Here is a 65,004-nt window from a genome sequence, read left to right on the forward strand (position 1 = left end):
TAATTTGACAGTGATTGCAGTACTAGTTTTGGCCACAATCTTACATACAGCTCCTTTAAGACCACAGTTTGAGCCAGCGGCTCGAATTGATATGGCCCTGTGTCCACAGACAACTCACCCTCCTCCACTTCAGGTGAAGCTGGGGGAGAAAAGTCCTCGACTTCAAATGACCGCTCTGTTGCAAAGCGTCACTCGGACTCTAAAATGGAGAGTGACTGGAGTGACTTGCGTCACTCCATTCACTCTCCATTTTAGAGTCTGACAGCAGCTGTCAATCAATCCGTCACTGCGGGTCTCAGGTGCACGCCCCCCACTCAGCCCCGCCCTCGGCTCGTCCCCTCTATCGCTGCTGGGCTCTGCCCACTTTTCCAGCATTTTTCAAATATTGCCAGTGGGTGGAGTCAGGCTCTGACCAGGGGTTTAGTTACCCTTTAAGAATAAATTAAGACACCTACCTTAAGAAATCTCACTAATAGTCAGCCGCCGCAAGAATCTGTGTTCCCTTTTTGTGGCTGTGATGTTGGACAGGTGATGGGCAGATATTTCCCAATCAGTGGAGTCTAAAATTAAACAGCAAGAAAACATCTACCTGTTAAATCATGAAAACAATTGGTTAGAAAACTAATTTTAAGTAAAAAATAAAAATTACTTTTGTAAAGTAATTTGACTGGACAAATTCAAAATGAGTGTTAAGAAACACAGAAAATCTAGTTATACCAAATAGCAACAAAGCTATGATTATTTTTTATGATTGTGCGCATGATTCTCTCATGTTATCTGTTCAATCTTAACATCACCAGGTTCTAGTCTGTACAGTCTTTAAACACCAACCCTGGTTTAGCCTTAGCCACTCAGTGCATCATAGAAATGCTCCTAGCAAACACAAATAGCTAAATCAATACATTTAAACATGAAAGCATAACCACCAAACATCAATCAAAAGTTATTCTGATAAGTACATTTTTCATAAATATTTATTTTGAAAGAATTAGTTACCCATTCTAAGAAAATCAGTCCTCCAAAAAAGGAAATAAAGTGACAATTTCACGTGCATTGTTGGTCTGCAGTGTTATTCTTCTGTTTTTCAGTTAACTTATACTAGGTGTGCTGGTAAATGAGAGTAAAAGATAGTTTGAGGATAAATACATACTTTTAATATTTGCACATCACAAATATAGTCATAAAACAATATAAAACACGTATTGTAATGAGTTAAAACACTTACTATTTGTTTTTACTGTTAAAAGCAAAATCCGTGTCAGCACTGCGTCACGACTCAAAGAAGATGCAGGCCTAGTCTTCTGTGGGGCTCCCAAGATGGCAGCGTTGTAGGAGGACGTGTGCTTGTCGCTCTGCGAGCAATTTCGAAGGGTTTATGATATTACTGCCTTTAAAAAAAAAAAAAAATTTGATGCAAGAACCTTCAGAAGAAAAGAAATAAGGAAAACGAACATATAGCCAGACGTAGTAATTGTAGACTACCACGAATGCCCAAGTCTAAAAAGAAAAAGAGGAACTCGGAAAGGTTAACGATTTCTCAACACGTGTCGCTAAACATGGAAGATAACCAGTCTCAAGAGTCGGTAGCCCAGAATCCTTTGAGTGGAGACGAAATGTGCTGGTATGAAGCCACCCCAGAGCCATTGTCAGATGCCGATTTATTTCCCATTTTGGCGGCGGAGACACCAGAGAAGCCTGCCAAGAAAAGGAATCGTGAATCTCAGTCAGGTGGGCGAAACTGGGAGACGGTTACTGCTGAACTCATGGAGGCGATACGAGCATTGACCAGCAAGCAGGATGAAACGCTCCGGAGAGTCTCTGCTATAGGCATAACTACTGAAGCTACTTCCAAACGGGTTGAGGAGCTGACAACAACTGTCAAACAGCTGTCACTGGATGTTCAACAACACAAGCAAACACTGGAGAAAATGAAAGTTGCCAATACAAAGCTCCAAGAAGAAAATAAGCACCTGAGAGAAGCTGTTGCTGAGTGTCAACGCTACAGCAGAAGGTGGTCACTTAAGATGCACGGCGTAAGGGAGTCAAGAGATGAAGACATCAGAGGCAAGATAATCGACATCCTTGGGAAAATGGCACCAAAGCTTCGAGAAGACTTGAAACACGGCATTGACATCGTCCATCGCGTGGGGAAACTGAGAGATGACGGCGCTGCGAGATCAACTATAGTTTTGTTTGCCCTTCGTCGCCTTCGTGATGCCGTCTGGAAAGAAGCTAAAAACTCTCAGTATTTGCAGGAGAATCGTCTCAGGATCACCGAAGCTCTTTCTCCGGAGGACAGAGCGGCTCGGGAGAAACTCTGGCCTTTGATTAAGAAGGCGCGTGATGAAGGGAAAAAGGCTTCATTCCGTGGTGCTTCGGCTGTCATCAATGGAAAAGTTATTGACTGTCCGGAATAGCCTCGTTGGCTGAGCATCTTCTTTCACCAAAGGTATTAAAGTACACATAAGCCCACTGTTCATGTGGCATTTTTGGAAAATAACTTAAATGGTCTATTTTGTTTTGGAGATTTAATACAACGTAAGTAGCCAGGCTACCTTGTCATTTAGACTTGGATTAATCTTCCTTTTTGTTGTAGCCACAGGCAGGCTTGAATACTCTGCCTGCGCTCGTTACAGGCTGAGATGGTTGAGCACTTAATACTAATGCTACCTTAACAGAATTTACTCTGTTTATTTATTTATTTAATTTGTTAAAGTCCTTGTTGGACTTTAAATGAGATCATGTTAGTTTCATTTACTAAGTGCAACCGTCTCGATCGTTCTTAATTCCAAGTTGACGGCTATGTGTATTGTGTACAAGGTTCTTGCTATTTTAAGGCAGGTTATCATCACCTTCTTGTAAGGTCTTTACATACTTTTTGCGTTCAATAGCACTTTCAGGTAATTTCTGAATCTGTTCTATATCTCTGTTCCTTTATGGATTTTTTGTTTAAACGTCTTAACGTCTTGTCTTTAAATGTGAGAGGTATTCGGGACTTAACAAAGAGGAAAGCATTATTTTTATTCTGTAAAAGGTCTGAAGCTGACTTGATTTTATTACAGGAAACGCACTCTTGTGACTCTGATACAGGGTTCTGGAAAGCTCAATGGGGTAATGTTGCTCACTTTAGTCATGGTTCTAACCATTCTGCTGGTGTCTCAATCCTTGTGCATGGTTTCAAGGGGGATATTCTGGAAGTTGTGCCCTCTAGTGACGGAAGATGGATAACAATAATAGTCAAGCAGGACAATACAGTTTTCATAGTTTGCAATGTGTATGGATTTAATTCACACTTTGACAACAAGAACTTATTTAATTCCATTACTGGCAAGCTAAGGGATTTAAAGGGAAAATACGTAAATGCCTATATAATTCTTTCGGGGGATTTCAATAAATGTCCTGACGAAATAGAGGATAGATACCCACCTAGAGCGGCTCGCTCCTCCCAGGGAAGCGATTTAATCTCTTCTCTGTGCTCAGACCTATCCTTGACTGATGCTTGGCGTTTTTTTAACCCAGACATCCAAGATTTCACCTGGAGTAATAGAAGTCTGACTCTGAAGTCAAGAATTGATTTATTTTTAGTTTCTTCTTCTTCTCTTCAATTTGTTAATGAGGTTAAACATGTTTATGCACCCCTTTCGGACCACAAATTAATTATTTTGAAACTAGGCTCCATTGACCCGCAATCGGGCTTGAGAGGTTATTGGAAGTTTAACAATACTCTTTTGAGTGACGACTCCTTTAATGATTCTGTTAAGCTTCTAGCAAAAGAGATCTTCGAGATTTACATTAATAATGGACATAAGAAAAAGTGGGAGTACTTCAAGTATAAAATTAGACAATTGGCTATAAAGAGATCTAAGGAAATAAAGAAAGAAAAATATAATTCAGAACATGTCTTGATGAATAAATTAACTCAATTAATGTCAAAAGGAAACATTAACCCAGAAGAAGAAATTGAGATAAGAGCCATCCAAATTCAGATAGACCAAATATATACAGATATGGCAAAAGGGGCATTTATTAGATCAAGGGCTAAGTGGCTGGAAGAGGGCGAAAAGAACACCAATTATTTTTTTGCTTTAGAAAAAAGGAATGCTAAAAGAAATTCTGTAACTGAGCTCTACATTGATGGCACCCTTTCTAAGGATCCTACTCACATTTCTAAATTTGTTAGCCTCGTTTTATGGTAATTTATATCAGTCTAATTTTAACAGAGTAGAAAGTGCAAGTTTTTTTGAAAAAATTCAGAACAGTATCCCTATTATTAGTGAAGATTATAAAGCTTCTTGTGACGCTGATCTCTCTTTAAATGAGGTTAAAAATGCTTTGTTTGCTATGAAGAAAGGAAAATCTCCCGGGATAGATGGGCTAGGAGCGGAGTTCTATACTCATTTCTGGGAGCTTATTCAACTCCCTTTATTGCACATGTATAGGGAGTAGGGCTGGGCGATATGGAGCAAAAAATATATCTCGATATATTTTGCTATATCTCGATATTCGATATATATCTCGATATCTTTACAGGAAAATGGATGTGAATACAACTCAAAATATAGGCCTACAATCAATAGAAAATTAATTTTCCATAACAGAATGTAACCAAATGAGAAAAATTAAACACAGGGCCTGAATTTCGTCATCATTATTAATCACGTGATTCATATACAGAAACTGAATAAAGAAATCAAATGGAAAATAACACTGAGTAGTATTTTAGTCCTGAATAAATTAAATACATAGGTTATTAATCCTGATTCCTTTAACTTAAAGCTATCTTTTGTTGTATTGACAACAAAATGAATGACACACATATGGCTGCCGTCACTTTAAGAGCTAGTGCACGGATCCTGTGTTCATTATACTGGTATGCGTTTTATGCTTATTAAAGACAAAACCGACTATGTTTAGAGTATACTCACGACGACCGAAATTGACAATTTTGCGTGTTAAAGCAATATAATCCGCGAAAAATAACTTTTGTTACTGGCCAGCTGTTCTTAAGGCGGATTTTCTATGAATGTTTAAACTGGTAAGACTTAAAAAGACGTGCAAATGGTAAACTTCAGTCACGATGCACTGCTGGCCCGATTGTGCGAGTGAATATCCATCATGTCCCGACTCCTAAACGCGAGTGTGTTTTATCGCCGCAGCTCTTGATGCTTGCCTTGCACAACACATTATGAGAGACGAGAAAGAAGCGGCACCGCTGAACACTCACGCTGTTTGTGAAATTGCGTCTGGCAGATAGTTGTTAAAAGAATGATTTGATTTTATAATCTGTGTGGATTACGATTGCGGGAATTTCCCGCATTATAAATGGGAGACCTGCGGGAATGATTAGAATTATGCGCAATACCCGCGCCGAAATTCGAGCCCTGCAATAGTTTAAAACAAGACGTTTGTAGTAGCCTTCTGATTACTGGAGTCCATTAATCGAACTTCCATGCCTCTTATATAGTAATTATATATTGTAGTATGTAGGCTACCAATTTACTAATGCAATTAATGCTCACACTCGGCTTCTCTCGTGCTCTGTCGCTCGCGCGCAGACACACTCGGAGTTCTGTAGCCTCCGGGCTGGTTGCGGATGAGACAATAGCTTGTTTTCATATGACGTCACGCCACTGCGTTGCCATGGCGCGAAATGCAAATGGAGGGCAGGAAGTGATTTGCTGTATTTAGAAAGCACTATAACAAACTCAAAATGCCTATGTTTTGCGTCGTTCATGGTTACTTAAATCGATCAAACCACGAGGAGTTTTTATCGTGTACCAAAAGTTGTTGTTCATAAAGGGGGAAAATGCAAGAAATTGACCGAAAAACTCTGGAAAAACGGCTTGCAAACCTACGTCTGCGGTCGGGAGGAGCCGAATGGGAAAATGCCCGTTTGTGCAGTGATCACTTCGTCAATGGTGAGTTAATACAACTTAAGTGGCTATGTTTGTGTAACATGTAACATTTACGAACTTTGTAAAGTCAAAGTATGTCTGTAAGACGAGGTAGTTGCTGATATCTACCACCTCGATGGCAGGAAAATCTTTCAATTCAGTTGAAAATCGCTCCTCTTCATAACGTAAGGATCACGTCCAACATATGTTTGATTTTTTGTTTATATCTTTCTCTTGTAATAGCTGTAAAGTAGTACAGTACGGACTTTCCTCCATCTCGTCCATTGCGCTCTTCACTCCCCTGCCCTCCATCTGAATTTCGCGCGTCATCATAATCACGTGACTGAAACCCAGCTATTGTTGAATGAGACAACACGCGAGGTGAGGGGGAACAAAAGCAAGGAGGCGGGGCGAGCACAGCACAGAGAAGGCAAACTAGCAAAGTGGCAAAATCAGGATTAAATATAAACAATATATCGATATATACGATATGTCAAAATCCATATCGTGTTTAAAAAATATCTCGATATATTTTAAATATCGAGATATCGCCCACCCCTAATAGGGAGTGTATTGATCAAGGGGAAATGACCACAACAATGAAGCAAGGTATTATTTCCTTGATCCCGAAACCTGGTAAAGACCCTCATTTAATTGATAGTTGGCGTCCAATCACATTATTAACTATAGATTATAAAATTCTGGCCTCTGTATATGCATATAGATTAAAATCTGATTTAAATTCAATAATTGCAGAAACTCAAACGGGTTTCATGAAAAAACGCCACATTAGCAATAACATAAGACTCATTTTAGACTTGCTTGACTATGCTGACAATATTGATTCTGACGCCTTCATTTTGTTTCTTGATTTTTACAAAGCGTTCGACACAATCGAACACCCTTTTTTAATAGAAGCCATCAATGCATTTGGTTTTGGAAGCCCTTTTGTCGACATTGTCAGCATGTTCTACAAAGATATAAACAGTTCTGTTATAATTAATCAAAATACTTCTCCACGATTTCAGATTAATAGGGGGGTCAGGCAGGGGTGCAACATTTCTCCCTTTTTATTTATCTTAGTAACCGAACTACTAGCTATACACTTAGTAAAAGAAGTACATTTTGGAGGTATAAAGATTTTTGGAAAAGAAATAAAGATCTCACAGCTGGCGGACGACACCACCATTTTTTTGAACAACAAGGACCAGTTGAGCATTGTCTTTGAACTGGTGGAGAAATTCTCTTCTGCGTCTGGTTTAAGGCTTAATCGATCCAAGTGTGAGCTGTTCCCTCTTCATTGTTGTAGTGACTCTGCTATTGATAACATTCCAGTTAAACAGAATGTAAAATATTTAGGTATACATGTATGTAAAAATATTATAGTTAGACAGGACTTAAATTTTTCGAATAGGATACAGAAAACCAAATTAATATTCAACTGCTGGCTACAAAGAGACTTGTCCGTTTTAGGTAGAGTATTACTCTCCAAGGCAGAAGGCCTTTCTCGCTTTGTCTACCCCTCCTTGTCTCTTTTTGTAAAGGACTCAATTGTTAATCAAGTCAACAAGACTTTTTTAGATTTCATTTGGAAGAACAAGTCTCATAGGCTTAAAAAGAATGTTCTCTCTAACCCTAAAGAAAAGGGAGGTCTAGAGATTTTGGATTTTATAGATGTGGTCAACACATTCAAAATTAATTGGTTAAAAAGGTGCATTCGAAATCCTGATTCTATTTTTTTCTTTATTCCAAACTTTATTTTTAATAAACTGGGTGGGCTCTCATTTCTTCTAAAGTGTAATTTTCTACCTAATAAATTACCTATCAAATTGTCCAACTTCCACCAACAGTCCCTCTTGGCCTGGAAATTATCCTTCAATCACAACTTCTCACCACACAAATCTCTCCTTTGGAACAACAGCAACATTCTTATTAGGAATAAATCAGTATTCTTCCCGAAGTGGTTCGATAGAGGAATTAACCATGTACTCTGCTTATTTGATGACTCTGGCACCATGCTCTCTTATGAACAGTTTATGGTAGCTCATGATTTCCCAATACCTTTCAAAGAGTTTAAATCTATCACTGATGCCATCCCTTCCGGAATCAGACAATTAATTAAAAATCATCTGAGCTATGGAAACAAAGATATCAGACAGCTTTCACTTATGTTGGATGGTGTAGAACTGTCTGATAAAAAATGTAATAATAAGCATATTCGCCGACATTTGCAAAAGCGTAACTCCATTGCTCCAAGGGGGATGTTTTATTGGAATTCCTTAATAAGTGAAATAAATTGGAAAAAAACATGGTTGATTCCTCACAAATATTGTATCTCTAATAAAGCTAAAGAGGTCCACTTTAAACTTTTACATAACACCCTACTAATTGTTTTGTTGCCAAGTTTCTAGACATTGACACATGCTGTAGCTTTTGTAAACAGGACACTGAAACAATTCCTCATTTATTTTTTAATTGTCCAGTTACCAAAAGGTTTTGGGTACTCACTTTCTCCAATCTCAAAATATAACTCACTCATTCACCCTGAAAGATGTTATCTGTTACTTTTGTTTCCCACAAGATGGCACCCTGGAGTTTGTATTAAACTTTATAATCTTATATGTTAAGTTCTTCATACACAAGCAGAAATTTAATAAGTCTTCCTTATGTTTTAAACATTATATTTCGGAATTTAATATGCTTCTTAAATCACATAAGCTTGTAAAGAACAAGAAGAATGGAAAACTCTTGTGTCAATATTATGACCTATTCCCCGATTCCTCTTAATTTTTCTTATTTTTACTCCTTTATTTAGTATGTATGTTTTTGTTGTTGTTGTTTTGTTGTGTTTTTTTTTTGTTTTTTTTGTTTTTTTGCTCTTTGTCTCTGGTATGGTATATCTGTATACATGTTTGTTTGTATATTGATGGTTTAACACGTTTGTACCCAATGTTGCCTTCAATAAAAAAATAAAAATAAAAATAAAAAAAAGTCTTCTGTGGGCCTAGTCTGTGAGAAAGATTTAGGCGCGCACATCACATACATATCGTTACAAAACAATATAATGCCATGAAATACATGTTGTAAATTAGGTTAAAAACACTTACTTTCGGTGTTTTTCCTGTTAACGTTACAAGCAAACCTCCTCGTCGTCAGCTCCATATTGAGTCAAAGAAGATCGTCGCCTTTGAGAAAAGTTTCGGCTCGTTTAAGCGCGCAAAGCATTTAAATATCGCTATAAATCAATATATTATAAAATACATATTGTAAATTTGATAAAACACTTACTTTCGCCGTTTTCCTGTTAAAAAGCAAACCCATCCTGGTCTGATCTGCATCGCGCGTCAACGGAAATGCCCCCCTGAGAGCGGTTTAGCCGTGCACAGCACATACACATTGTTAGAAAACAATAAGACGTTATAAAATGCATATATAAATGCGATAAAACACTTAATCCATGCGTTTTCCCTCATCGAATGCCTTGCATCGCGAATCAAAGAAAATGGCGTCTGTGAAAAAAGTCTCTGCTCGTTTCGTCGCGCTCAGCGCGTGAATGTCCCGGATGTGACTCATCACAGTGTTATTTAGATCCGGGGGTGCGGCAAATTAACAAAGTTGAGTCAAATATGTTTCTAGAACAGTTAATAAAATGTTGGAAATTGGCTGAAATATATTTTTGTATATGTGACATAAACTCTGGTGGTGATATGCATAAGAATCACTTCGACATTAAGGAAAGTTTTATGTTTGTACTAGGTTAAGAATAGTATACTAAGTAGCCTATAATGTGATAAAGTTTAGAAAAATTGTCACAAATGAAAATGAAATCTGGTGATGCAGAATTTAAAATAAAAAATTATTGATATGTAAAATATTCAACTGTATCTTGTAGAATACACTAATAAATAAGTTTTGTAATTAAAATGTGTGCTTGTGTGTGTGTAGTTTTAAATATTGTGTTTCATCTAATGTTGATTATACAGTATGACCATGATTGACTAGGCATAGGGCTCCTCTAAGGGCTCCACAAGACAAGAGCAAGAGCATGAGTGAACTGCAGCCTTACACTGATTGGTAAACTGCACTGTGTTTTATTAGTTCACTTTAAAAAATAATAATAATAATAATTCTGATAATTTACTCACCCTGATTTCATCAAAGATATCCATGTCTTTCTTTCTTCAGTCGAAAATAAATTAAGGTTTTTGAGGAAAACATTCAAGGATTTTTCTACACAGAATGGACTTCAATGGTAAACAAATATTCAAATGTTCACAGAAGGTTCAAATGTCCGTCTCAATGTAGCTTCAAAGTCTCGACACGATCCCAGTCGAGAAATAAGGGTCTTATCTAGTGAAACGATCGGTCATTTTCTAAAAAATAAATAAATAAATATATACATTTGAAACTTTTGAAACTTCTTTGAACATTTGAATAGTTGGTTGCCATGGAAGTCCATTCTGTGTATAAAAAATTTAAGAAAGAGAGACATGGATATCTTGGATGACATCAGGGTGAGTTTGAAAGTGAGCTAATACTTTAATACTTTAAGATATATGCTGGACATGAATATTAAATTAGCATTATTTTCCTACGTTTTTACATCAAGAAAATCTATATGGCTTTTGTACGTAGGGCATACAGTAGGCTATATGACATATAGCCTATGATTAAAAATACATTAATATTATGCAATTTATATATGTGGATTTTGCAGCATATATGTCCCTTACAAAATTCTGTTGGAACATATAAGAATCACAGGTGTTTTTAGCAAACCTTTTCCATATGGGTAATTCGATCCAATGGCGGCATTCAAATTAGCGGTGAAGGTCTCACGCGTGTTCCGTCTCTTCCCATGGCAAAGGGATTTTTAATTAAATGCAATACATTTTATCTTATGTATTAACTCGTTTCATCTGACTCCATAAAATGAAAAGGTTTCTCAATGATATCTGTGCATAAATATACGTTAATGTTTGACTATTCCTTTTAACTCCAATGAAAATAAAGTCAAAGTCTGTTAGAATAATCAAATATAACAATTTATTATGTCAGGTAAATGTATTATTACAATTCCATAATCAATTGAAAGATAATCAATGCAAACCATCAAATGTTCTAGAACAAAGAGGAAAATATTTTGCCCGATATTGTATGGCTATAGGCTACGTGAGCTGAGAGTCGCGAGACCCTCAACCGCACGGGCTAATCTGAATACAGAAAAACAGCCCTGAACTCTCGTTGCATTTTCCTTATATAGCCAGACCTTATTTGATATGTAAAACATGAGTTTAGTGGAAATTGACTGTGTTCCCCCTCCATACTTACTGGAGAAGTTTGACCATCTGCTAAGAACAGTGGAAATTAGCATTCATGAATTTACACCTTTGGGAGTGCCTATGACCACATTCCTTTGTGCGCCAGTTATTCCTAAACTCTTAAAAACCTTATTACCTTTTGTTTTACTTATTTGGAAATAGAATACTTGTACCATTCGCACTGAGACATTTCAAATAATACTAAACACATATATAAAACTCTTTGATAGTTGTTCAAATTAAAACCATATAAATTCTTGTGTGAGTGTGTGTGTGAAGTGTTCAGATGTTAATTTGCAAGCAAGGTCCTTTGTCTTATAAACCTGTGGTGAGGATGATTCCATCAACCAGTTCTTCCAGTCTTAAAGGAATGTTAGAAAAACATTCTAAGAACATATTTTTGTATTTTGAGAATGTTGTTCTATGACCGTTGTCTCTCAAAAGTATGAGAACATCAGTCAAGTAAAAATAACATCACAAGGACGTTCCATAAACGTTCTTATAAGAACATTTTCACTCAATATTATGAGAACATCAGTGAAAAAAAATAACATCCCAAGGACGTTCCATGAACATTGTTCTAAGAACGTTTTCACTCAACATTATGAGAACATCAGTCAAAAACAAATAACATTACAAGCACGTTCTTAAAACTTTGTTCTAAGAACGTTTTTCTCTCAACGTTACGAGAATGTATTTGAACTCAATATATATTATAAGAACGTTCCAAAAACATTATTTCAGGAAGGTTTTTTACTAACGTTTACATAACTTTTACATAACATTTACATAACTTTTACATAACATTTACATAACATTAGTGTTAGGGTTATGGGAATGTTCCCTGTTAGCTGCAGGTGTTAGTTGACATTATAACCTGTTTGCACATGTTTCTTAAATAGCCTACAGAAACAGGAAACGCCTAATTTTCTGGAAGAGCAAACGAAAGTTAAGCAGTTGTACTTAAGGCTGGAGAATTTGAGAGTTAAGCAGTTGTACACCTCTCTACACAACAAAATGGCAGACGCCAGTATTTTATGGTCTCGGGATACATTTAACTGTTCAATATGTCTGGATCTACTGAAGAATCCAGTGGCCATTCCCTGTGGACACAGTTACTGTATGGTCTGTATCACAGGCTCCTGGGATCAGGATGATCGGAAGGGAGTCTACAGCTGCCCTCTGTGCAGACAGACCTTCACTTCAAGACCTGTTTTAGGTAAAAACACCATGCTGGCTGAAGTGGTGGAGAAACTCCAGAAGACAAAACTACAAGCTCGTCCTGCTCAGTGTTACACTGAATCTGTAAATGTGGAGTGTGACATCTGTTCTGGAGACAAAAACAAAGCCATCAAGTCCTGTCTGGTGTGTCTGAACTCTTACTGTCAAAATCATCTGGAACAACATAAGATTTTCTTCAAAAGTAAGAGACACAATCTAATGGACGCCACTGGACGTCTTCAGGAGATGATCTGTCCTCAACATGAGAAAATACTGGAGATTTACTGTCGTACTGATCAACACTGTATATGTTATTTGTGTAAAATGGATGAACACAAAAACCATGAGACTGTTTCAGCTGCAGCAGAGAGGACTGAGAAACAGGTATGATTTGAATTACCTCCTAACAGCTATATAAATGAAGATCATTATAAAATAAAAATATAAAGCTTCTTTGCAGCTATTTAGGTTTGTGAAAATATTAAACTCACACTGAGTTTTACTTTATTTTAGCATGCAGTAATATAAGGTGGGGATTATTTGTCATTCCTGCAGAGAAGATTGGGTGAGATACAAAGAAAATACCAGCAGAGAATCGAGGAGAAACTGAAGGACCTTCAGAAGTTGAGAAAGGCTGTAGAGTCTCACAAGGTGAGTTTAGAGCAGAAGAACTGCTGGAAGAGCTGTTTCAGACTCAGTTAGGACTCTCCTCCAGTCAGTCTGTGAGGAGCCAGTGCTGGAGCTCTTTCAGTCCCACTGAAGCCCACTGTGGGGAACAGGCTGTGTGAGGAACCAGTAAGAGCTGAGTGAATGGACTGGTTCTAATGGGTCTCTGTGTGTGTGTGTGTGTGTGTGTGTGTGTGTGTGTGTGTGTGTGTGTGTGTGTGTGTGTGTGTGTGTGTGTGTGTGTGTGTGTGTGTGTGTGTCCTAACAGCGCTCTGCACAGGCAGCAGTGGAGGACAGTGAGAGCATCTTTACTGAGCTGATCCGCTCCATTGAGAGAAGCCGCTCTGAGGTGACACAGCTGATCAGAGACCAGGAAAAGACTTCAGTGAGTCGAGCTGAAGAACGACTGGAGCGACTAGAGCAGGAGATCGAGGATCTGAGGAGGAGAGACACTGAGATGGAGCAGCTTTCACACACAGACCATCACATTCATTTCCTCCAGGTAACAGAGATCTGACAAACAGGACAGTGTCTTTAGGAAGTAAAGAGATTGTGTTTTCTATCAAATGTTTCTGTGTCTTTAGCTGGTGTTTTTATTGTGTCTTTGTGTCTGTGTAGAGTTTCCAGTCTCTCTCAGTCCCTCCTGGATCTACAGACTCACCCAGCATCACTGTCAGTTCTCGTCTCTCTTTTGATGTTGTTGGTAAATCTGTTTCTCAACTGAGAGACAAACTGGAGCATTTCTGCAGAGAGGAGATAGAGAAGATATCTGACAGAGGTAAAACACTAATTCATCCTTTTATGAGAGAAACTATTTTTTAATATTTTGTAGATCATACAACGTATATCAATAACTGTATGTGACATGGTTTTGATAGTTTCTCTTTATTCAGCATGTGAATTATAATAAAGATCTGTTGGTTTCCATAGTAACATGCTTTGAGATTATTCCTACCCCTGAACTCAAGACCAGGGAGGAGTTCCTTCAGTGTAAGTCTCTATTAACAAACAAACATACTGAAACTAAACAAGTTTTAACCAACTCTATAATACAATTGCAGAATAAACTCCATAAAAAACATAAATATGAACACAAACATCCGTTCATCAATATAAATTCTTATTTCACATGAGACTTTGTTCAAATCAGTGAAATAGTCAACTAAATTAAATGAAAATACTTAATAATAAGAATAATTGTATTATTAGTCTTTATACTCAATTACACACACACACACACACACACACACACAGCTTTATGATGTCAATAACAGTGACACTAATTCACATGCAGTCAGGTGTAAAGAACCTGCTCTGTTAACTTCACTTTAACTTCACTTTTACTCTCCATAAAAAAAACTAAAGTAAATCTTTTAAGTAAAAGTATTATTTTAATGATTGAAATACTGAATTACATGTTGATTATGCTCTGTCTCAATCAGATTCTCATCAACTCACTGTGGATTTAAATACAGTGAATGAAAACCTGGTACTGTCTGAGGGGAACAGAGTGATTAAATACACTGACAAAGTCCAGCGGTATCCTGATCATCCAGACAGATTTGATTTTTATAATCAGGTGTTGAGTAAAGAGAGTGTGTGTGGACGCTGTTACTGGGAGGTTGAGAGGAGTGGTAAGGTGGAAATAGCAGTGTCATATCAGAGCATCAGCAGGAAGGGAGAGGGAGATGAGTGTAGATTTGGATGTAATGATCAGTCCTGGAGTTTGTCCTGCTATGACTCCAGTTGCTCATTCTGGCACGATTACACAGAGACTAAACTCCCCGTAGTCTCCAGTTCCTCTAGAATAGGAGTGTATGTGGATCACAGTGCAGGAACTCTGTCCTTCTACAGCGTCTCTGACACAATGACCCTCATTCACAGAGTCCACACCACGTTCACTCGGCCTCTCTATCCTGGGTTTGAGTTCATCTCAGAATGCAAAAAAGAATCAAAATTGAAACTGTGTGAATTATAAATGATACAGAGATTATCAGATATTATTACAGATATTACAGATATTATCAAGTGGTTTGGTTTTGATTTATTGTTGTCTTATAGACAAAAGTCAAAAACAGAATGTTTTGAAATATACCTATACTGTAATCCACTGTTAACAAGCAAACTAGAGCTTTGGTGAACCAGTATCAATAAGTTTTTTTTTAAAAAACATGCATATTTCTACATTAAAGAATATTTTACTTGATCAGCTTTATTAGGAGTAATAAAATCTCTCTGCACTTTATTCACATTGTGAGTGTTTGTTTCTCCTGATGTATTCTGTTTTACCACAGGAAACACTCTGTAACTCTGGGTACAGTTCACTCAATAAATATGCCCTGCCAGGGCAATTCCCTCAAGTCTCTCAGTCTCTCATTCTTTTCGTTTCTTCTTTTCATGACTGCATATCTACCAACTTCTCTTTGGGTAGATATAAGCAATACAGTTGTTAAATCAGTTAACATCTTGCTCACTTCAAATAAATCAAATAAATGTTCCAGATATTACTGCCCACCAAGCTTTAGGGACACAATACTTGTTAGGGTTTTGTCATGTTTGATCTGTTTGTGATTGAGTTGGTTTCGCACTGTTTTCTGATACTGTTTCCTTTGTTCCTGCTTCTGGTTAGTTTCTTATTCATTAGTTCATTGATTTAGTCACACCTGTCCTGTTTTACGCATGATTAGTTTTTGAATAGCTAGCCCTCAGTTTGTACTTCATTGTCGTTGTGGTTGGAATGTGGTTGTTCTGTTCTAGTTCTTTGTAATTTCTAATGTAACATTATCTAGTGTAAATGATGAATCGTGCTTGACATTTGTGCCCGCTACAGGCCACCAAACAGACTTTATCAAAGAATTTGCTGATTTTCTATCAGAGTTAGTAGGCTACTGGCTGCAGATAAAGTCCTAATTGGTGGTGATTTTAATGGCTCGTTTACACTGAGCGGTACGGTGTGGTACAGTACGGTACGCAATTATTTGTGCTTCCACTGTCAAAATGCCGAACCGTATCGTACCACTTTTTGTGTACCCTTCCGTTGGGGTACCTAGAGCAGAGCCGTTGAAAAACAGAGTTACGACAGTCCCATAGACTGCCATGGGAACTTTGGAATGCGGAAGTAACGCGTGTCGTGGACAGTAAAAGAAATGGACACAGCGACCCAATAGATTTCAACGGAGAAAATTGAAGCCATTGACAGTAAAAGAAATGGACACAGCGACCCCGTTGATTTCAACGGAGAGAGTTGAAGCCCAACATGGGCACTCACTTCCTGATAGCCAAGCGTTCTGCGCAGGCTCAAACTGAGCTTGATGACGTAGATGTCACGTGAGCAACCTGACTGACAGTTGTAAATCTTCTAGTAGGTGATAGCCAGCTACAAAATCGCGTATAGATTACTGGCTTACATCAGACTTTATGTCTTCTTTTATTAAGTCCAGTGGTATCTGTCCTGCTCCCCTCACAGATCATGCTTTTATTGATCTTATTTTATATGATTCTGATACTGGTTGTCACAGAAACCCTGGATACTGGAAACTAAATTGTTCTCTACTACAGATTCCCTCAGGTATTAAGAGCATCATTGAACAATTTAAAGCAAAACCTGGTGTTTCAATATCTTCTAATTGGGAAATGTTTAAATACGAGTGTAGAAAATTCTCTGTTCGATTTAGTAAACAGTTAGCAAAGGCAAAATCTTTAAAGTATACCTCTATATTAAATGAAATGAATAAAATTTGAGGCAAGCAACAGACAAGTGAAGATGATAAAGTAAAAATGCACAACCTTAAAGAATAATTAAATAACTTTTATCCAGAAAAGGCTAAGGGTGCCTTTATTAGATCAAGAGTAAAGTGGCTGGAATTCGGAGAAAAAAATTCAGCATATTTTTTTAATTTAGAAAAGAAAAGAGGGAAATCTAAGAAAATAGTTTCTCTCAATATTGAGGGCAATTTGGTCACAGATGAAGCTAGAGTTTCTAATTTTGTTTCCAATTTTTATTCACAGCTTTATTCTACTTCATTTAAACCTCAGTTTGCTGTTGGTTTTTTTGAGAGGGTTCAAGCATTCACACCTATTATAAGTGATGGAAATCGGTCGTCTTGTGAGATGGATTTTTGACTATGGAAGAGTTGGATATAATTATCCAGAAAGCCCCCCTCAATAAAAGCCCTGGTCCAGACGGACTGCCTTTTGAATTTTATAGGACCTTTTGGCAAGACATAAAAAAGTTTGTTTTGGAAGTTTTCAAAGACTGTGTAAAAAAAGGTGAATTAACTGAGTCCATGAAGTAGGGCTTGATCACTTTAATCGCAAAGCCTAACAAAGATTCTTCATATTTAGATAATTGGCGCCCAATTACTTTACTTATTTCGGATTATAAATTGTTAGCTTCCCTTTATGCAAATAGATTAAAACCATGCTTAGAAGAAATTGTTTCAGTTTCCCAATCGGGCTTTATGAAAGGTATAGACATTTAGCAAATAACATTGGGCTTGTTTTAGATATTTTAGATTATAATGAATTGATCAACGATAGTGCAATAATTTTATTTTTAGAGTTTTATAAGGCCTTTGATACGGTCGAGCATGAGTTTATGTTTGAATCTTTGCGCAAATTTGGTTTTGGCTCTTCCTCAATTTTATTCTTCAAAAATATTAACAGCAATGTCTTTGGTGAATGGTGTTTCTCCCCGGTTTACGATTAGTAGAGGCTTTAGACAAGGGTGTCCCTTTTCACCATTTTTGTTTTTATTAGTCACAGAGTTTCTTAATATTTTTATTACTCAATGTGTAGATGTTCAGGGTATTGTTGTAGCTCAACATACTTTTCTAATTAGTCAACTGGCGGATGACACCTGTCTGTTTTTAAAAGGTGAGAAACAGGTTCCTGTTATTTTGGAAGCTTTAAAAACATTTTCTAATGCTTGGTCTCACTGTTAATCGAAATAAAAGTGAACTTATATCTATTCATAGTATTGAAAAAGGTCACATAGAAGATTGAGGTTAAAAGTTCTGTTAGATATTTAGGCATTTTAATAAGCAAATCTCCCAAAGATAGAATTTTAGATAATTTTTCACAACGGACGAAAAAATTAAAGAATGTCTTCAATTGCTGGCTACAAAGAAATGTAACTATCTATGGTCGTGTCTTGATATCTAAAGCTGAAGGCATTTCTTGTTTACCCAGCTTTGTCCCTATATGTCAACCCGAAAACTTGCTCATCTATCGACTCTATACTTTTTAAATTCTTGTGGAAAAATAAAACTGAATATGTTAAAAGGAAGACTTTGATAAGAAATACTTTGGAGGGAGGTGTGAATGCTTTGGACTTCAGTACTCTCAATCAGGTTTTCAAGATCGGCTGGATTAAACGTTGCCTGAATGCTGATTCTAATTTGTTATGGTTTCACATACCTAAATTTATCTTTGAAAAATGTGGGGGGTTAAATTTTTTATTGTCTTGCGATTTTAAATGCAACAAACTTCCGTTCAAGCTTGCTAATTTTCATAAGCAAGCCTTGGAGGCCTGTAAGCTTGGCTTTTGCCACAATTTTTCCCCTCATAGGAGTATTATATGGAACAATCAGAATGTGCTGCGTGGAAAAAAATCAATCTTTATTAAGGATTGGGTTGACAAATGTGTTATTTTTGTTTTGGATTTGTTGAAGAAGGATGGCAGCTTTTACTGCTTTAATGAATTTATCAACCTTTTTGGAGTGGATTCCTCACCTAAAGTTTATAACTGGGTTATTAATTCTATTTCACCTAAACTTTTGCATATGGTTAGGTCATACTGTAGCTAGAGTATCCGTTTGTGAAATGCCCCAGTTATCTATTGGAGGATTGGAGCTTTCCAATAGCAAATGTAACAATTTTTGGATTAGAAGATTTCTTATTAGGAAGATCAGCTGTCATCCCAAAGCTTTTTTTCAAATGGAAATTAAATTATCCTTCTCTTTCTACCATTAATATATGGACGGGCATTAATAAGTTTCTGTTACCTAACAAGTGGAAAGAGCTTCACTTTAAAATTCTACATAATTACTATCCCTGTAACTCTTTTCTTTCTAAATTTAAGTTGGAAGTCTCTTCACAGTTTACATTCTGTAATTCTAATCTTGAAACAATACCACATTTGTTTTTTTAAAAGTGTTATGCAAAGGAGTTCTGGAAAAAAGTAGCCTGGCTTATTTTTTCTACTTATTACAAACTCTTTACTTTTGAGGTTGTGAATGTATTTTTTTGATTTGGGACTCCGGGTTAAAAGAGATGGATGACAGATTAAAACTGCTTACTTTATGTGGTATGTTTCATCTTCATAAATGTAAAGTGACTGACTCTAAGCCCAATTTTACACTTTTTTGTGTTGATTTAAAATTATTTTATGACTCTCTTTGTTTATCAGCTAATAAGAAAGCTGCTAAAACTACTTTGTTGCTCAAAGAAATTATGGTTTCATTATAAATGACCTCCTGATTTTCTGAAGATTATTATTTATGTATTTCCAAATGCTATTTATTTCTAATTAGTTTCTGTGCATGTTTTTTAGTAGACTATCCCTTATCTACTGCCTTGCTTGATTTGAGTGTACGGTGTTATTTTTATTTTATCTTTTTGTGCTTGATACTTGTATCCCCTGTAGCCTACTTTTTGTTCATTAAATAATACAAAAAAAAAAAAAAAAAAAAAAAAAAGATAGCCAGCTACAATGGCGGCCCCCAGAGGAAGCTTCAGTTTCCGGCGGATGGATTACCCCCATACTATTGGCGCTTTTCCACTGCATGGAACGGTACGGTTCGGTTCGGTACGGCACGCTTGTGATCTCTGAGTGATTTTCTCTGTTCCCTTTGTTCTTTGATTAACTTTAATGACAGAAAGCGAATCGGTTACCTAACGTAACCTCGGTTCTCTCTAGAAGAGGGAACGAGTATTGCGTAAGCTAGCTTACGCTGCGGGAAAGATTCATCTTTGCTGAGATATTGAAGCCAAAAATTATTTCATAATTTGTATCCATACACAACGCAGTTCCTCTGCGGCAGACCTAGAGCAGGCTAGCTAGCAGCTCATTGGTTCGCTCAGAGAGAACTGCTTAAGCCTATGGGAGAGCGGGGCTGAACCCGCTTCCAATGAGAGGCGCCCGCGCGCTCATTGCGTCATGGCCCGCCAGAATGGGCGTGGCTATGGTGTATATAACAGTCTCTCCCAGGCTTATATGTTGATTTATTTCAGCGTGAAGCGAAACGCTAGTAGCGCAAGCACGGCCGGGAACGCAATACTCGTTCCCTCTTCTAGAGAGAACCGAGGTTACGTTAGGTAACCGATTCGTTCTCTTACGAGAGGTTCTCTCGTATTGCGTAAGCTAGCTTACGCTGCGGGAACACCTGGTCAACGCCGTGCGCGCTATGAATCCACTCATGAATCCCAGGGTGAGACCAGGGGCTTTTTAACGTGGAGTGAATGTATTATGAGGCCGGCAGAGCGGGCACATGAAGTGTATACATAAGCATGTAAGAGGCCGGCAGAGCGGGCACATGAAGTGTATAAGCATTTAAGGAGAGCACAAGGGGCGAACCGGTTGTGTGAGGGACTCCCAGTAATGCAGCTTCTTAGGGAGCTGGTCGTTTAGACAGCTAGTAATTTTGCCTGCAAGGCGGGAACTTCCAAGTTGTAAAACCTGACAAAAGTGGACGGGGAGGCCCATCCCGCGGCCACACAGATGTCATGAATGGAAATTCCACAGGACCATGCCCACGATGAGGCCATGCCTCTAGTGGAGTGCGCCCTGATGCCCAGAGGGCAGGGCAGGCATTTAGATGCGTAAGCAGAGGCGATAGCGTCCACTATCCATCTAGACAGTGTCTGTTTAGAGGCGGCCAGACCTTTGGTGCGCCCCCCAAACGACACGAAAAGCTGCTCAGCGCGTCTGAACGCGGCAGCGCGCGTAGTGTACAATCTCAGAGCCCGCACCGGGCAGAGGAGATTGGCGTCGTGGCCGAATGGCTATATCGCCCTGATTGCTGCACATAGCGGGCTGGACACAGTGTGTGGGTGCGCTTTGAATGTGTGTGGCAACGGGATTTGCACTCAGAGAGGAGTCTATGGGCCGTGAAACAGAGTGAGCAGAGAGGGGACACGCGCACGAGCTCGTGGGCGTGTTTATGTTCTCTGATATTAGAGCGGGCTGTGCCCGTTTCATGTGATGGGGCTCTGATAGAGACACGGGGTATGTTATGCTTGTGTGTATGGGTGAGCACATGATTGTGGGCACGTTTTCTACACAACTGGCAAATTTTCTCTTTTTGAGATTTCTCTGGGTAGCCGTAAAAACGGCTTTTTGTCGCTCGCAAGCGGGCTGGGACACCGGCTTGTTTGTGGCGGTCAACACTACAGCAGTCGGCGAAATAACGGGGACTGGCAGAGGGCGAAGCTTTGACGGCGGTCCGGCCGCAGCGGGAGAGCACCGTCGTTTTCTTGACTTTGCTAGGCAGACTTCTGATGATCAGGCTTCAGCGTGATCTTAGGTCGCGGGCCTCGGGGGGCGGCGGTCTGCGTGGCTGTCAGAGCGAGAGCGAGGGCGGCCGCCCTGTCTGCGCTGGGCTGTTTGAGTCTGCGGAGGGGGGCGCTGTGGTGGAGCTCTGGCAGGAGGCTCGCGAGAGCGGCCCGCGGAAGAGCTAGCGCGGCGGGGCAGAAACAAATTCATCGCCTGAGTAGCTTTCTGGACCTCAGAAAAGCGATCGACGATTCCCGTGACAGCAGATCCAAAAAGGCCCGTCGGGGAGAGGGGCGCGTTAAGAAACGCGGCGCGCTCAGAATCTCCCATGTCGGCGAGCGTGAGCCATAAGTGTCTCTCGGCAACACAAAGGCTGGCCATGCATCTCCCCAGAGCTTGTGCGGCGGCTTTAGTGGCGCGAAGGGCGAGGTCCGTAGCACTTCTCAGATCCGTGACAGCGGGGGAGGGGTTTCTACCGCCTTCGGCCCACTCACGGAGAATATCGCTCTGTAAAACTTGGAGGACAGACATTGAATGTAGCGCTGCGGCGGCCTGACCGGCGGCGGCGTAGGCGCGAGCATGAAAGCTCGAGGTCGCTCTGCAAGCTTTCGAAGGAAGCGTGGGGGAAGAGCGCCATCTAGCAGAGGGCGGGCAGAGGTGTGCGGCGACCAAGTCCTCGACGGGCGGCATGGCTGAGTAGCCTTTCTCGGCGGCTCCGTCCACCGAGCGCAGGGAGGCGGATATATCAGAGCGGTTTCTAGCCGAGAGCGGGGCATTCCAGGACTTCGTCAGCTCTGCGTGAAGTTCAGGCAGGAATGGAGCGGCCCGGTTGCACGCGGGGGTCGAGCGCCGATGAAAAAAGCTGCCGTCCATCCGGTTCGGGGCCTGCTCGGGTGGAGGAGACCACTCGAGACCGAGGCGTTCGACGGCCTGTGCGAGGAGGCGCATTAGTTCCTCCTCTATCCCGGCGCGGATCCCCGCCGATTCTCTCGTGGATCCGAGAGATGACCATTCTTCACTGTCAGAAGCGAGCAGTGAACAGGAGTCCTTCTCCTCCGCGGCGTCATCGGAAGCGACAGAGCGGCCACTCGGCGGCAAGTGTATGTCCGGCAGGGGCGGGGAGGGAGAGCGGGAAGCGGGAGGCGGCGGCGGCGGCCCGCATTGTTCCGCTGGGGGCTCCGGCGGCCTCTGGGAGCGGCGTTTTTTCTTACGCGGCGAAGAGGAAGGCGGCGCGGGAGCGGATTTTGCTGCCAGAAGTCGTGCCCGCAGGGACGACAACGGCAGGCTCTCACAGAAGTCGCATCCTCCATCCGCGAGGGCGAGTTCTGCGTGCTCGAGTCCCAGGCAGAGAGCGCAGATGACATGGCGGTCTCCGTCCTCGAGACGAGCGCGGCAAGAGCCGCAGGAAAAACGAGACATCTTTAAAAAGACGCTCGGCTCTTTTAGATATAATAGAGAAGGATACAGTCGTCGGATGGCGCTAGCTTGCAGGGCGGCTGAAGGTGGCGAAGACGGCCGGCTTCTTCAGGGTCCGGGAGCTCGCTAGAGTGATGCCTTTTCGACGGCGACGGCTTTTCTCAGGACAGCAGAAGCGTGCAGCTTGCTGAAGATGAAATGAATCAACATATAAGCCTGGGAGAGACTGTTATATACACCATAGCCACGCCCATTCTGGCGGGCCATGACGCAATGAGCGCGCGGGCGCCTCTCATTGGAAGCGGGTTCAGCCCCGCTCTCCCATAGGCTTAAGCAGTTCTCTCTGAGCGAACCAATGAGCTGCTAGCTAGCCTGCTCTAGGTCTGCCGCAGAGGAACTGCGTTGTGTATGGATACAAATTATGAAATAATTTTTGGCTTCAATATCTCAGCAAAGATGAATCTTTCCCGCAGCGTAAGCTAGCTTACGCAATACGAGAGAACCTCTCGTAAGAGAACTTTATTGGCTGCTGTCTCTTTAAAACCAGCCGCTACTGACAGAGATGTGGATGCTCCACGACCCAAGGGGTCGTTCTTTTGTACACGTTACAAAAGAATTTTTGTAACTTTAATAAGGATTAATTTATATATAATTTAAAAATGTATGGAATGCAAACTGTTTGAAAACTTTATTAAATTTCTGTATAGACCTATTTCCTACCTGTTAGACAAATATTTAAAATATACTGTCTTTGTGTTGTTTATACATTCATTTGGAGATTCTGTGAAATTATTACAGGTTTTTGAATGGCGATTCATCGTGATTACTCAGAAAAAAAGTGTGATTAATCATGTCCTAGTTATTTTTTTCAATCGTTAAAAATGAATAAAAAAATGTTTAACTGTTTAATTGTAAGAATGTTTTTTTTTTAATATAATGTATTTATTTATGTTAATATCTGCGCAATTAATGTGTATTTAGCCTACCTGTGCCATCCAGCACCACTACCACACACACACCCCAACTCTCACAAAATCTACATCCATCGTCAGTCTTGTTTGTTCACTCTGACCGCTAGATGACAGAATTGCTACTTGAATATTTAAACGGAGGAACGAGAGCGCAAATTTGCCTCTGCTTCTTTGATAAAAATTAGCTATAAACATAGTTTAAAACATGTGCAAGGATTACATCGTATTAGAGCTGTTCTTGTCGAAATGAATATTAAATGATTGTCCGGTTCTGGTGTTTTGCTATGCTGGAATGTTTCAACGGAAACGCCTGAAAACACAAGCACAAGTTCCTGCATTTGCAGCGTGTCCGTTTCTATAGCAACACCTAACACTACCGCAAGCAAGCCATGGTCCGCAGTAAGTGCTTTATTGTTTATGTGAAGACTATATTTTTATTAATTATTTTTATTGATCAGTTATGCATCTTTAAATAAATAATATTTCTTCCCAAATAAACTCTAATGGGATTTTGTTTTGTTTTTGCGGTGTAGCTGGTAGCTAAACTAACTAACGTTACTCTCTCTCTTCTGCTCAGTCAGTGAGGATCTGATCCGCCGCAGAGCAGAACACAATAATGGTGAGATCTTCTCCCTGGAGGAGGTTTCCCTCCATCAGCAGGACATCGAGAGGATCGAGCACATCCACAGATGGTGCAGAGACCTCAAAATCCTCTACTTACAAAACAACCTCATCCCTAAAATAGGTAATCTGACATTACTGTACATATCAGTGGGAACACAACAACTAAATGGCTGTTTATAGTCTAACGTTAACTTTGTTTCTGCAGAAAATGTGGGAAGACTAAAGAAGCTGGAATATTTAAATCTGGCACTAAACAACATCGAATTCATTGAGAATTTAGAAGGTGACAGAATGTTTCATTGATTTTCTTTTCATTATTAACTTATTGCCAACAGTTTATATGTTATACTTAATTTACTTAATTTTAGCAGTATATCTACATGGATTTATCATTTTAAAATGTAACATCTCTTTTTGAATGGTTTTGTTTGAAAGCATGGTGTGTTTTGTTGCAAATATACTCTAACCAGAAGATACTGTATGTGGTTTTTGTTTCACTCCAGTTCATGTACTTTATATGCGCATAGTAATATATTTGTGTTTTTTTGTTTGTAGGTTGCGAGAGCTTACAGAAACTAGATCTGACGGTGAATTTCGTGGGAAAGCTGAGCAGTGTGGAGTCTCTGAAGCAGAACCTTCATCTCAGAGAGCTCTACCTGGTGGGAAACCCCTGTGCTGATTTTCAGGGATACAGACAGTATGTGGTGGCAGTTCTGCCTCAACTACAGGTACTGCACAGTAGAGAGACATTTTTAGCCTTGTTCAATGAATGAATCAGTGGCGTGCGGTGGTGTTCTGAAATGAGGCAAAGTCCTTGGTTTTTTTAATGTTATATATATAGGCTACTTAATGTTTTATTTATATATATAAATCAAATGTAAATTCATGTCCCAGTTACACTTCCTGGTTAAATGAACATTAACCTACATAAAAAAAGATACCAAATAAAATTCTATTTAGTATTTTTATTAACTATGTAATTAATGTTCTATTTATTAAAACCAAGTATAAATCTCATCAAGATGTTTTTTTAAAGCATTTTTACATTTATTCCAAAATAGTAACTAAAAGGCACAATTTAAAGATGTTCAGATGTTTAGATGTTCAGCTGTTCTTTTTAATAGTCAACTTATTTTCATCAGTTATCAAGCTCGGTAAATCACAGACGAAGATTTAATTTCACCAGATTGTTTGCTCACTAAAAAAAACCCCACAGTCATTAGGTTTTCAGTCCATTTCAAATTTAATTTTGACGTGAGATAAAGCAGTGATATGTAAATGGCTGAGAGGTTTATTTACTTTTTTAATTAGTCTTCCTAAACAGCATAATTTTGTTCATTTAGACAGATTCGCGACGAACACACACGAAAACAAGAGGCGGGATTTATCGCACAAACCAATCACATCCAACCATAACCAATCATAGTGCGATAGATGCATTGCCTTCTTTCACCTGACTTTCCCCATTCATTCTCAATTACCCCCCACCAAAACCACTGCACGGTTTAGGGGGTCTGTTAAAAGTCACCAGGCACAGGGGGGGCACGAGAGACGCAGACTCTTGCTGTTACTTTACCTGCGGGTGTTGCTATTGGACAGTGTTGCTTTAGAATAAACAAGTGATTTATACACTTATTTTGAGGAGACACTGCCTCCCTTGCTTCCTCGGAGGAAACGCCATTGGAATGAATGATTGTCTTTTGTGCTTTGCAGTGGTTGGACGGGAAAGAAATTGGTCGAGCAGAGCGTATCCAGGCACTGCAGGAACTGGATGAAGTCAGGGAACATGTTTTAGAGCAGGAGGCGGAGTATTTAGAGAAGAGAGAGAAGCAGAAGAGTGGTTTGAAAGAGACCTCAGGCATAGAAAAGCAGGAGCATCCTCAAATAAACCAGTGAGTGTCTTTAAGAGAGCGGAGGTTTGGAAAACTGAATTGGGAGGGTCAAAAGACAATTTGGGTTGCATGAGATGAACTTTAACAGACTGTACCCTGAAAATGACCTTTTTGAAAATTAATTTAAGCAAATGAACCACATTAAAATCAGGGTATTATTCATACAGTGGAAGGTACATACGAATTTTATACTTATTTACCCCCAAAATCCCCTTAGTAAAGCTTCTCTAAGAATGAAGCACCTGACATTTTGAGGATTTTTCTGTGAATGTGAATGTACTATGGAGTTTTGGGTAAAACAGTGAGGGTTATCTGCTTTGTGCCTGTCCTGTGAGTTTTTCCCTTTAATGAGACTTAACTGTAATGATTTCTCACAGATCGCTCTCTGAGAACCAAAATGTGACCCATCAAAATCCAGAATCAAGCTCCAAAGCTCACACAGACGCAGATGATAAGGAGAGGGAATTCTGGGAAAAGCCATGCGCATTCACACCAGAATCCAGGCTAGAGACCCATCGCCATCTGGAGGACAAGAGGAGGGCCAATGAGAAAGAGAGGTACTTTGCTAACTAAGAAGGGGTTTAAATCACTGTAATGGTATCTATATCTAATTATCACTGTGATGCCATTTCACCATCTTTACATTTTTATGAGATACAAAGAGAGAAAGACATTAAGCTTTTGAATGTTTTTGCTGTAGACACCTTCACTTAGCAGTCAATTCTTTCTACAGGGAGAAGCCTAAAACGAAACCCCCCAGAACTCTGATCACTGCAAACGGACGAGTGCTGAACGTCAACGAGCCAAAGTACACAGACACACACACACAAATACATGATCCTGTGCCATATATTTGACTACCAGTCTACAATATAGATTATTCTGTTCAAAAACTGTTTAGACAGGAAGAGACCTTCCGATTGACGTGTAAAGCAAACAACTAGATTTTGAATGTGTGTGTTTGAGAATATCTAATTTACTTGCTGATACGTTTTTCAAACAATACCAAAAGTTATTCCTTTGTACCTCACAAAGGTCGCAAATGTTTAAGGCACAGTCTGGTACTTTAAACCTTGACTTTGTGTCCTAGTGGACAGATAAAACCTTTTTACTCATACTGTCAGAAATGAATTTTGAATTTCTGATCTGAAAGGGTCAGGACTCATGTAAGTTTATTCAAAAATTAAACATTCATCATTTGAAATTGGACATTGCGTTACCATGGAAATGGTGCTGATAAACCTTTAAAAAACCTTGGGGCTCCTCCCTTTAGTGGGCAGTTACATGTTTCCAATTGTATACAATTGAATTTACTGCAAAATTTTAATAATCAAATATTTTTCTAATCTTGAAAAAACTGTTGCATATTTGGCCACTGTTTTGTGATAGGAGTGATACTGTGACAGAAATGTATTTGTCACAGGGCAATGCATAAAAATCATTTCAGTGGAGTATGGGTGTCACTGGTGGCTATTTTGGGTATTTTTGTGATATCAACTTCAAATTTGGAACACAACTTGGTTAGGAATATGGCTTTAATTATCTAGCCATTCCAAAGCAAGTCCAAAATATTGAGTAAAATATATATTTTGTATAAAATTGCTTTCAGCAATAATCTGTGTCTTTTGTAAAAAGAAACCAACCGTAGGTCTGTATTCCAAATTGTTCATTAATTACAACCATTACAGCTCAGTGCATTTTCAAGTCAATGCTTAAAAAGGGGGTGACATTTAACAGGTTAAAAGAAACAAGCCAAAAATCGACATTTAAAACAAAACCCCCCAAACCCATGGAGAAAATACAAAATGCAAATGTCCAAACACTGGTGTGCATGATGAGGTCATGGTTCATTTCAATGTTTTTTTTTGAATATTTAATGATCGAATTTTTGTGCTCATGTGCTACATGAGGCTAGGGCATACAAGTCGTAAAAGCACAACTGAAAACATAATTCTATTTATAGTGAGAATCAACAACATGTAAGATGGTTGAACTAGGACACAGAAAATATATAGCCTATATCATAAATCACTCCAAGCTGCAACACGAATGAGGTCACACACTACATACTACAGTAACGGTTTGAGTTTGGATATAATTATTCAATCTGATCTCTGTCTGTAAGGTTGGACTTCAGTCTTACTGAGGATGAGAACAACTGCATGGTTCTGGATTTACATGTTTACAGGTACAGATACACTCGCCACAAAATAACCCAGTCATGATTTAGCAGTATTTTAGTACTATTACTTTGAGTGAACTTTGAGTGTATTTGGTCGTCATTTAGTAACTTTTCTCCTAACAGCACACGCACTCACATTGCTCTCTTCTGTGCTGTAGGCACATGGACACCTCCCTGCTGGATGTGGATGTTCAGCCAACATATGTTAGAGTGACCGTCAAAGGAAAGGTAGACTATCCATCTCTCTTTCTTTCTCTCTCTTTCCATCTCTCTCTCACTCTCATCTGATGAGTTTGACCTTTAAAGCTGATTAGCCAGCAGTAAATCTACACTCTTTATTCTGCCTCATTTCCTCACAAATCTGCCGCAGACCAGCACAAAGTAACGGCTCTCGCCTCACCACAACCCAGTACATGTGTGTGTGTGTGACTCTCAGTATTGATGGATATATTGATGGAGTTTGTGACTAGTTATACTGTAGTTCACTTTTATGGTGGCAAGTGCTTGAAACCCCACATTAATAAAAGTGTATGTGTGTGTGCAGGTGTTCCAGCTGGTTTTGCCTGCAGAAGTAACACCTGACAACAGCAAAGCACAGAGATCCCAAACCACCGGCCACCTGCTACTCACCATGCCTCTGGTACAGCTCACTACACCTGAAACACTTCTCAAACACCTGATGTCTTTGAACATCATTTCCATTCCAGTTTTCATATATATAGGGGGTTTATTCCCTCAGTGACAAGAATGAAATCTGAGGATCTTTTCCAAACTAAAAATATCATTAAGCTTATATTCGACAACTGATTGTCAGTATGTGCAGCATGAACTTCAGCAAGAGGAATCTCATCAAATATAATATGTTAAAATGATCCCTTTAAATATAATCCCAGAACTGTGCCATAATATAGTTAGCTGAGAAAGTTGACATGTTCTGTGGTGTGACGTGCTGTACATTTAAAATTAATTATTGAATGCAAATATATAATTAAAAATGTTGCAAGATGCAAAAAATGGTGACCATTCACAGCACTTAAAATACAAACTTTTTCTTATATATTTATGTACTCTAGCTCACCATGACTGCATTTACTTACAGTGAAAACAGTAATATTGTGAAATATTCTGACAATTTAAAATACCTGTTTTTAGTTTTTATATATTTTAAATGAAATTTATTCCTGTGATGCAATGCTGAATTTTTTAGCAGCCATTACTCCAGTCTTCCGTGTCACATGATCCTTCAGAAATTATTCTAATATGCTGATTTGCTGCTCAAGAAACTTATTATCACTGTTAAAAACGGTGGTGTTGCTTAATAATTTTGTGGAAACTGTGATACATTTTTTCAGTATTCTTTGATAAATAGAAAGTTCAAAAGAACAGCATTTATTTTAAATAAAAATATTTTGTAACATTAAAAAAAGGAAAAATCTTACTGACACCAAACTTTTGAATGGTAGTGTAATGTTTAACCTAACATACTAAAAAAAAAAAATGGACTGGGAACCGTAAAAAACTGTTGTATAAAGGTGCCTGCTAACAGCTTTCTTAAAGTCTAGTCGAATGATAAGTTCACTTACAAGTAGATTCGTTTTTGTATACATATCCAGACTGTGTAAAACTAGCCTGTGCCTTAAAATATATCTGATATATTTGTGTTTATTTTCTAGGCACATGGAGAGTTAAAACCAAAGAAACCCACAGTAAGGCCGACCAGTGTTACCAGTAACCAGAATACAAAGAAAGAGACCAGGTAATTCAGTTGCAGTTCAGCTGCCTGTCTATGTGAATGTGTGTGTCACTGTATTCATGTCTTAATATTATGATCTTGGTCTTTATGCCACTCAGACCAAATAAATGTAACCTTGGTCAGTGTCGGGGTTAGCTTTTAACCTTGGTTCACATATCAAATACACAAATCTTAAAACAGAATTCTGCTAAATAACTCATGTATTCCACTAAAAAAGAAAAATCTGCCAGTCATATGACATGAGGGTGAGTGAGATGGTGGCAGTGTTTTAATTTCTGGTTGAACTATCCATTGAAGATGACAAGAATCGAAGTTGTGTCCTTGAGCAAAACACACAACTGCAGGTCACTCCAGGGACACTGAGCTTCTTATTAGGAATGTGGCTTTAGAGCTAAGTTTGCTAAAAGACTAAATTGCAATATATACACACATACACGCTTATCTGTCTTATAATTGATCTCTTTATAGACCTCCCTCTCGTCCTCTAGTTTTATCTCTGCAGTTCACAGCAGCAGGTCTTGTGGGGTTCACTTTCACACAGAACAATATCCCTTGTGTGTGTGCGCACGCACGTCTAATGGGTCTTAATGCATGTTTGCATTAACCCGTGTGCCTGTGGAATTAGTTCGATGACTTTAAGGTTTCATTCCATTGTGCGATTATTTGTCGGTGTGTGTCCTTCAGTCGCTTTATCAGCGCAGTAAGTGAACACCAGGGTATAACATTAAGGACCTAATAAAAATGCAAATAAGATGCAAATAAGCCAGTTACTGTCATTCCGCTCACAAACACATACACTTCCTCCATAGACTACATAGACTTCATCCTGATGGATGACATTATCTGAACCTGATTATTACTCCTGACCTCCTGACACACTGGGAGGTCAGATGCTCTTGCTCTCACATACACACATACACTCGTGTTATTATTTACTGAGACTCTCAGGTCACACATTAACACACCTGTGTTTGTGTTCCTGCCCCTGAGGAAATCATTGCACTTTCTGTAAATCATCTGTGTGTGTGATAATGTACCCGCCGAGGCACTGATTGGCTCTGAAAGTACAATATAATTGCACACTATCTGTAATTCAGAGTCCAATCAGGTTGCAGTTGCCGCACTAATTAAATTTTCAGTGATTCATTCTTAAACCATGAAAGAGGTGCAAGTAGAGATAAAAAGAGGGGCTTTAATACTGTACTATAAATAACAAACTGTATTAGTGTTATTGTGTAGTTAAATAATTTAGCAGAAATTGCCCTGGATCGTACTAGCACACAGTTTAAATAAAGCCCTGCTGTGTGCTGAAGACAAACGTCTTTCAGTTTGAGTCCACAGCATGTCAGGGCTGATTTATCTGTTATTTTGATGGGTGGGGCATCATACTGGGATTTGTGTTTCTATGCAAGTACAACATGATGATGTTGTCATGTGGACAGCAGCAGTGAATTAATGGGCATTTATCAGCCTACCTCACTGCTTACTACTTTTCAAGCAGTGAATAAACATGAGCCCTTTCTCAATATGCATTCTTGTCTGTACTTGTGGACTTGTTAAACTTCATCATTCGCTGTCCAAGTACTGTTCCAATTCAAAGTTCACATCTAGCCAAGCACAGTTCAGATCCCTGGATGTGTTCTTGCTCTACCCATTTTATCGAGGATGCATCAGGAGGTAACGTGTGCAAACTTGAGACAGCCAGGTATCCCAGAATGCATCTCGCACCAACCAGCAAGCGTCAATGGCGGAGAAGAAAACCTGCATATTTAAAAAAAAAAAAATTGTTTAAACCTCAAATCTGCGGTTTATTCTGGGCACTCAACACTCATGCACTGGGCCGGCGGTTGCTATAGGCGAACTAGGCGGTTGCCTGGGGCGACAAATGTGTTGGGGGCGCGGCGCGCGGGCGCACTCTAATGTCGCCCTTGGCCTACTTCCCATTAATCACAGAATTAGAATGACAAGCGAAACAAAAACACGTTTATTAAACATGATCATCCTAAGGCGCCCCCTCACTCAGCCACACGTTTATTGTCGATAGTTTCCAAACGGGGGGGTTACGTTACGTTACGTTACGTTACGTTAGCCAAGTGCTCAGCTGCTGGCGCGTTGATCGAAACCCTCTGATGCACAGGGACGAAAACGGAGAAAGCAACAAGATAAAAAGAAAGCCCAGTATAGAGGTAAGTCTTCTCATCTCAGCCATTTAGGTGTCAAACGAAATTTTTTTTTTACTTAGTATTGTGCACAGCACAGGCATGGCCATCGGGACTAACCGAGAGCGAATTCTTTTCCCCCAGGATCGTAGAGATTCCACGTGCTTTTTGGGCCGATACATCATACTTTTGTTATTTATTTATTTTGTCTTAGTGGCCCATAAAACTCGTACATCGGCCCATTCGTTTTGTTTTGTTTAATTGGCGGCGCTGGGTTACTTCCAAGTAACAAAATTAATTATGAAAGTTTCCTTTATTTTTCAGTGCATTTATTTTACAATAGCTTATGGCTATTACTGACATGGGATTAATATTATAACTATTATTATGTTGTAGTGTAATGTAGACAGACACTGTAACTAAAAGAGGTTTGAATTTTTCTTTGTTCAAATTTGCACACTGAATAAGGGTTGGAGCTTTTAATTTTGAACTCTCAAAGTTCACCAGATTGGTGAATTTACCATTAAAATGCACAAAATTTTCTTACGGGGGGGCATACCCCCGAAACCCCCTTAGTCTTGTAGCAGCCTAATAGATTACTAATAATAGTAGTGGTGGTAGTAATTGTAATATACTACAAGTTACATGGTCAGACAAAATGTATTTGTACAATGCAACTATGTAGGATGATAAAAATATCATTGAACGTTCTTTGTAGCATTTGTATGAACAATTTATTATACAGTTGAAGTCATAATTTGCTTGTTGAAGTTTTGGAGAGACTAAAACTTGGGAGGCGCAAAACTCAATCTCGCCTAGGGCAACCAAAGGGCTAGAGCCGGCCCTGATGCACCTCGGCAAGTCCTTCTAAAATTTGTTTCTATAATTGTAAAATACCTCTCATTTGTTATTGTTTTCACCTACACGGCCTGTTATGTCTGAAAAGTCATTTTAGAGGTTTATAGATAATGCAGTCTATTACGTAACTTTTTTTTCTTTAGAATATGGTGCACTGTAGCCTGACGTCGTCATACTCAGATTCTAGTCAGAATGTGAGTCTGATACTGCTCCATTGGGCTGTGATTATGGGGCGTGTTTCAACCGAACCAGGAAAGAAAATGCCTCTGCACTCAATTGGATCGACAAATGCCTTGATCGCGGTTCTCTGCTCCTCTTTTAAAATAATGCGCTGTCTACATCTTCTATAACAGACGCGATGGCTGAATCTACACATCTAAAATCTCCAGTGGCAGCCACCTTTGTTGTAAAAGAATTCAACCCAAGCGCTCTTTGATGACGTGGATGATTACGTTACGGTTGATCCTCTGTCCATCATCGTATAAAGCCCGCCCTGGCAATTTGATTGGTCCGAACAGCTTTGGTTCGGGCATACTTGCTTCACAACGGATCAAGTCCAGACTGAACTTCCCATCCTCAAATGTTGTGGGCGGGGCTAAGTTCGGCTGGCATCCAGGCTAGGTGTACTGATGAATCGCAATAAGAACTAGGACATTTATTCATGAAGTAACCAGGGTCAAATTTGTCATATAGAGTGTGTCCTTGTATTGGATGGGATTTAGCAAAGAGCAGGTGGGGAAACCGACCAATTTTGCAGGGATTGTGCTGACTGAACAGTTAGACTAAAGTTATAGACTAATAAATTCTTCAAATACAACAAAACGGCAATCTCAGACAGATCTGTCTCTCTGCAGGGCAGCGCCAGGGCGTGAATTATTGGAGGTGGATCCCGGTCTGGCTGGGAGTCTTGCCAACATTGTTCCCAAAGGAAAGGAGTCTTCCCACAAGCCCCTGCAACTCTCACAGCCTCACCAGCATTGTGGCATCGAGGAGAGGCCAGTGTCAAAGGACTTTTTGGATGATCCAGAAGTGCCTCCACTTATGTAAACGAGACAGAGAGAGAGAGACTATGATATGTAATGACACAGCAAGTGAGCATAAGCGTAATCTCACTCTCTACTGAGCTTGTGGAACTGCGTGTGATGAAATAATGTGAGATATATTTAGCACTCTTCATTAGACGTATAGTTAAGCAGATGAGTAATTGTCAGTCTCATTAGAGCTTGCTGAATATTTCACTGCTACAGATCCTTCACTTTCAGTGTGTTTTCTCTCTCTCAATCATACACACTCACTCAGATACTTATTTATTGACTTACAGTCATATCTGTCTGATATAAAGGAGGAGATGTCTCTTATGCCATGTCTAAACTGAATGCGGGCATCAAAACTAAATCGCTCCCATTATAATCAATGAAGCTGCCTGCAATAAAAAATGCACAGCTGTTTTGTTCAGTTGACTCTATCTATGTTGCACAAATGATTCATTTTTTTTATAAATTATTGTTTTTCTAAATCCATCTGAAATGAATACAATATGTGTAAAATCATAGACTGTTAAAAAGATGTCACGTCTCCACTTCCTTCCACTGTAGAAAAATGAAACCAAAAATATTCCAGAAACGGTCGTTGCTGATTACGTAATTCATTCGCTCAACAAAGCTGTCAATCATGATGTTATACCCTGTTTTAATAACCACAATCTAAAACCAAACTTATTGGAAAAATGGAAACCATCTTCGGTAATGTAATTGGATTTTTTAGTTTGCCGTCCCATTCGATTACATGGAGAGAGCGGGGTTTATGACCTATTTAGCAGCCAACCACGATTGAAATGTTTTGGCTTCACTTTTCAGGATGTGTGAAAATGTATTACTTGGGATGTTTCTGGCCTCTGGCCTACCAATTTAAATTTGTCATTTGTTTCTAACTATTAGTAGTCATAGCATAATTACAATTAAAATGATTTCACTTTTCTAAAATAGGCCATGCAAAGTGAACTTTTAATAGACCTTGTTATTCACAGAAGCGCCATCTTTGATTTTTAAAGGGAATGAAAGCGAGGCTGTGATCTCTTCAGTGGGTTATTATACTGTTAATTGATGAGTTTTTGGATTGTTCTGCTGACGAAACGCTCCAAAAAATAACTTTCAAAGAGATTTCAGTAAACAAAAAAAAAACCCAGACAATATGAGCTGTGGAAAATAATACATGATAGGAGCTTTATACAACTTTTTTTTTTTTTTTTACAGTGAATGCCTTTAAAAATATAGTAGCCTTATGTCTACCCCTTACAGCCTCGCTTTCATTCCTGTCATAGCGCTGTTCTGGATAAGGTCTATGCCAATTAGTTTCCGATTAGTCTGTGGTTAGTAAGCATGCATTATGAGGTGACACAGTTTCAGAGCTGCACACTTTAAAGAAATTACTACTTCTTTTCAGCAATAATGCATTCAGTTAAACAATAGCGACAGTAAAGACTTTTACATTGTTACAATTTTTTTTTCAAATGAATGCTGAACTTTCTATTCATCAAAAGTCCTTGAAGGTAAATACTGTTTTGTGTGTGTCTTTGTGCGCTGAAGAGGTCAGATGTGTAACTGCCAACGGATGAGCTCATTTCTCTGCAGTATTTCTATTTTCAGGAAAGCAAGAAGATATACTAACTCACCCTATAGTTCACACTCCTTACAGCTCACACACACAAGGTCAAACACACTCGGGTCAGCAGCAGGTATGTACCTTTCCTCAGTGTATAAGTGTTATTCTTCTGAATTGTGCCTGGGTCTTTTCCCTGCTGCTTTATGTGTGTACGAGTGAATTATCGATATGTGCAGATGCTGTGCTAGTTTCATTTCCACCTTTATTAAAAACTCCTGTCAGCAGATGAGTCATTTACATTACTGCTGACATTTAAACAGCCCTGTGCTGTTCTGGACTAAATCTTATAAAAGCCATTTCAGAGTCGCTTCAATGGAGTAAACAGATTACACTTCAAAGAGCAGTATTTAGAGATTACTTTAATTCATTCCTTTCAGGCTAACCAGATTCTATAAAAATACAGTGGGGTCCAAATGTCTTAGCTTATATTTTGATTTTCTAACGTAACAACAACATTTTCTTTACAAATTATTTTATCAGCACAACCATTTAAGTGAAAAGTTTAAATGGAAATTTAACACGAATATCTCATGCCTTAAAGGTGCAGTAAGTGATTTCTGAGAAACACTTGATATTTGAAATCAAGCCAAACAAACACACCCCTCCCTTCAATGCTCCGCCCCCAAAATGCACAAAAACACAATGCAAGACTGGATGTCTCTTTATCATAGCTTGAGGCAAAGCAAAATAATACTTTGTGAAAAATAAAGCAAAGATGACAAACGAACAAGAAAGAACAAAAAATAAACATACAGTGGACAAGAGTATACAAGCAAGAGTTGTTTGTTGCCAGCAGCTCCAGATAAACAATGACACCCAAAACTGTCCTGTTCCTAGCTTACATTACAATACTAACAATAGCATATCTTGGTTCTGTGAAAAAAATCTATTACAAAGTAACTCACGTATGAAGCAGAAATAACAACAACGCAACTGTTTTAAGGCCCTCCATAGAAACCCGCCCTCTTCAGTCCATTATGTCTCTCCTGACATTAAAGAGTTTTATAATGTTACAAAAAATTGTTCTTTTACACTTTCGAGACTAAAAAGATCTTAGATCTTTGCTTCGTGTGTGTATGTGTGTGTGTGTGTTTGTTAGAGTGTGAGTGTGTCAGTGTATGTGTGTGTTGTGATTATTGTTTATGTATTTAATTATACTTTGTTGTTTTTATCATGTTTAATGTGTGCTGCTACCTTGGCCAGGGCTCACTTGTAAATCAGATACTGATCTCAATGTGATTTTCTACCCTGGTTAAATAAAGGTAAAATAAAAAAAATAATTAAAAAACTGTGGAGGAATGTAGGTGAGTCGACTGGGTGAATATATTCTGTATGCTTCCTCTCATACTGATAGGATAGACATGGTAATTGTTGATGACGAGTTGATTGGCTTGATTATTTGAATGTCCTCCTTTCGAACTTTGTTTAATGAAACATCATTTAATGCATGACGTAGAAGCAAAGAACCGGGTTGCCTCCGCAAAGTGCATAAAAATTGTTTAATGCACAGCTAGCCGTACGTGGGTTAACCCATAATACCATGGTGACTTGCCAGCATTGACAACTCAAAGCTGTTATTGATGTTTGCAGATCAATATTTGACCGGAAGAGTAAAATTGCCGTTATTTTTGTCAGTGACGGCTTAGATCTAGCAGTTAGATGAAGCTGTGTGCGAGTGACGTGTGTGTATGTGCGCTTCGATGAAAACAGCGCATCAATATAGAATGGTGATAAAACTGACTGGGAATTACCTGTGCATTAAACGGTTTTATACCACGGTCTGTCTGAATACTCGATTCTGATTGGCTGAAAGGTGTGCAATAAAACCGTTTAATGCACCGGTAGTTCCAGGTCACTTTAATCACCGTTCTATATTAATGCGTTGTTTTCATTGAAGTGCACATACATATGTCACTCGCACATAGAGAGAGTGGAAATTGCACTGCGCACACACAGAAATAGGAGCACAGAAACTTATCAACACTGCCCTGCGACTTTTAGTAATAGCAAGTAACAGTAGCTTCACTACTGAATCACTACATTATATTTCTCAGCAATGAGGGGGTTACATCGCTTTTTTGAAGTAATTAAACTCACAGCTTCGTAATAGAGAAGCTGAACAGACGCAGGTACGAATCTCTCTCTCTCTCTCTCTCTCTTTCTCTCTCTCTTTCTCGATAATTAATTCAAATAAATGCTATAATTCATTAATTCAAATAAATGTATGTAATCTTACCGCATTACTTTATCTCTGTGTCTGATTCAAAAGCGGCCACATAAAATGGTTTAATGCACAGCTAGCTGTTGGTTATCCCCTAGGCTACTTATTGCACACCTTCCAGCCAATCAGAATCGAGTATTCAGAGACCATGTTATAATAAGAAATCTTTCTTGAGCACCAATTCAGCATATTATAATGATTTCTGAAGGATCATGGAGTAATGATGCTGAAAATTCAGCTTTACCATCACAGGGATAAGTTACATTTTAAGATATATTAAAACAGAAAACATTTATTGTAGCCTAAATTGTAATAACATATAAAACATTTGTCAGCATGGTATAAAGGAAGACAGACTGAAGAGGCAGATTATGAAGTTCAAACACAATCTTTAATAATAATACACCGCAAACGATTAGGAACAAATACGCTAATGCAGACATGACCAGACATAAAACTCAACAACGGAACTAAATTCTCTAACAAATGAGGTGATAAACTACAGCTGAAACAAACAAACTCATAATGACGGTGACCATGGTAACAAAGGAGTGGCGGGAAAATCAAACAAAGTGAAACCAGAAACTAAAGAATTACAAACTAAAAGTCCATGAACAACAAAAAAAAAAAACATAATTGTGACAGCAATAGCATTTTCCAGTTTTGACTGTATTTTTGTATAAAATAAATGCAGCGTTGGTAAACCCAAACTTTATTATAACGTTTCTGTGTTTTCTTCTTTGTTTAGACTTTTAATTCTCTTTTTTTTTAGATTTAGAATTACGCTAAATATTTGCTAAATATTGTGTATCTTGAGTGTTTGTCAGACAATTTCTTTACTAACCCTTTAATAAAAAGCACTATAAAGTGTTCAGTAAATTGTTTGAAATGTGTACTGCATATGCTTTTCACACTAGGAATTGCCAACCGAAGGTTAATTATGCACCAGATGTGTTACTTATTGTCCTAATGTATCCAATGGGAATTTTAGGTTTCTGAAACTGTTGCGAATGAATAAAACATGATGATTTAACCCAGCAGCTGGACATAGACTGAATTATTCACCCCCTGTCACCCTGACAAAGATGCTCTCTTTTCTTTCTCTCCTCCCGTCTCTTCAGCTCCCCTGGCTCTGCTGTTCCTCCAATCTCTGACAAGGAGAAGATGCCGTCTTCTCTGACTTTCCAAGAGCCTAACTTTAAAGTTAGTTCATTTTTGATGATACTTCACTTTTATTGATCGGTTTGTCTTTTTCATCCCAGCTTTGCTTGTTCTCTCTCTCTCCTCCATTTCTTTCTGTAGCCGTAGGATCCTGCTCTCCCGAGGGATGTGTATGTCAGAGCGTGGTGTCACAGGCAGACTCTCTGAGCTGAACTATGGCCACTCTGTGAAGCTCTAAGGTTAACGGCATCTCAGCTGTTTGACATCACGAGCACTTAAATTTATGGCTTATAAATCATATAAATTTATGGCTGTAATCTGGTTGTGTTCATAGAAAGAGGAATTAAGAAAGCCTACATCTACTATAACTGCTTCATCCCAAAAGAGAATTGGGACTGGATTTGAATTGATATGGATGACTGGATAAGCAGAGTAGAGAAGGCCAAAGATAAAGAGATTCATGATTGTGCTTTGATTTACAAGTATGTTCCCATGATGCACTGCAGCACTGGGGTCACCTTAGAGTTTCCCATAAAGCTGTGTATTTAAAGGGTTAGTTCACCCAAAAATGAAAATGCTGTCAATAATCACTCACCCTCATGTTGTTCCAACCCCGTAAGACTTTCGTTCATCTTCGGAACACATTAAGATATTTTTGATGAAATCTGAGAGCTGTCTCACTCCTCCATAGGCTTCTATTGTAATTGAAACTTGCCGGCCCAGAAAAGTTAGTAAAGACATTGTTAAAATAGTCCAAGTGACTACAGCTCAGCTCAACCATAAGTTTATCAAGCGACGAGAATACTTTTTGAGCACAAAAAAACAACAAAAATAACGACTTGATTTAACTCTTCATTTTCTTCTCTGTGGGCCTCTGAGTGAGATCACGTGTAACAGCGCAGCGCTTCTGTGTTTAAGCAGCACCTTTCAGTGTTTGAGTTTAAAAATGTGAATTTACACCTTTGTGGATGTGTGTGTGAGTGAAAGAGAGAGTTCAGCAGCCATCTTGACTAGCCCTGTATAATGCATCTGAATTCAGCAGAGAGCGGTTAGATACTCCCACCACAGTAGAGTCTAAACAACACCTAACAACAAGGTTAAAGAAAAGCATCCTCATGGAAAACAATCAACTTTAGATAAGACAGCACGCATACGGTAAAACCCCTGTGTGTGTTGAATATTCTCATCTGCTCTGATGTGTGAGATTTGAAACCTAAGAAACTTTATTCTCAGAAAGAGTGTAAATCTCATTAATGATAAATGAAATCCAGAGAAATGCTTCACTGTGGGATTCTCGGATTCAGTTTCAGATTAGAGTGCTTTGTTGCGGTGTTTCCCAACCTTTTTTGTCTTTTGTACCTCCACAACCCAATACAGTATAAAGACAACAACACCAAACTAAAAAATGTGTTCCTGTATACATCATATTATTCAGAATATTATTTGGCACTATCATTTATATTTACAGTATATATGTATTTACTGTACACAAAGTGTATTTACTTTAAATTAATAGTCAATATGATAAGAAGCAGCAATAGTATGCATGAGATAAAAAGAAACCTTGAGTTACGTTTAGCACATTTTGTGGTGCTTTTACCCTCTCATTCTTTACATGCACAAATACATACTGCAGATTCAGGTCTGTCAGTATTAGAATTCAGCAGAAATTAGAGAGGGGCTTCTGGGACATGAGATGTGGTGAAAGGAGGAATTTACACAGCAAAGCAAAGAGAGTATAAAACAAGGGAGGGGAGATACATGTCACTGCAACCGTCTATGCTGAGTAGACTTATATTCTGGCACTGAGGTTTTGTACAGTATATAGCTCTTAGTTTTCATCATTCTTAAACTGAAAAGACCTATACTGATGTTTCATTTTCTTCCATATAGACTAGCTTTCTGATTGGTTGACAGCCACAGTCTGACATATACATTAGGGGTGTAACGGTTCAAATTACTCACGGTTTGGTTTTTATCACGGTTTTAGGCTATGCAGGGGGGAAAAGGACTACTGTCAAATAAAAATAAAGAAAATAAGAAATAATCAAACTACAAGCAACAGCACCAAATAAATACAATAGAATAAAGATACAAATAAAATAAACAGCGCTTTTAAGGTTATTTAGGTATCTAATGGTAGTTTTCAGGTACAGAAACTGAATAAAGTAATCAAATGTAAAACAACATATAATCTTCAATGTATAAATTAAATAAAGGTTAATCATTATTAAAGTTACAAAAGGTTTTCAGTCAAGAGCAGGAAGTGTTTTTTTGTCTTTTCACGAGTTCACACTTACATACAATTAGAGTGGGTAAGGTATAATGCGTATTTGGCGTGCTGTCCGGGGGGAGGGCTCCGAGCTCGGAGTTTGGCCCGAACCCAGAGTACTCCCCCCTATATAAGTGTTTAGGACTAGAAGTGTGGAGAAGGGGAGGTGGAGGGATGCTGCTAAACTATCAATGGAGTGAGGTGAGATTGCTGAATCTATACCTCTTATCATTGATTGCTGTGTGCACTCCACCCGTGTTAATTAACTGAACGTGCTCCTCCCGAGCTTTGTTAATAAAACATAATTTGTTGTTTGATTAACATTAAAAACATAAACAGCAGTTACTGCCGTTACTTTAAGACATAATGCACATTATTTTACAGAGAACAGACCCCTAGTGCGTCTAATCAGGTACATCAAAATAATTACTATATTTTGCTACTTCTTCTTTTTTTTCCTTTTTTTGCTATTTATAATAATTAATTGTACTCTATAATGGCAAAATGACTCTAGAAATTAAGGTAAAATTAAATATTAGATTTAAATGAAAGTACTAATGTCTTTATCAAAATAAACTTTGGTAGTGAACTAGCAAAGTGTCCACTATGAATATCAGCAGATGCAGTAGGTATTCTGGGTATTGTCAGTAGTGTGTCACGTGCCCACAAGCTCTCTGTCTCGCGCCACCGTCTGAGCCTCCTCCCTCATCTCAACCAGCAACGGCAGCACACTGGATCAATTCGGATCAGCAATCATGCGGCCGCGCGGAGAATACGGTAAGGCAGATGTGTGTGTGTGTACAGCTGACAGCAGAACCGCCGTTATATTTATGCTTTCAGACATCGTTGTGTGTTGCTCATCCCGGTGTCGGCGGAAGGCACGAGCTGAGGAGATGCAATTGTTGCGGATGAACCAGATGCTCTTTGTCAGCGCTGTTGAGCCAGTCGGCATTTAGCTAATACCGCAGATTTTCCATTTAACATTTTTGATAAGATGGGAGTCATAATGAATCAAAGGATTCCAGTTCCGATTCCTTTACGGTTCCATTATTAGGCTATATTCTTTTAGTAGGCTATTCTCGCGGAAAATATAGCCTATTTGGAAAAAAGTGAAATCTTATTGCCTGCTGCCTCTGGACAGTTTCGAATGATGACAATTCCTAAATAAATTTAAAGTATAGGCTATACAGCTACTTTTTAATGAATTTTCACTGACTTCTTGTCGTAGCGTTATGATGCTACATAATACTAAAAAACAAAAATGTTATTAATTAATTACTTAATTATTTTTTAATGAAGTAGCCTACCATCGATTACATAGGCCTAACTCATATTGTGTATCTCTAACTACATGTTGTCATGCCCAAAGTAGCCATATCTATACAGCAATAACGGCTCTTGTTTCATCATCTCCAGTTTCATATGACAGATGTAATAGCCTACCGTGTTCAGAATGTGAATCGGATGATTTCAGCATCCGCTCTGATATCTTTTATTCACTAAAAATAATCGGCTCGTAAGAGTCATTCCTTCGGGAATCGGATCACACTCGAGCTGTGTGTTTTTGATTCACTTAGAAGAACCGGTTTGGGAGTCAGAGTACATGCACTCGTACGTATGAACTTCAGTCGTGGTGTTGCGTTTGAGATAGTGCGGGAAACACGGTGTCAGTTAGTACTGTTCCGTTCACATTGTGAGAAGAATGTATGAGAGCGTGTGTGCGTTTGAGACACTTGAATATTTTTTTCAATCCCCAGCTCATCCTCGCGCCTCCCTCCCTGAACGAGGTCCTTAAATGACCCACGGCGATTAAGGAGCTCGCGCTTTCCCTGTCCGGATCATGGCATGCGCCCCATCCCGGACTTCCACACGCGCGGCGCCGAGGCTCGAGAGCAGTGAACATGGGGATCAGGTCCAGAAATGCCACTAACGCCGCCGAGGATTCACGCGAGCGCAAGAGCGCGCTGGCCGGAGACCTGGAGCAGTGCGCGGGGCAGGAACGGGACGGCGCGCTGCTTCTCGTCGGTTCGGTCAGGGAATCGGACTTCAAACGGGGCTCACAGAACATCGGTCTGCTCGCCAAGACGCCCCTGGGCTACACGCGTCCTGTGAAGAGGAATAATATCAGGACGCGACGGATCCAAACCCTCATCTACGACGCGCTCGAGAGACCACGAGGATGGGCGCTGCTTTACCACGCGTTTGTGTAAGTGGACCCGATGCATTTCACACCCAGAAGCGCCCACACACAGAGGGATCAGCCCAGTTAATTATACATTACAACAATTCAGTTTAATCCAATTTATTTGTACAGCCCTTTTTCATTGTTCCAGCAGCAGCTTTACAGAGAATGTAGCCCCTTAAAGGCAAAGACAACCTGCCTATAATAAGATTTTATAATTACTGATAAATGACCCAAATAAAGAGAGGAAATTGAATGCAAATACATAAAAATCCCATTTATGCCTTTACTGAATCTTGGCTGGAATTGATGTACACAAAGATGTAACCAAATACTCAAGATTAGGGGAGCAAATTTAAAAGTTTAAGAGTCAGTAATTGAAAAACCCATACTGATTCAACACTAATCTGAATATTGAGGTTCTCCTTAATGTTTATGATGGTGTCCTCTGATTTCAACTGAATAATAACTTGTTTACTTTTGTCTTTTGATCATCATTGCATTGTTATTTTCCTGTTTATCACTGCAAAGCTGCTTCTAAACAATCTGTATGTATTTTATAAAGTGCTGTAGAAATAAAGGTGACTGTGTAGAGAGGGATAGCTTGCCTTTTAATAAGTAGGAAAGCAGTGTTTTGATCACACTCTGAGTTTTGTGCTTTTGCAGTGAGCACTTTGTAGTGTATAATGTGTGCCCATTTGTGCTGGAGCTGTCCATGGTGCTGAGGCAGAGCACGACCTCCAACTGCTACCGCCAGAGTTGAGTGACCAGAAATCAAATCACTTATAGCTTTCTAGATGCTGTTTGTTGTAGTATAACAGCACCAGACGCTCACCGTAGAGCCAGAGATACTGCCTGTTATCATCGTGGCGCTGAGATAAGGACACTGTGTGCTGCTGTGACACTGAAGTAAAGAGCTTGACAAAGTGCCCCTGGTCTGTGGAGCTGTCCGTGGTCCTGATATCTGTATCGGTTGAGCGATATACAGAAGTAACAGCATTGACAATGCATAAGTGATCCTTATCTTTGAGAAGCAAGAATGTTAATGTTGGTTAAGTGGAAATTGTTTTTTGTAAGGCATTAGAGTGCAGATGAACAACTTCCTTTGAATCCCCAAGCTTGACACTAAACCTCTGTTGGCTACTCACACACAAACACACATTATTCATGGCCCATTTTCTATCCAGTGCTCTTAATGCCTTATGCAGGATGTGGATCAAACAGTATCTGCAACTCAGCAGCACGTATTTTCTCCAGTGTGTCTGTGGTTTCTCAGACTGAATCAGGGCTTTTAACCAGGCCCTCATGTGAGGTATTCCACACCATATTAATGTGAATAATTGATTAAAAAATGCTTTATTTGCTGAAAAGTGTTGTGTGGTGAGTGTGGTGTGTGTGTTGTGTGTGTGTCTGAATGTGTTTATTTTGGAACAATTTGTTGTTAATAATTCAACTTGCCCCCACCCTGCCAGACCAGTGTATCTAGAGTCAGGGATTAAATTAAGTTGTTAAACAATGGGTGGGGCCGTCCTTTTTTTCTGTTGTTCAACTTATGCTTTTGTTGATCCCAGCATTGCTGTTCTCTGCAGAGCAATGTAAAAACAAAAGTAGTGTAAAATAGGGTTTACTCCTTTAAAGATTCAATAATAATTATACTATATAGTATACTTATGTATTATACCTTTACACACACACACAAACACAAACACACACACGTATATAGGCCTACATTATATATATAATTTGATAGTATTTATAGTATTTATTTAGTATAGTATAGTAGTATTTATACAGCATATATTATAATATATAGTTAATTTTGATATATTAATTGATGTTTTAGGTCATTAAACATTTGATTCTCAGGCTGCACCTCTAGAGATGTAATTAGCTTTATTGCAGGATGGGTGAGCCAATTGGTAACTTCCTGCAGTTAATTGCCTTAGTTGTTCCCATAGCAATGGGGTGCTTATGGACGATAGGTTGATATGAGAAAAAGGTTACACTTTATTTGAAGCTGTCAGTAGCCGCGTTTCCATTACAGATTTGCGCAAAACTTTTGCGATATTTTGTAAATGTCGATAAAAAAATATTGCGAAATGACGACGTCTCCATTAACCGATGTTATGCGACTAAAACGTCATTTTTACGTATATCCCAGCCACCACACTAGCTATTATTTTTAATGGAAGAAGTTATTAAAGTGCTAGTTATTCAAGCATTAATGGTAAGGAAAGCCCCTTATACTGGGGAGCGGCCACATATGAGATGCTTTTCCCTCCAATCTGCTTCAAGGTCTTGATAAATTGTGGCATTTCTTTGTTGTTTATAATCCAGTATTCCCGTAATACTTTTGTCTTTTATGAGTTTAATGAAGAACTCTGTCTCGTCTTCTGTCCAAACATACCGAGTCATCTTTAAAGAATGATCGACTTTTAAGTACGCCTGGTGACCTGTAAATGCGGAAAAAACTGTTTACATTGCAGTTTTGTGAAATATTCCTTTTTTGAATTGCCTGAAAAATCACATCATGCGAGCGTACATTTTTTTTTGCGATATATGGGAGTTTTTGCAAAATTTACGTGTTTCCATTGGGCGTATTTTTATTTCGCAATTTCAATTTGCGCAATTTGAAGGGTAATGGAAACAAGGCTATTGTTACAGTGGAATTATATATTTTAGTACTGAGTAATATTAATTAACAACATGTACTTACTATAGGGTTAGGGTATGATTAGGGCTTGGTTGAGGGTTAGTTGCATGTAATTATGCATATTCTATTCTTATTACTATGGTAAGTACATGTAACAGAAAGAAACAAGGACACTGTAAAGAAAAAAGTGTTACCTAGAAACATATATCTGACCAGCACACTTTTTACTTCCCTGTGTCTCATGTAGGGGGCCGTTTTACACGACACCTTTTTATTCGTTTTGGCCGTTCATTTACACAACAACAGCATTTTGGGGGTCTGAAAATGCAAAGGTTTAAGGTTTCATAGTCCAAGTTATTGAAAACAATACCGTTATCGTCTCTGTGTAAACTACACAAGTTTACGCAAATTCGTGGAAATGGTGACGTATTAAGTGTTTAGTGTATAGGTACATAGTGTTTCTTTACAAAGTGACATCGCCAACTACTGGCCTGGCCTGTATAATACAGCGTTTTTTTTAGTAGTTTTCGCTGATCCGTGTGAACGGGGATCATTTTGACAACGTTATTGTCTGTACGCAAAAATTGCACAGGAAAAACGTTTCCGTTTTTAGGACATCATTATTGTGTAAACGTACCCTAATTTGAAAATGTCAGACAAGTTGTTTCTGACAAGAAAAAAATGGATTTTAACTTACATAGGAAATCAACGATTGGGTGAGCGGGGGTGGCTGGTTGCTGGTGGAGTTGTGTAGAGAATAGAATAGAATCAAGTAGAATAGTGTATAGAATGTAGCAATGGTGGTATGGGATCAGCGGTGCTGCTTAGCTCAGTAAAAAGGGAGAGGTTTTGGGTTTCATGCATCCATTATACTTGCTCTTTAAAATTTGACAGGATGTGATTTTCAGCATTGAGTTCTCACTTTGCCTTTGGCTATCGATTTGTGACCACCATGTACAACAGGGAATTGCAAAGCATTTCTCTGAACGCAGGAATTCTTTGATCTATATCTCAGAAAAAGAATGTCCTACTTTTCTTGAACAATGAGATTTATCTTGTTTAAGGTGTCAGGTTGAAGCTGATTTACTCCGAACAGTTAAGCCAGTGTTATGAAGGGTCGCTTGCTTAATTAAACTTGCCATGTGCTTCATTAAATGAGTTTTGGAAAGGTGTCAGGTCATGTATGAATAATGGTTGAAGCAGACTTAGGTCAGGGCAATGATGATTAAGTTATACCACGCTCTTATGTTACCTTGAATATTTGATATCAAAAACGTGTGCTGCTGCAGCTGGACTGTGTTGTACGGTCTGGTCATAGCTTGTGGGTAACAGGGGCCAAGGCTTCTGGCTGCACTCTTGGCTAGAATCTCTAAGTGGAATTTGATACTGGCAGCTGAATCACACTTACACAGGGAGTTCAGCAAATACATAATGTGAGAATTTATGGATGATGAATAATATAACAAGCAGCAGCATTTTAGAATGGGGTGGGGGCAGCAGCCCCTCAATGGTTAAAGATCTGAGCTAGTAATCTGAAGGTTGATGCTGTGATTCATGAAGTGGAGAGCTACTGAGATCCTCCATCACAGTTTCGCCCTTGAGCGAAGCACTTAACCGCAGGTTGCTCTGGGTGGGACTCTCCTGTCATAAATATACTGTAAGTTGCTTTGGCTAAGAAAGTGTCAGCTGAATGACTAATAAAATAGCATGTTGGATGGATTCAAGAGGGCCTGTGAGGAGTGAGTTGCAGTAAACCAGTCTAGCAGAAGGTAATCTTCAAGTAAGGCTGCAGGAGCGTGTGGTTGTCGCAATGCAACGATAACTGAAGGTCAGGTGGACGATTCTCTAGGACGATTTCCAGGGTTTGCTCTCTCCTGGTGGGGATGACTTGTGACCTTCAACCCATAGAGAGAGAGAGAGAACATGTGAGGGAGGTTTGGACTGGTTCTGAGAGGAGCTCACTGTCTTTCCAGTTTCACTGCTGATTAATGTTGATTCATAGCTTTCAACAGCAAACAGAACCGTCCACCCCTATTCCTCACGCGAAGGTGATCCCACCTAATCCATTCTCTCCATTGATCCAGCCGTTATCCATAATTAGAACAAATGTATGCCTAAAGTAATAGTCTCCACATTCATATTAATATAACAAACCCTTAGGTCTAAATGTGTCATTTTATTAGACATGTTATTGTTTTCAAATTAATTAATTAAATAAAATGTATTTATTTTAAAAAAAAATGTTTGCCACAATTCCACTCAGATACAGAACTTGTTTTATGTTTATATTTATAAATAAAAGTATCTGATATCTAATATCTTGCCTCCTGCTTCAATGTAGTTTGCTACTTTTTGTTAATAGTAGTAGTGTATAAAAGTAAGAGTAATTTTACTGTACTTGTGAAACTTCCTAAGCTGCTCATAATTTACTAGTATAGTTAAGTTCCATTTTAAAAAGCTTTTTTAAAATGCACAAATATCAAATGACATACTTTTATTTATAATACATAAATTGTCAAGCAGTGTTGGGGATAACGCATTAAGTAATGAGAGTTTCGTGATCAGATTACTTTTTCAACTAAAGTAACACATTACTTTTACATTTACAAGAAAATATCTGTTACTTTTTCAAATAAGTACCGTAATGCAAGTTACTTTGTTTTCCCATGTATTGACTAACATCTGTCCTGTCCCCATGTTGAAAGAAATCAGGAGTAACTGTACGTTCACACCGCCGCCAACTTGAGCTTCCAAAGCGGCCGGAAGTCATTCATTTTCAATGGAAGTTGGCTTCTCTCAGCTGTTTTGGGCGTCAATCAGAAAGTTGAAAGAAGCTCAACTTTATGGTAATGAGCTGTGACGCGGTTCAGCGGCAAGCAGCGGCAAAACGCCAGCAACCAATCGGAATATAGGCGTCCTTCGCGCTGGCTGATTCCGGAGAAACATACGATGTAAACTTTCGTTCCTACCAAAACATTAGTTCCGAGAAAATGGAGGAGAAGCTAATAATCGCCATTGCTGGGTTTCCTATCATTTATGACATGACGTTATTTATTTGAAATATTTACGAATGCTCGTTTTAAGCGGGAATGCAATTCATTTGCTCACAGTGACACCGATTTGACCAATTGCACTAATGCAAATAATAGCCTAATGCAAATAATAATAATAGCTAATTATTTTTTTTTCCCCCGACCAAATGTGACCAAAACGGTTATAAAAATGCTGTCATTATAAAAGGTTTCTTCAATGTATTGCTTGTTTTTTCTGTTTATTACATTTCATGTTGTGACACTTCTATTCTCCCTGCAACGTCAGAGCGTTCAAAGCGTCAACAAGCTTCCCCGTACTTTTTTGACAAGAGTCCTTGACAGGGCGGCCAGAGCTTCTTTGACGCTCAAGTCGGCGGCGGTGTGAACGTACAGTAAGAGCAGAGACGTGTGCGCTGCGTAAACATGACATTTATTGTAGTTATAGACAAAATGTGAGCGTGCATTTACTCACCTTACATGCACAAAAACAGATTCAGCATTCCTCAAAATGAATAAAAACAGTGAAATGCTAACTCAGGATCGTACACAAACCCGCAATAATTAAATATGTTATATACACAAATTTGCTTTACGTATTTAATCTAATTTATTAAACGTATCTCTGCTGCTGACCTTCAATGATCCTATTCAACCATACAGTACTAATAATAAGCAAGTTTATTTTTCTCTCTTTTTTTATTGCTGAAGTAAGAATGTTGAACTTCTCCTGTCCTATTCCTCTGCGATCCAGAATGGATCACAGCTGAAAGATTAGTATGAGCTACGGCCTCTACTGTTCAAGCGTGAATTTGCATTTCCTTCAGCCTGAGGCTTATTCATTTCACTTTTGGTGTGAAAGGGACTTTACATTTTCCAAAAATGGATTTATTAAAAAACAAGCAAGCCCAACCCAGATGAGAAAAAGTAAGGGAACGCATTACTTCCCATAAAAAGTAACTAAGTAACACAATTAGTTACTTTTTTAGAGAGTAATGCCATATTGTAATGCATTACTTTTAAAGGTGAACTATGCAGGTTTTTTACCTCAACCGATCAGCTTCGGAGTCATTGGAAAGGTTATATTACTCTTTTCGGGTTGAATGGTGGTCGTTTTGCACCCCCCTATCGCATGTGAGCGGAAGAATCACACTTGCAACTTTGAGCCGGCCGCCCGCAGCATCAGGGAGTGTCACGTGATATCAGGTCTCGCGATGTAACGAATTGCTTTACGGCAAAAAACAGATCTGATAAAATGAGCATCAAACAGAAATAACCCGGCGCCGTATACATGTGGTGTTCAAGGCGCACATACAATACAGACTGCCGACAGTTAAACAGGGCGCGCGCAGCTCTTAAAGGGGCCATACCTTATTTCCACTCGTTACAGCGTCCATCCTACTGAACAGGTACCGGTGTACAGGGGGAGGGGATCCGGCCGTGAGTGCGAGCCATCTCTGCGTGAGTGCTATTCACGACAGTACAAGTACTCCACAGCGAGTCTAGGGGTCGCTGTTTGACAAAAACGGAATTCCTACTTACTTCACCTTTAAAAGTAACTTTCCCCAACACTGTTGCTGCTAAGGTCTCTCGGCTGGTTACTAGACATTTCTAGGGTATTCTAGATGTTTGCTAGGATGTTGTAGCCAGGTAGTTGCTAGACATTGCTAGGGTCTTTTGGCTGGTTTCTAGGTGTTGCTAAGGACATATAGCTGGTCACTAGGGTGTTCTAGTTACTTGCTTTGCATTTCTAGGGTTATGGCTGGTTACTACATTTCTATGCCATTCCAGCTGGTTGATAGGGTGATCTGCCTTCAGATCAGCTAAGCATAATGAGCTCAATAAAAAAAAAAAATATAGTTTTCTTATATTTACAACTGGTGAGTGAGTTTAATCTCCTTGTGTCTAAGCAGCAGTTTTGCAGTGGGTTAAACCTGGAAACATTAACAGCAAACGCAGTATCACCTCACACATTTGCAGTAGGTGCAAAGTCTCCCTAAACTGCAATACCCAGCATTCTACGGCCACATGGTGATTCCTCACCTCTAGCTGGCCTTCTCTGCAAGTGTGTGTGTGTGTGGGTGTGAGTGTGACCTTCCCAGTCATATAAAAGGTTAAAGGACTTGTTTGTTCTTTTCAGAGTAAGAGGAAATCCATTTATGTCATGTATGTACAGCTCTAGGCCAATGTACTCTGTTTCTTTCACTAACACACACACTCGCAATGTGGAGGTGCAAATATGTTTGTGTGTGTGCACTCTCTGCGGTTCTGTAATTCACAAATCATTTTATCACGGCAGGTTGTTGTGTTAATGGGTGAGAATGGAAATGGCGTGCTGTCAGAGTGGGAAATCCCTCTGTATGTGTGGGTTTGTGTGTGTGTGTTATGCAGATATGTGCCAACAAAATAATGTTTCCTTCTTTTTGCTTAGCAAATTTGCTTGATCAACTGAATTAAAGATGCTGGAGCAGGTTGACGCCACATGACCCATGATGCTCGTATGAGCACTCGTACCCTGCATTTCTTCTCATCATTTAATGTTTTTTTTCTCTTCTGTACCTATAAATAAAAGTGACAAGAATGCAGCAAAAAGGCACATATAACCATAATTCTTTGCAAAGACTCCAGTTGTAAAATTGAATTTTGACTTCTCATGTAATTTGGTTTATAATGGAGAAGGAAGACAGATCCTCACTGTAGTGCGTCAGTGGTGTGGAGTAAATGTTGCCTGAATCGAGCAGCATTTTTTGCAAAAGAAGAGGCCAAAAATTGTATGGCAATAAAATGTCACTTTGCCGATAAAGTCTTTAGCCAAATATGGTGCGTGTATTATTCATTTTTATTCCAAAATGGTTAGATAGCATTTATAGTGCAGATGAATTAGAATTATCAATTAAAATTAAAATTAAATTCAAGTTTCTTTATATATATTTATTTTTCAATATTAATTGTACATTTAAGGATATAATTTACTCACTAACTTGTTATCCCAAACCTGCATGAAAGCCTTTCTTCTGTGGAACATAAAAGAAGATATTTTAAAAGTCAGTTGTGTCAAAACAACATTGGAACCTATTGATTGGAACCTATTGATTTTTTTTTTGAAAAACACATTTTTAAAAATATCGTCTTTGTGCCCCACAGAAGAAAGGTACAGGTTAGAATACATGAGGGTGAGTACTACACACAACCAGGGCTTGACATTAACACCCGCCAAATGCGGATGTATTTCAGCGGTGGCGTGTAACGCAGTCACTCCTACTAGCCATTTTGGCGGGCACTATTCTATAGTGCAATCTAGTGTTGTTGAAAATATCGATTTTTCGACACATATCGATACTGAAATATCTGAAACTCTTCCGTAAAGATGCACAATACCAGCTGCACATTCTCGCTCTCTCATCTCTTCGACAGCAAGTTGACGCACCAATCCGCGTCCAATCCCTGTACTCACTCAATTCATTTGCTCCGGATAAATATTGTTGGGCTTGAATTTCGGCGAGGGATTGCGCGCATTGAGCATAATTTTACTCATTCCCTCAGATTTTGTGCTCACACCCAAAGTGCGTGTACATAAAAACAAGTATATTAGCAAAAACAGTATAATGAGTCAGGTCTTAAAGCAACAACAGCCTAATATACCAGCTGCCAAATTATGAGATGATATTAAAAATATCTATATGGCAGTTTTTGCCTTTGGTATCAATGCCAAAATGGTGGCCAGTGAAATTCCGAGTGGCCAGTAACTTTGGAAAACCACTAGCCACAGTGGCTGGTGAGCAAAAAAGTAAATGTCAAGCCCTGTACATATGTATATAACATATGGGGTATTTTCAGAAACTTATATTATAAATATATGAATTATGAGTCTCTGAAATTTGATGGAATTTGATGTAATTTAATTAGGGATTCACCAAAATGAAAATTCTGGGCCGAAACCCAAAATTCTGGATGCACTTGGCCGAAAACCGAAACCAAAAGCGCATTTTAAAAATTATTAATTTATCATTTTAAATTAGTTGGTTTTTGTATAATTGTATTAATATTAGACTATTTAATGAAATTCAACTATTTTATTGATACTGAATTTAAGTCAATAAAATAAAATAACCACTCTTATATCGAAAGTAACACTAAAATTGGACAGATAATTTATTAATAATAAATATCAATATATTATTCTTTATTCGGTTCAGATTTAACAGATTTATTTTTTGACCAATTGTACAAATAATGTATAGTCCTACAAAGTTGTTATTATCAGAGCATGTGAGCAGAGCGTAGCTTGGAGCGGATCAGTGAACGAGCATCATTTTACCAGCGTTGCAGCCAAAAACCAAAAATGCCATTTTCTGCCGATAATTTTCGACAGGCGAAATTTCGGAGCATCCCTAAATTTTATAGAATTAATTCAAATTTTAGTAAATGTTGGAAACCTTAAACAGAACTTCTATGAAGTTATTATTGTTATGTTATTAATCAGTTTGTTGTTGTGTCAAACTAATGAAATTCCTCTGTTGTGTGACTGTGTTGACTTGAATTTCTTTGAATTGCAATTCAGTAAATTTATCTTCCTGTCATCCCAATTCAGTATGCTGTGGGGTCCTTTTAAAGACCCCCTGTGGTGAAAATCAAGTTTTTAATGTTTTTATTATGTCTATGTGGTGTTTTAAATATGCTTTAAGACAAACCATGCGCAAATTCATCAGGCAATACTATTTCTGAGTATTTTCTCCTTAAAACTGCAGTGAACCAAAGACAGTCTTTGTTATTGAAACCGTCCCTGCTTCCCACCGTCACAAACATGCAACCAATCCCGTCAATGTGTTGGGCGGGGCTTTTCTCTATTGGCTTTCTAAGATCTTTAAAGTGTTTCTAAGGATGCTGATTTTTAGAAGGAAGCTGTCTGACTTTGAGATGGTGCATATTAATTTGCATATTGTACCCTATGCTGAATGAAGCAAGGCTGTAGAGTTACATTTAAGCTATTTTAAGGCATGAAGAAATTATTTTCACAAAAAAAAAAAAAAAACATTTTAAGTTTTAATCAATAAAATGATTGACTGCAGGGGGACTTTAAATGTTGAAGTTTGCCCAACGCTGGTGTCCGTTAACATTTAATTAATGCGGAAAGCAAACTCCTAAAGACACATCAATAGAGCTCACTGTACAGGTGAATGTAACCTGCTGAATACAGAATTTGAAAGGAAGCATAAAATGATCTACCACTGATTGATCTTGCTGAGTTTAATGAGGCCACGAGCGCCAGCACTGCCGTCAACACACACACACACACAGACACACATCTGCCTGAGTCAGGTCTGTCTGGGTAAAAGAGTCCCCAAATGTACTGGACAAACAACCAGGTCCGATTCCCTCATGGCTCAGAATCTTTGCTCTTTGCCTACTCTGTCAGAATGACTTGCAGTAAGTCTAATATGCTGCTTGTCATGGGAAAGAAGTGGCCGTTCAGCAGACCTTTTTATCCAAAGCAGCTTACAGTACACTTACTACAGGGACAATCTCCCTGGTGCCTTGCTCAGAAGCACAGCGCTGATCGGTCATGAGTCATTCCTCTTTCTGGCTCTAAGTTGTATGTGGCATCACCTTTCTAGAGAAGTTCTGTTGCTGTAAAGTACTGGTTATGTACTAGTGAATATGGTAAAAAGTGAGCGGCTGCTTGATGTAAGGCCATCAAGGGCTTTCTTCCTGTTAGGAGCTCTTTATTAGATCTGTTCTGTATTAGATCTGTTCCTTTCTTCCATACATTTAAGCTAAAAGCACTGCTTTATATTCTAATCTTATCCTGGTTTTGCTTCAGGACACAGTTTCTACATTGGACATCAATGGCAACCCAAGACAAGTGCAAAAATGTCCTTAATTAATCAAACATTAGTTCATTAAGTTTCTAAATATTATTTATTAAAGGGATAGTTCACCCTTAAAGGTGGGTTAAGTCGTTTTTGAAATATGCTGTTTGGAAGTTTGTCGGCTAATCAGCAGTATGACGTGGAGGAGAGAGAACGATCAAGAGGGAGATTTGAACTGAAGACTGCAGAAATAGAGATGAGACACAATACAAAAGAGAAAAGTTCAGAAGAAATCATTGGAAAATGAAGGGTTATGTCTGGGCAAAAGCGTTAGGACCCGCGTTAATATTAGAAAAGATGGAGAGAGCTAAGTGGGAAGGCCTGAAAACAGACACGGAGGTTGCTTTGATTCGGCTCCACACGTGAGTTGCGCTAAGAGAGTGTCATTGTGTGTCTGGAGCTGCTGTGCTGTTGGCAACTAACAACCAACTCTTGTTTGTAATTACTATTGTGTACTGTACGTTCATTTCTCGCGCTTCCTTGTCACTCGTTCATCATCTGCGCTTTATTTTTCGTGAAGCATTATTTTGTTGCGCTTCTGCTATGGTAAACAGACACCCACTCTTGGATTGCGTGCTTAACGGAGGCCTTTAGTCACGAGTCGGCTGGGCGATTTTGTAAATGCTGTGTTTAGCGTCATTGTTTCTGCACTCGACTGTTAGGATGTGAGAGTGAGTGTGAGTTTTGGAGGCGGAGCAATGAAGAAGGTGTGTGTTTGGGTTGATTTCAGATACCAACAATGGCCAACAGCGTATTTCAAAAAAGGCTTACCCCACCTTTAAATGAAAATTAAGTCATCATCATTCATTTAAGTAATCATTTCTAAAGCTGTATTCCATTCTTTCTTTCTTTTTTCAGACCACAAAAGTAGAATATTTTAGGTGGATTATATGCTGGTCGCTAGTCACTGTTAATATATGGATGAGTCCACACATTTTTTTATTCTCGTTTTGTGGTCCGAAAGAGAAAGAAGGGCATACAGCATAAGAACAACACCAGGGAGAGTAAATTATGATTTAATTTTTATTTTAGTGTGACTAGCCCTTTAAAGGTACAATATGTAAGTTTGTGTAATAAAATATTCAAAAAACACTTTCACAGTTTGATATACAGTATTTCATGCAGTTGTATACTTACATTATCCCAAAAATGTGTAAATACTGAGAAATTCCAGTTTTCAATAATGGCTCGTCCCTGGTCATTGTCGCATATCAATCTGCGCTATCCTCGGTTTCCAATTGTAGAAACCATAGATTCAATACATAGATTCCTCATTAGCGGCCGTTTCAATGGGCCGCTATACGTAAGCCGCTAATGAGGAATCTACGTATGCATATCTATGATACAATATCTCGCACACCGCTGTTGTGCCGTTCAGTCATCATGGTTCATGATTATAGATTGGCAAGTACAGAAAATCCCCAAAACTGTAAACATAGATCAACTTAGGCATGCAGGCTTTGGGAAAAACAGAGAAATAAAACAAGGATCAATATCGGCGTGGTGTTTTCAGGATGGAGAGAGCTTCGCGACAAACTTGGACTTGATCTGTCCACAGAGACTCCGCTCTTGCATGTGTTTTAATAGACAGTACTTTGCACTTTGTTTGTACTTCAGTAACGCTTTTTATCAAGTCTAGTGGTGACCAAGTCTATGGCAGTGAAATTAAGTATGTGTCGCACAAAAAATATTTAGCCATTACTTGCAAATACTGTGGGTTTGTTCAAATGTACTTTTAGTACGATTGTTTTAAACGTGAAAGATTATGTATATTTTCAGTAAACTTTAGTCGGATGCATTTACCTTGTCACTGTGCCTCAGATGCAATCAACTGAAACAGTGTCTGTAAAGGTGTGAACCAAATGGCCGATACAGGTGTATGGCCCATAGAAACTGATTAGTGAGAATGACAAAGACAGAGTAGATTGCAGGGTAGATCGATCTCCTGCGGGAGGCCCTAATAGTTTTCTATTGTTTGTTGCCCATTTGTCTTCATGTATAAAGTTCTGTCTCACAGACAGAACATTGGGTTAAGATTGTTGAAGGGTGACATGCTAACATCGCTGCTGAAAGACTGCTACACTGTATACCTTCAATAAATTCTTCTCCCCACAAGAACTATGGTCATGCTTACTTATTTTATGTATTGGAGAAATCTAATACATTGGCGAGCCACCCAAACCACTGCTCGGCCAAATACAGCAAAATCTAACAACGTGTAAAACTGCTCAGGATTAATTAACCTACCAAATAATTGACAAGTAGTCACATATCAGTAACAGGCTAATATAGCATTACATTTCACATTCCTGGCAGCTAATTCATTTCGAGTGTGATCAAAAACGTACAGGTAATACAAAAACTAATTTATTAGCTGATATATAATTGATATGATTCGTGAATTCTATACACCTCTGGATGGTGAAAATGACATCTCCCATCGTTCCACTCTCCTTCATAGCGTCATCAAGCTTCGTCTTTGTTATTGTTTTGAAAATGCGACCTCTGTCGGCAAAAAAAATGACATATTGTAGCTTTAAAGTGCCCCTATTATGCTATTTTAAATGCTTCTAATTTTGTTTGGGAAATCTCCTACAACAGGTTTACATGCATCCATGGTCAAAAACACTTTCATTTTCTCAGAATATACATTGTACCTTTTGTCTCACTGTGTCTGAAACAGTTTGATAAAGGATTTGGTCTCCATAAAACCCTTTCTGAAAACCTTCTCTTTTCTGATTGGTTCCGACGGCCCAGTCTGTTGTGATTGGTCTACAGATTACAGCGCATGTCGAAAAATGGAACGCGCATTACCACACGTTTTATCGTTTCAACTCAAGCCAGAGTCCTCATGCTTTGGAAGTCCTTGCAAAGATGATTTGCTTTCGCAGCACAGAAAACAGCATCTACGACATGTTGACAGCACGAACCAAACTCTGCAGGGCTCTGCTACAACTACAGTGTTTGAGGGCGGCTCAAAGTAGACGTTGTTCGCGGGCAGGCAATGAAGACCGTAGGCAAGCTTTATGCGAATTTGTTACAAACCAACATAGGTTTGTGCAGGAAGTAAGACTGGAATTGCTGACAACTCATTTCAGGCAGTTCAGAATGGATTTCTTTTGGGAGACAAGTCCATTGATTCTTGTTGATTCACAAACAGCAATATCACACACTACAAGAAATGTAATATACAAAAGCATAATAGAGGCACTTTAATCAAATGAATAGGCCCCACAATTTGCTAACATGGGCTGAATAGGAAATTGGTTTTATGCTCTTAGTTGGCAACCAATAATTCACAGCTCAAACCATGTTTATCATCCCTATAAGTTAATTTTTTGTTTTACCTTGCATACTTATGTTCTTAGATTTCAAGGCCGATCACGTGTTCACTGAAGAGTTTGTCTTGAAGAACATTGACCAATCTTTTAAAAACAGCTGTTGTTAATGCATTTTCCCAAATCAAACAGCATTCACATGTGTTTTATAGAGTAGAAAATCGATTTATTTTGATATAAAAAGAGGATCTTTCAGTGTATCTCTGTCTTTTTCCTCTCTCTCCATTTGCTATGGCCGCTTTACTGCCTCCTCAAGCACATAGTCATGTGACATGTTACCACGGTAACGTCTCCTTGTGCCGCGGAGGAGGGCTGCTCAACTGTCCGCCGATGAACATACACACTTCCAGCATATTTACACCACTCGCTCCCCTCACCGCACAGACACACTTACACGCACTTCTAATTTAAGCAGTTGCTGTGCAACCAACAGCAAACAAAAATAAGAGAGTAAGTGTCAAAGTGCGTGTGAGTGTGCATGTTTGTGTATGTGCGTGATAGTGTGTTGTGAGCACATGTGTTTTATTTTCTATGCATGACACAGGGATGTGCTCCACAGCTTCTGTTGCTCAGCAACTGTCCCAAATTAGAGCCACAGCTAAATGTGAACAAACAGATTATGACTACCCAAGGAAAACCCAGGAAGTGTGTGACTTAGACTTACATGACACCTTATGTACAAGTAAATGTGTAACTCTATAGGTTTGGTATGTGCTTTAGTGATTCTGGTGCCTTAGGCAAGTTATAACATGCCCTAAAGGGAATAAGTACCTTTGTTGATAATATTTTGTGACAACAATACTATTTGAATATATTTGCTAATAAATAAAATGAACAGTTTATATATTAAATATTTAATTTATATAGCACAATGGAAACTCGGTTACAGTTTTTTCAGGATTTTTTGATGAATAGAGTTCAAAAGAACAGACTTATTTGAAATAGAAATCTTTTGTAACATTACAAGTGTCTTTACCGTCACGTTTTATCAATTTAATGTGTTATTGCTGAATAAATTTTTTTTTTTAACTTACTGACCCTAAAGTTTTGAACAGTATACAGTTTTTACATCATTTTTTTACATTCACAGAATACCCATATAAGCTAGCTCACAATTCTGACTTTTTCCTAGCAATTGCGAGTTTATATCCCGACTTTATTTCTCAGAATTGTGAGATATAAACTCGTTATTGCGAGTTATAAAGTCCACTTCTGAGGGGAAAATGACTTTATAACTCGCAATTGCAAGTTTCTATCTCTATTTTAAAAATTCTGACCTTTTTCTTACAATTCTGACCATTTTTTTCCTCAGAATTGCGTGATATAAACTTGCAGTTGCGAGTTGAGTTAAAATTGTGAGATAAAAAGTCACAATTACCTTTTTTATTTTTTATTCTGTGGCAGAAACAAGCTTCCATACTTTACTGCAACCAGTCCTGTTGAACTTAAATTGACATATACAATTTTTTTTATAGACAACTATTTACTCCAAAGCTTTTACATGTTCACAACAGCACAGTTAAAGAAAATTCCAAAACAGCTGAAGAAAAGTTGAGATATATCAGTTTGGAAAGGGTTACAAAGTCATTGAACCACAGTGCAAGCCATTACTTTTAAATAGAGTACTGGTGAATATTCCCAGAAGTGGTTGACCGGACGAAATTTCTTAGAGAGTACAACAACACCTCATCCGGGAAGTCTCAAAAGATCCCAGCACAACTGCATGCATCTTAAGCATTAGCTCAGATCAGTGTTCAGGACTTAAATCATCATCTGAATGGATGAAAATTTGAAAAGAAACAAAATTAAAGTTTCAGAGTGGCCTAGTTAAAGTTCTGAGTTGAATACTATAGAGAGGATGCGTCAGGATGTGAAAAGAGCAGTTCATCCTCAAAGACCTCAAAGTTTTTTCAGGGTTAAAAGAGAGAGTTCTTCAAAGAAGAATGAGCTGAGATTATTCAATTGAAACGAACAAAGGTGGTATTTACTTGTTAAGTTCTTGCAGCAAAATCTTGTCCAACCAGATATTTGGTTTAATATTATGGCATTTACTTTTTCACAAGGGTGATTTGAATATATGTCAACTATTTTCACTTTTCAAAGAACTAAATAATCATTAAAATAATTTGTGTACAACATTACATTTTGTTTTTAAAAAAACTACAACCATTTAGTTGCACAACTGTATGTGAATGTGTTGAATGAATCGTCTCTGAGTCAAAAGACACATTTTCAATTAAGTTTGTCTAAATATCACTAATAACCCTACAGCATAAATACTGCTTAATGTTTGTAGTATTTTAAAGGAGTCATGACATGGATTTTTTGTCATGACATGGATTCAAGTTTCTTGAGGTTCACTTCACTTTAACGTTAATAAAGTTTTTTGCACACCCAAAAAACAACAATAAATATGCGGAAAAACAATTATTTTCTATCTTTATTCTGACCCTCTGTAGTTTTTAATGATGCTATAAGCTCCACCCCCACACAGCGAACTCTCCATTACACTGTGCCTCGCTGACAAAACAAAAGGAAGACATTAAAGGGGTCATATAATGCCATTTTTGTATAAGCTAGTATGATTCTTTAGGGTCTAAATTAAAAGTTTGTAATATACTTTAATTAAAAATTCTCATTAGTATTGTAAGAAAACACTTATTTTACTTGGTCAAAAACAGCTCTGTTTTCAGCACGCCGTTTCAGTGCATATGACTTTAAATGATAATGAGCTTTGCTCACTCCACCTCTCTGTTCTGTGCGTACACAGTGTGTAACACAATAACACAATAACCATAACGCGTTGTTCAGTATAAACGTGGGATTATTAATTATATTGAGAACATCATTCATAGAAAACATGCCGTAATGTACCCTGAGTGTAAACAGACCTATTCATTGTGAAGCGTGCAGCTAGCGATTTGCAAAGATTAATATAAATATTAATATAAAGTTTAATAAAACGTTACACTCACTTCAGTTGTTCTAGAGGTTCAGCAGGAACACGAATAGCAGGTACCGATCCTTTTTCATGAGCAGCTTCTTAGCAAAACCAGCTCATACTGACCCTCGTTTATAAAGCAGTCTGGTGAGAAATGATTCGCGCAAACATGAGAGCATTGACGTTGCTCGTGGGGAATATTCCCTTCGAAAACAAACCACTGCGTCTTCAGCGGTTCGGATTTAGGAACATTAAAATGACTGCTGTGTTCGTTATTGCACCCAAGAACAGAACACCACAATCGCTTAGACGCCATTCTGCTCATAGACAGTGCTCCAGCATATCAACAATGAGCGGGCCGGTCCGCGCAGACTATGATTGACAGCTGGCTCACTAGCGAGGGCGGGTCTGTGTTGAAACGTTGCTGTCAATCAACAATCATGGGAGGGGCGTGCGAGCCTGTCTGATCTGAAGGAGATTAAAACAAAAACACTGGATGGATTTTTATAATTTTATGACGGTTGTGTACAGGCACTGCCAACACACATTTCAGGACAATCAACTTGTAAAAGTGCATGTACCATTATATGACCCCTTTAAGCTATGAAACTTGCAGGACGTTTTGATGGTAAAAACTAAAGACCTCTTATATGTCAAAAGATCAAGGCAAATTTGATTTCACATGTCATGAACCCTTAAAAAAGCAGCCACACAAAACTTACACTATACTTACACTATACTTGTGATGACATTAACTAAATTAATTAACTTTTTGACAACAAAAATGAAACATCACTGAATTTACTTAAGCTGGACTGTGATGATATTTTCCTCTGGAAACAAATTTTGTTGCATTATTTTCCTGTTATCACTGTAAAGCTCCTTTGAAACAATCTGTATTGTAAAAAGCGCTATATAAATAAAGGTGATTTGACTTGACTATACTTGTGAGGACCTATCATAGACTTTTTAGTCGGGATAAAATGAAAGTTGAAACAAGACTTGCAATAGTCTTTTCTTCCCTATTGTGACGTATATCCAAGTTAAATGGCTTCTCAAACAAGAAAAAATGTAGGACGGGACTTTTAGTTTGTCCCGCCCTCACGCCGGTAAACATGTCATCAGGGAAGAGAAGAGATGTTGCTGCAAGAGGGAGAGGAAGTTATTTTGATTAAAGATAATGAGGGCACATGGATAAAAAAAATTATGTGAACGAAAGCATGATTTATAATAAATACTGCAATATTCCATAAAAAATAAGAATTGTCAATTTTGATTTTATGGTTACTTGCAAGGGTTCATATCCAGAGAAATCAAATGTTTATTGATCGTTTAAAGCCTTGTTTTGGTGCTGATTTTATTTATTAATTAGGATTTTCCTGCTTTTTTACGGAACAACCAATCCGTTTTTGGGTTGTGAACCACCTTCATGCACATGCTTCATTCTTTATGCTCTGGTCTCCATTGAGAGCTGTAATCTGCTGTTCCCTGAAATCAGCAGAGAAATACTGAGCTTTTAACATCCACCTCACTAATAACCTCTAATGGGGCTACATTTCTCTCTCCGGCTCCTTTTCTTTTCTTCACAAGTACCACAGAATAGTTCACTGTAGTTCCCACTCAGCATGCTTGGGGCAGAGCTGCAAGGATGTGTGTGTATGTGTGTGCTATATTATAAAGGTTGATGTGTCCTGTTATGACTCACCTCATAAATTGATGCTCCCATTACAGCCAATATGCCCTCAACATCAATCAAACAGCCAAGTACACACACACACACAGACACACACACACACACACACACACACTGGGTTTTCATGTTTTATAGGGGACATTCCATAGGCGTAATGATTTTTATACTGTAAACCTACCCATCACAGAACACTTTCTGCACTTTTATATTTTCAAAAAACATCACTTAATATGATTTATAAGCTGCTTTCCTCATGGAAACCAAAAAATGTCCCCACAAGGACAAGGATTTTGGATATTGCCATCTTTTTGACCCCATAACGAAGGGTTTACCTGAACAACAACAACACACACACACACACACACACTACTCTGACAGTATTACCAAGACAGAACACAGGCATAGGGAAACTTCCATGACAGACTCTCTCTTTCAGACACACAGTATTATTGGTTTTGTACAGTTTGTTTCTGCATTTTCTCTGTTCTTTTTAACTTTGTCACCTTTAGTTATATAGCACTTTATACAATACAGATTGTTTCAAAGCAGCTTCTCAGCGATAAACAGTAAAATAACAAACAATGCAAACTTCATCAAATATAAGACGAATTCAAATTCTGCTATAAAGCAGCTCTATACTGTTGTTATTTGCTGAAGTCGGTTCAGTGTTGATTCAGTTCAGTTCAATAACTGTGTAAACTTCATCAATTCTGAAATGAGTTCAATTCAGCTAAAAGCAGCTCTACAGAAGACTGTAGCGTCGTAACTCACTTCAGTTCAATATTAGTGCCGATGTTGCAAAATTCATCATTTATGAAGTGAAGTCGAAACCGCTATAAAGAGACTGAAATGAGATTTCCTATAGAATTGCTCTCTGTAGAATAGTGTATATGCACTAGTGTTGTGCAGTAAATCATTTTTTAATTTTAAATGCCTGTACATGCAATGTAAAGTTAAACAATAGAAAGGTACTTAAAAGTAGTAGTAGTAGTAGTAACACTGATCATGTTTACCACATACAATATGCATACTCATATAATTAATATCCTTGCCTCTGCATGCGATGGTCTTATATGGTGTTAAGTTCAAATCTGCACAGCTGTCTCCATTTAGCAGACTATGAAATTATCCCAGATTTGACTGTTTCCTCTTACTAACTGAATCACTTATTGATTGGTGTGGATTGCTCTCCCTCACCATCCTCTAACTGTTATATTAAACAAACATCTCTAACAATTCTGTAGTTCTTTGTAAACAGCAATGACTGGGGTCATTTTACGAACAATCCGATGATTCTATTAGATAAATGTGTTTGATATACTGTGGAAACATACAGTAACTTTTGATCAAAACGTCCTCATCAATCCAAAAGGAGCGTTTATTGAAACTAAGCAGCAAAAACAACTCGTTATAAATGTCCACAGCTTTCTGACGTCAGACAAATGAATGTATCAACACACGACTGCCAACCGTTGCACACCAATGATGCCTATCACGTGATCAGACACTTGTATCTTGTTGCTAGAATGCAG

General features: G+C 38.7%; 3 protein-coding genes across 3 annotated transcripts; all 3 read left to right on the forward strand.

Moving 5' to 3' along the window:
• The first annotated feature begins 1,453 nt into the window (after positions 1-1,453).
• Positions 1,454-46,155, forward strand: LOC130073372 (uncharacterized). The gene is made up of 2 exons (XM_056238734.1): positions 1,454-2,449; positions 46,144-46,155. The coding sequence occupies exon 1, from the start codon at positions 1,488-1,490 to the stop codon at positions 2,415-2,417; it is 930 nt and encodes a 309-aa protein (XP_056094709.1). The 5' UTR covers positions 1,454-1,487; the 3' UTR covers positions 2,418-2,449; positions 46,144-46,155.
• Positions 12,193-15,080, forward strand: LOC130073370 (tripartite motif-containing protein 16-like). The gene is made up of 6 exons (XM_056238732.1): positions 12,193-12,820; positions 12,992-13,087; positions 13,371-13,604; positions 13,721-13,880; positions 14,033-14,092; positions 14,545-15,080. The coding sequence occupies exons 1-6, from the start codon at positions 12,233-12,235 to the stop codon at positions 15,078-15,080; spliced, it is 1,674 nt and encodes a 557-aa protein (XP_056094707.1). The 5' UTR covers positions 12,193-12,232.
• On the forward strand, positions 24,165-34,911 carry dnaaf11 (dynein axonemal assembly factor 11). The gene is made up of 12 exons (XM_056238733.1): positions 24,165-24,382; positions 24,561-24,728; positions 24,813-24,890; positions 25,163-25,335; positions 26,321-26,499; positions 26,877-27,056; positions 27,233-27,307; positions 28,625-28,687; positions 28,840-28,909; positions 29,226-29,321; positions 30,355-30,437; positions 34,306-34,911. The coding sequence occupies exons 1-12, from the start codon at positions 24,373-24,375 to the stop codon at positions 34,496-34,498; spliced, it is 1,368 nt and encodes a 455-aa protein (XP_056094708.1). The 5' UTR covers positions 24,165-24,372; the 3' UTR covers positions 34,499-34,911.
• Positions 46,156-65,004: the final 18,849 nt, after the last annotated feature.

The sequence above is a fragment of the Rhinichthys klamathensis genome, unplaced genomic scaffold, assembly GCF_029890125.1.
Source record: "Rhinichthys klamathensis goyatoka isolate OS25496 unplaced genomic scaffold, OSU_Roscu_1.1 h1tg000534l_1, whole genome shotgun sequence".
Classification (NCBI taxonomy): Eukaryota; Metazoa; Chordata; class Actinopteri; order Cypriniformes; family Leuciscidae; genus Rhinichthys; species Rhinichthys klamathensis.

Coding starts and splice junctions, on each gene's coding strand:
- LOC130073370 (XM_056238732.1), top strand. CDS start 12,233: ATGGCAGACGCCAGTATTTTATGGTCTCGGGATACATTTAACTGTTCA. Junction 12,821..12,991: donor CAGAGAGGACTGAGAAACAG/GTATGATTTGAA, acceptor TCATTCCTGCAG/AGAAGATTGGGTGAGATACA. Junction 14,093..14,544: donor CAGGGAGGAGTTCCTTCAGT/GTAAGTCTCTAT, acceptor TGTCTCAATCAG/ATTCTCATCAACTCACTGTG.
- dnaaf11 (XM_056238733.1), top strand. Junction 24,891..25,162: donor ATTCATTGAGAATTTAGAAG/GTGACAGAATGT, acceptor TTTTGTTTGTAG/GTTGCGAGAGCTTACAGAAA. Junction 27,308..28,624: donor CTGAACGTCAACGAGCCAAA/GTACACAGACAC, acceptor TCTGTCTGTAAG/GTTGGACTTCAGTCTTACTG.
- LOC130073372 (XM_056238734.1), top strand. CDS start 1,488: ATGCCCAAGTCTAAAAAGAAAAAGAGGAACTCGGAAAGGTTAACGATT.